At 35.6% G+C, this 57,311-nt stretch overlaps 1 protein-coding gene across 1 annotated transcript; it reads left to right on the top strand.

Moving 5' to 3' along the window:
- The first annotated feature begins 25,961 nt into the window (after positions 1 to 25,961).
- LOC122146908 (uncharacterized protein MG461 homolog) lies at positions 25,962 to 55,816 on the top strand. The gene is made up of 4 exons (XM_042767072.1): positions 25,962 to 26,173; positions 45,040 to 45,134; positions 49,716 to 49,878; positions 55,686 to 55,816. The coding sequence occupies exons 1-4, from the start codon at positions 26,086 to 26,088 to the stop codon at positions 55,814 to 55,816; spliced, it is 477 nt and encodes a 158-aa protein (XP_042623006.1). The 5' UTR covers positions 25,962 to 26,085.
- The last annotated feature ends 1,495 nt before the right edge of the window (positions 55,817 to 57,311 follow it).

Here is a 57,311-nt window from a genome sequence, read left to right on the forward strand (position 1 = left end):
GCTTTGTTCCATCTGAACAACGTTAGACTTTATTTATTGAATGCGATTTATGCACACATTTAATAAAGCCAAATCAGTTTTTGTAACAAGGTGAATACTTCGTAACCTTAAGAAGCTCACATAAGACACTCTTTTTTCGCCACCTGCTGGCAGTATTTTTGTGTTAATATGGAAGAAAATGGTCACTGAAACGAATCAGTGAACGAATCTGAACGAATCCATTTTTTGCGTGAACGAACTGAAAATGAAACGAATCTCTTGAAAGACTCATTAATTTCCACACTACTGACGGTACAAAACACAGGAGAAGGGGGAGGAGACAAGAGCAGTGTCGAGCACGAGCAGCACTCTTGAGAGCTTGGCTACTGCTCTGTGACAGCAGCAGCATTTTTGACAAAACACGGCCAGGTCGCAAAACGAGGAGAAACTGAAACTTAAAGTATCGATATTTTTCAACTAATGATTTTCACGTTATGTATATATCAATAGTTGTTATAGATGTTTGTATATATTAGTATCGATCTGCCCACCTCTATTATCTAACCTGTACCTAGATGTTGGTTGTTATACTGTATATTGTTGTGATGATAATCATTGATTATATTCATTGAACTGTTTGGAAGTCTAATCTTGATGAAACAGGTGTAGTGTAATTAGTGGATTGATTACAGTAAAAGTGATTCTAAGAGCCTTGGTTCTGTGATAACAGTAATATAAAGAACTTTCCAAACAGTTTTTTTTGGTTTTCTGTGGTGCCATTTAGTCACACACAGACATCAATAATCAGAATATGAACCTCAACAATGGTGACCATAATAAAAAATATATATATAAAAATACAAATAAAAAATGCAGCAGAGCATGCTGGGAGCCATGGGATGAGTTTTGTACTACAATAGTACCCAGCATGCATTGCAGCATGTTTTGTTTTTTTTTTCGTCACCATTGTTGAGGTTCATATTCTAATTACTGATGTCTGTGTGTGAATAGTTGCAGCCAAAGAAGTCTAAACTTTTTGGAAAATCTTTTATATTAACTGATTATAACGCAACCACTGGCTCTTTGAATGGCTTTAATTGTAATCAACTGAACTAATTATATAACAACCTATTTAGGTCAGTTTTTGGACTCTGAACAGCTTCATAATTGATGATTGTCATAACCAATATGATGTACAACAACCAATAGCGGATAATATTTTCTATGGGTTTTTGAGTTATAACATGTTTCAAAAACACATGGCTACAACAACCAGAAAAAAAAACTAAGACAGAAGTCAAGGGTCAAGAGCCCCAAACCTAAAGCAAACACCTGATCTCTAACATGGTTACTTCAAATGAAACAATAAATCAACATCTAAACCTTAGTTAATTCTCAATAAGATCTTCTGTAGACGTCTGACAGAAATAAAGTCAGTCTGGTTATTAATAAGTGGAGCTGGTGATTCACTTGATTACATAATTGCAAAGTTTTAAAACTAACATGGTTTAAGTAAAGGCAATCTGTTTACTCAAACGGTTTGAGTTACTGTGACTTGTCAGGTTTTACAGTGTAGCATACATCCTGCATTTTCATGACTCATCTAACATAAATCATTTCTTCTTATCACACCTTACTCACAATTTATGGAGGTTAAAAGAAGCAAACAGCGTGTTCATTTACATCAGAGGTGGGACTTTCAAGTCACAAGCAAGTCTTCAAGTCATATCCCAAGTCCTCAAAGGGTTAAAGTTAATGAGATAATTAAGTGACTAATTAAGTGATGATTGTGCATTAGTGATGAACACCTGCTGTTAACAATCAACATCACTGAAGAAAAAGAGAAACACAAGAACTACAGCTGACTTTAAGCACAGCCTTGGATGAAATCAATTGGAAGGGAAAAAAAAGAACTACAGTTTTGCCACCATAATTGTGGTCAGTATTTGCTTCAGTTGGGCTCTTGAGCCTTTTTACAGTTTTGATTAATTTGCTTCTAAGCAAATGCATTACTGATTCATGGCAAACATTTGTGCAATGCTGAAACAAATCTTGAATTAGCAGGTGTTATAGGAGTTTTTCATGCGTTGCAACATGAAGCATTTTGTTGATTGTCACCATTGTAGAGATTCATATGCTGGTTCTTGATATCTTTATCATTTCACTGGGATGATTACTCTTAACCTAAACTTAAGAGAAAAAAAACAAAAAAAACATTATTTTTAATATAATCACACCAGCTCATGTGTGACTATACATTTATTGATAATATCACTGAACTCTCTTCGCATACCAACACCCAATACAGAGAAAGATCTGAGCAAAGAGTCAAGAGCACAACTAAATCAAAACACTGATCTCCATGATGGTGGCAATCATTTTTAAACCAATACAAACATTACAACATCTGATCCTCTGTAATTCTCAATAACAGCAGGTGATCATCACTAATGCACAATCATCATTTAATTGGTCACTTAATTATCTCATTAACTTTAACTCTTTGAGGAATTGGGATATGGCTTGAAGATTTGCTTTTGACTTGAAAGTCCCACCTCTGGTAAATAGAATGCTTTATTAAAAATGTTTACTGAGTTTGGTGTTTTTAAAACATGTTTTATGCATTACGGCACGTTAAGCGTTTTCCTTTTAGGCCAATGGTTTTCTATGGGATCAAAATGCTTAACACATAATTAAACCCATTACATCCTTATTCTGGACTCATCTGCTTGTCTGTGAATATAATGCTTTATTATTAATGTGTTTAATAAGTTTGGTCTTTTAAAAACACAGTTTTAATGCATTGAGTCACGTTAATCGTAGAATGTTCCGAATCATTCCAGCTAATTGAAAATAATCGGCAGAGGTGGAGAGGCCCAGGGGTCAGTCAAAGTAAAAAGTCCTGCCATATGTTTATTCCACCAATGAACTCAGCAGCTGATTTCACCAGAGGAGGAAATCAAGTCATTCCTTCCAAGTCACAAATGAGTCTCAAGTTAAATCCCAAGTCCTCAAAGAGTTAAAGTTAATGAAATAATTAAGTGACTAATTTAATTAAGCTTGTGCATTAGTGATGAACACCTGCTGTTCAATCAACATCACTGAAGAGAAAAGAGAAACATAAGAACTACAACTGACTTTTAAGCACAGCCTTGGATGAAAATCAATTGAAAGGAAAAAAAAAAAACTTTGCCACCATAATTGTGGTCAGTATTTGCTTCAGTGGACTCTTGAGCCTTTTAAAACAGTTTTGATAAATTGCTTCTAAGCAAATGCATTACTGTTTCATAGCAAAACGTTTGTGCAATGCTGAAGCAAATCTTGAGCGCTAGCAGGGATGTAACTTATGCTTTTGATGACTGTATGATCTTGATTTTGAATTTCTTTATTGTTCTTTAAAAAAAAAAGAGTTGATATCTTCATTATACATTGCACACCATAATACTTCAATGTTAAGAGTAAAAGAAAAAAACTTGCTTTAGGGATTAGGCATTTAGCTGTGAACATTTTTTTTATCATATGATTCTCAAACCGTGGTGACAAATAATTAATGCATACTGCAGTGCAATATGGGAGTTTTTCGATGTATTGCAACATGAAGCATTTTGTTGATTTTCACCATTGTAGAGATTATATGCTGGTTCTTGATATCTGTGTGTGTCTAAAAAGCACTGGGAGTTCAAATTCTGTATGTGTTACACAGATTTAAAATGTATTTCTTTGTAAATATTATAACACTACTTTTTTGCATGCTGTAGTTTCACTGGGATGGATTATTCAAAATCTTAAACTTATGAAAAAAAAACAAACACTATTTTGAACTATAATCACCACCAGCTCATTGTGACTATCTGTTTAATGCATATCACTGATCTCTTTTCTCTACAACACCACATATAGAACTACAGGAGAAAGATCTAGTACAACAAGTCAAGGGTCAAGAGCACAACTAAATCACAACACTGATCTCCATGATGGTGGCATCATTTTAACCAATAAAACATTAACATCTGATCCTCTGTAATTTACAACAACAACAGGTGTTCATCACTAATGCACAATCATCATTTAATTAGTCACTTAATTATTCATTAACTTAACTCTTTGAGGACTTGGGATTGACTTGAGACTTGTTTGTGACTTGGAAGGAATGACTTGATTCCTGCCTCAATTATTTGGTGAAGCTGAGTTCATGGGTGGAATAAACATATGGCAGGACTTTTACTTTCTGACCCCTGGAATCTCCACCTCTGATAAATCGGCTCAATAATGGTCCACAAAATGGGTATCGGAGAAAGATACCAATTTCATATATTAATTAATAAAAATAGGATGATCCTTTATAAAGTTTATCTTCAATATTTGACGCAGTGACTGTGAGACAATGCACTAAAATAAGAGCACGATGGCATGAAATTGTGTTTGGTAATATCAGCAAACAGATTACGGGGGCGGGGGGTGGGGGGGGGGGGGGTTATTATACTGGCCATATACTGTTAAAACGGTAAAAGTCAGATTTGCCAAATGAAAAAAAAAAGGTATTTGACTAAAAATATTTGTGAACATCCATAGAAAAAAAGTTAAGCAAAGTCATACACTGATGAGAGAAAATACTGAGTTCAGCTGTATTAATGTGTGTTTGCACAAGAGAGATCTGTTAGTTTAATGTAGATTTGTTGGTCACCATTGTGCTGGAGAGTAGAGCCTGTGCTTCAGTCAATGATGAGCCACAAACACTGATGTTCTGCTGCTTTATATAAAGACAGTAAATGTGGAGTCACTGATACAGTGATGATCGCTGTGTTAAGTATTTCAGCACATGTATGTGTGCTATAGCTGCGAATGAACTGCAGTTATTTGAGTAAAAGTCATGCGTTTAGTTACTTTACTACTACACATTAAGTGTTTGCAGTTTTGTATTAAGAAGTATTTTTTCTCGCTGGACTTAAATGAAATAAGTTCATAGTACTAACATTGTAGGAATGATAGTTTTTAATCTCAAACTGTTTGAAGCAGTGGGAGTGGAGTTAATTTCCATGGTAGAATTTAAGGTAAAATAGTGTAAAAAAAAATTAAGAGTGGTAAATTAACGGTTGAGAGCTGTAAATTAACAGTACCTTACTGGCACCCCTGCTGCCAGTAAATTACTGTTATTTAACTGCACATTTTTTTTACAGTGATTGCTGTTTTTGTCCTTGACTCAATGGAAACAAACTGTAGAAAAACAGTTAATTACGGTTGCCAGTAAATAACTGTTTTTCTACAGTTTGTTGCCGTAAATTAATAATAGTTTATTACTGTTAAATTGTTTCATGCTGTTTTTTCTTCATCTTAAATCTTTAACCCTTTAAACCCCACAACAAAATCCTCAGTTTCAAATGAACACTTATAATGTGTGCACACTACAGAGATGAGATAATGAGATAATTATGTGATTAATTGATGATTGAGCATTAGTGATGAACACCTGCTATTAACAAGCAGAATCAGAATCAGAACTGAAATAAAAGAAGTCATTAAATCTCTCAATACCTGATTAAATAACTCCTAAAACAGCTTCACCAGCTTTTCATTACTAACCAGAATGACTTTATTTGTCAGATGTCTACAGAAGATCTTATTGAGAGTTACAGAGGTTTAGGTGTTTTTTCTTTAGTTGGATCAGTGTTTACTTTAGTTGGGCTCTTGAACCGTGACTTTTCAACACTAAAGTTTTTTTTTTAGCCTGTTGTAGCAATGTGTCTTTAGAACTTGTTGTAGCAGAAAAGTCAACATAAAAAAAATAAAAAAAAATAATAAATGTGATAGTATGGTATTGTTGTTTATAGATTGATAAGAACAAATCTTTTCTTATTTCTGATCCAATCTCTTGGCTCTTCTCTTATTGAATATTGATACTAGAGCAAAAGAAAGAACACTGCTGAGCCCTGAAAGACTGTTAAGAAAATATCACTCATTAAAAAAAAAAAGACTTTGTTGACATTTAGACAGACACATCAAGAATCAGCATATGAATCACAGCAATGGTGACAATCCACAAAATAAATAAAGAGATAAGTTCTGAATATCACAAAACATGCTACTAAAATTTAAGACAAAAGCAAAAATACAAGCACATAAGAATTCAAGAAAATAAGTGGACAATTCAGGAGCATAATTTATTCATGCTGCAATGCATGCTGGGAGTCATGGATGAGTTTAGCCCTGTGCTAGTACCAGGGGTGTATAGTCCAGGGGTCAGAAAGTAAAAGTCCTGCCATATGTTTATTCCACCAATGAACTCAGCAGCTGATTTCACCAGAGGAGGAATCAAGTCATTCCTTCCAAGTCACAAACAAGTCTCAAGTTAAATCCCAAGTCCTCAAAGAGTTAAAGTTAATGAGATAATTAAGTGACTAATTAAATGAAGATTGTGAATTAGTGATGAACACCTCCTGTTAACAATCAACATCACTGAAGAAAAGAGAAACACAAGAACTACAACTGACTTTAAGCACAGCCTTGGATGAATTGTGGTCAGTATTTGCTTCAGTTGGGCTTTTGAGCCTTTTAACGGTTTTGACACAGTTGTTTCAAAGCAAATGCATTGTTGTTTCACAGCAAGCATTTGTGCAATGTTGAAACAAATCTTGAACTAGTAGGTGTCTTATGCTTTTGATGACTGTTTGATCTTGATTTAAATGTAATTTTTTTTCTTAAAAAAAAAGTGTGATACTTCATTATGCAAATGTAACCATAATACCTCAATATTTACAAAAGAAAAAAACAACAACAGTGTTTAGGATCAGGCATTTAGCCATTAACATTTATCCTATGATCCTCAACAGTGGTAAACAAATAATTATTCATACTGCAGTGCATTATGGGAGTTTTTCATGTATTGCAACATGAAGCATTTTGTTGATTGTCACCATTGTAGAGATTCATAGGCTGGTTCTTGATATCTGTGTGTGTCTAAAAGCAACAGAGTTCAATTTTCTGTATGTGCTACAAAGATTTAAAATTCATTCTCTGTAAATATTAGAGCAGTACTTTTTATGTGTGTTGTAATTTCACTGGGTTGATTATTCTTAATCTAAACTTGTGAAAACAAAAAACATTATTTTTAATATAATCACACCAGCTCATTGTGACTATACACTTATTGTATATCACTGAACTCTCTTCTCTACAACACCACATACAGAGCTACAGAAAGAGATCTAGCACAATAAGTCAAGGGTCAAGAGCACAACTAAATCAAACACTGATCTCCATGATGGTGGCATCATTTTAACCAATAAAATATTAACATCTGATCCTCTGTAAATCTCAATAACAACAGGTATTCATCACTATTGCACAATCATCATTTAATTAGTCACTTAATTATCTCAACTTTAACTCTTTGAGGACTTGGGATTTAACTTGAGATTTGTTTGTGACTTGAAAGGAATGACTTGATTTCTCCTCTGGTGAAATCAGCTGCTGAGTTCATGGGTGGAATAAACATATGGCAGGACTTTTACTTTCTGACCCCTGGACTATACACCTCTGGATCTTTGTGTCTTTACTGCAGCATGAGCAGATGTCAGTTCTGATGTTTGATGATATTGTGAAGAGTCTGAAGGCTGAGAATGACGTGTTGAAAGAACATGGACTGGATGATAAAGACATGATCTTTATTAAAGAGTTAATCGAAGGGCCAAAAACCTCAGAGGTATAAACTGATAATCCAGCTGTTTATAGTGTGTTAATAAAGTCAACAGTTCGGCATAATGAAGTCTGAATCACTCTTCTGTTCAGTGGACTTTCGAGGGCAGAGATGAAGACAAATCCTTTCTTTATGAGATCATGGCAAATAAACAACGGCATTGATGTGGACAAATGGGACTATTTCGCAAGGTAAATATCGGGTATTTTGTAAAGACACTAATACTATGTGTTATAAATGTCTTTATATGTTTACCCTAATTCAATTATTTGCATTCATTGTCTCCTAAATGAAGTGCTAGGTTGAGTATTAGATACATGAAACAAAACATGTTCTGATGAAAAATATAAATCGCATAATCTTACATCTATGCAACTACCAGGAAAACATTAAATTATTGTTATTTTTTTTAACAACTTTAATAAAGTCTTGTCTTATTCTGTTGTCCATCAAAAAGCTGCTTTAACAATCATATTATTATTTATGTACCAATTTTTAATACTCATTTAACAGAGACAGTCATCACCTCGGCATCCAAAACAGTTTTGATCATCAGCGTCTGCTGAAGTTTTTTGGATTGTGTGTGTTGAGTGGAAGGAAGATATCATATGTTTTTGAGAGAGAGAGGAGCACGGGTGTGGAGAATATTGTGTTTTTGTGCAAATGTGGGGTGTGCAGTTTCAGGACCACAGATGGACCCTAGTTTTTTCGTGACAGCGCCACCTACCGTAATGGATGATATAGCGATGGCTGCAGTTTCAGGACCGCAGTTCTAGGACCCTGTTGGTTTAGTTTGTAGTCATGTATGTATTTAGTATCAATATATTAATCTCAGTAGTATTTGTTTTTAAATCTGATTTTTGATTTAAAATGCATCAGAGGTTAATTACTAAGTGTGCTTTGAGTCACAATTTTAAATTTAAACATGAATTTACACAAAATATAAATGAAAACTGTATATCAATTTTAAAACAATTGTAAAAAAATGGAGAACCTTAAAAGTCTTAGTCTCTTGAATTATACAGTATACTGATTCTAACCTCCTTAAGGTGGAATTAGCTCATTATCAGGTAAGTTAAAGTTGGAATCAGCGTATGCAGTCACTAAATTACAGCCGATATTTTAAAGGTTCTTGAGAGGCAAGACAAGACACAAGAATGATTCAAGAATGTTTATTTATATATTAGATTATGTATCTATGTGTGTAGATATATATATATATATATATATATATATATATATATATATATATATATATATATATATTATATATATATATATATATATATACTACCGTTCAAAAGTTTGGGATCAGTGAGACTTGTAATGTTTTTTAAAGAAGTCTCTTCTGCTCATCAAGGCTGCATTTATTTGATCAAAAATTCAGAAAAAAAAACTGTAATCTTGCAAAATGTTATTAGAATATAAATAATGGTTTCTATTTAAATATCCTTTAAAATATAATTTATTTCTGTGATGAAAAGCTGAATTTCCATCACCCATGACTCCAGTTTAAAGTGTCACATGATCCTTCAGAAATCATTCTAATATGATGATTTGTTATTAGAATTATCAATGTTGGCAACAGCCAAATATTTTTTTGGAAACTGATAGTTTTTTTCAGGGTTCTTTGATGAATAAAAAGTTAAAAAGAAGAGCATTTATTTAAAATAGAAATCTTTTCTAACAATATACACTACTGTTCAAAATGTTTGGGGTCGGTAAATTTCTATTTTCTTTTTTTGAAAGAAATTAAACCTTTTATTCAGCAAGAATGTGTTAAATTGTTAAGAAGTGATAGAAAAGATTTATATTGTTGGAAAAGATTCATATTTAGAATAAATGCTGTTCCTTTTAATTTTTTATTCATCAAAGAATCCTGAAAAAAAGTTATCACAGCTTCCAAAAAAATGTTTGGCAGCACAAACTGTTGATAATTCTAATAATAAATCATCATATTAGAATGATTTCTGAAGGATCATGTGACACTTTATACTGGAGTCATGATGCTGGAAATTCAGCTTTGATCACAGAAATAAATTATATTTTAAAGGATATTTAAATAGAAACCATTATTTTATATTATAATAACATTTTGCAAGATTACCGTTTTTTTTCTATATTTTTGATGAAATAAATGCAGCCTTGATGAGCAGAAGAGACTTCTTTTAAAAACATTACAAGTCTTACTGATTCCAAACTTTTTTGAACGGTAGTGTAGTGTATATATATATTTATATATATATATATATATATATATATATATATACAGATGTTAGACAACCAAAATGAGTAATGCCGCCGCGGCGTACCGCCGCCGCAGGCCGCGGCGTTAACTGCAAATCAGTCGCGTGTTAAAATCATTCGCAAAACTACCGCCAGGTGGCGCAAAGGGACGGATTGCGAACTGAATGTAATTGTAAAATGAAAGGAAGACGTAAAACAACAATTACATTATAATATACATTATAACATCCTTAAAAGCCATTAAAAATAGGATAGTCTTAGGCTTACAGGCTACTCATTAAAAAAAAAAAAAAAAAAAACCTTTACACAAAGGCTCTTATGCATGTTATTGTTTTTAAAACAGTCATGATATATATGATATGTATATATATATAAACTATATATATATATATTATATACTATATATATATATATATATATATGACGAAGAAAAGAACCGAAATGAAAACATTTTAATCCGTATATATATATATATATATATATATATATATATATATATACGGATTAAAATGTTTTCATTTCGGTTCATTCTTCGTTTACAAAAAAATAATAATAATATAATAATAATAATAATCTTCAGGTTCCATTTGCACAGCGAAATGAGAACAGTCCAGCATTTACAAATAATTCTTTGTTACGACCTCTCATCAAAATATCAGCTCAGAGGGGAAGAGAGCTACGTAGCATAAACAAGAACGAATAAATAGCGAAGTCGCTCAAATCTGTATTTTATTCACTCACTCCCAACAGACGTCACAATACTAACGAACATACCAACCCAGGAACGAAATTTTACAGAACAGACAACAACGAAGAAAACTAAATACAAATAAAGAAACGCCTTGTTTGCTGGCTGGCCCACAAGATCTGTCCATCTCCTTTCTCCTCCTCGTTGACGTTTATACCGTATCAATCAGCCACTCAAATCACGAACAGGTGCGTACACCTAAGAGAGAGATAGAGCACGTACACGCTCCAAAAGGATAGCGCAACGCCAAGAAAAACAAGGGAGGGACAAAACAAAGAAAACAGACGGACCAAGCCACCGACCGAAACATTCTTATTAACTTTGTTATTATTCTTGATTTTTCAAACTGCTAACACGTTGCATTTTTTGAATTATGCCTTTACTGTGTGACCAATAATTGTGAATTGTGACTTTGATCTCGCTGGTACCCTCACGCGCACCATATTCATTGGAAACAGCAGTCATTCACCAAGCCATGCGGCGCGAGCAGCGGGCCACTTTGGCATAATTTTGCTAATTATGATTTTTTTTTTCGTCGATACTGAAACACGTGTGAAATCCAAAGCCTATTTTACCTAATGAATAAGAGTTTAGCTTCAAATGAGCAACATGTTTGGATTTGTCCCGAATGAGAGAGATAAGCCCAACCTTATGTATCGCTTTAAATTATTTTTAATTATTATTATTTTCGTTGTTGTTTATAAGCCTATATTATTATATAGCCTGCTGCAATTATATTTATCCATTAGAATTATATATTTGTAATTCTTGTTCTGTTATGATCATTTTTTAAATTTAAAGGATTTGTTGTAAAGTGAAGGGAACTAAAAATGTCCTGTTGGTACATTAGCCTATAGCATTATTAAGCCTGCCGTTATTATTTCTGAATGTAATAAAATGCAACTCTCACCAAATGTAATTATTTTTTAGCGTGTGTTCGTGTATGGTTTTATCCAGCTTTATTTTTCCATTGCATCTAAAAATTACTTTGTGCATCACATTCACTTAGTGAACAAACAAATATAAACTTCAGATCTGCCTCCTGCGATGCTCAGCTGTGGACGATTTCAAAAATGTTTGATATAAAGGTTGCTGTCACATTTTATATAGGAATTGTTCATTTAAAAAAAAAAAAAAAAATCAAATTATTATTGTTAGTTTTATGCTAACATACACTCAAGTCTTCGGATACTATACAAGATACAAGTTCATTTAGGCTAGCATGCACTGTGACATTTTACCGTTTCAACTTATAAACTCCTTGAGATTTTAAAGTCAGTTTAATAGTATTGAAATTCAAGTTGAATTTCGAAAAAAAAAAAATTAATTAAATTATTTCTATGAATTAATAAGTTAGCATGACTTTTTCATCATTAGCATTTTTTACAAGCTGTATTCGTTTTTCTGAAACCAAGCACCCACTTTTTCTTTTTTGTAAAAATCTATGAATCGCTCGCATATCTCCTACAACCTACAAATAAGGGCCTAATAGAGGCTCTTTCTCTTAATTATTTATTTATAATGTTTATTCTTGAAGAAAAATAAGCCTTTATTCTTTAATAAAATAAGGGATCCAAATATTTGTAATGTAAAATACTATAGGCCTATATCTGCCTGCAGTAAAAAAGTTATATTTGTTTTTATTCATCCATTTATGCTACAGTTAGCCTATTCTATACCATTATAGAATTGGGGTAGTAATTTAGGAGGTTAAAATACAGTGAAATTACAAATGACATGGGATTTTAAAGCATGACAAGCATGAAGGTCTATGAAACATTTGATGCAATTTTTTTAAACAATGGCACTTAAAGTTTTCAACTAAAATATAACTATTTCAACCATATAGCCTGTGAATAAATAAATAAAATGCATACTTTTCAGTGAAAGAACACTGAGAGTGTAGGTTGCTTCTGGTGTTTGGATTTGTTTTTTTTTTTACTCTCTATTTAACAGCATTAACTTACAATGATATACTCTTCCTTCAGACTGAATGTTTTCCTGTCTTGCTAAATGTTGGGTCAGTTTGTGCGAGTCCCGCTCGCTGTGAAGCGGGAGCAGCTTACGGAGGATTCCGCTTGGTCTTAAAGCCTTCCGCAAACGCCTACGTTCACAAATAACAATGATTTTGGCAAAAATAATGACTTAATTATCAATTGATAATTTTGTTATTATTTGGGTCTAGTAAAAATAATAATATGGGCCTGCGGGAAAATAATGAATAAAAGAGAAGGGCTGCTGTGGAGTGCAGGCATGTTTCAACCCAGTAACATGAGAACACAGCGTTCCTCACAGCCCAAAAAACAGACCGAGTTCAGTTCAGCTGGAGGGGGTTGGGGGGTAGTTCTGTATAGCTTGTGGGGGTCGAGATAAAGGTGTGAATATCTTGCTCTTTCATATGGACAGTCTTATGAGGGTTTAAACTTGCAGAACAGGTTTTAGGACAACTTTAAAGAAAGGTTTGATCACTTCAAATGTTGACTACTGTATAGCGCAATAAAGATTATTAGTTATTATAACTTAATTTCAGAGGAAGTTGCCTTAAAAAAAAAAACAAAACAAAAAAAAAAAAACTGTTGCATTAGGGCTGGGCGATAGGCCTATGGCCTAAAAAAATCCCCGATTTTTTTCACAAAAAAAATCCGATTTACAATTTAAATCGATTTTTTTTGCCCCCCCTACTTAAAATCAATATTCAAATGACAAAGAAATTGCTCAAAACAAGTTTTAATATAAAAATATATATATTTTTAATACTAGCCCATCATGCCATCCACTCGCCTTAAGAGCTGTTCAGATTAAACTGGCAGCTCGCAGTGAGTCAGTGGTCATGGACGGAGGACAGACCAAGTGTAGGCCTAAATCAGTTTTCTAGTCTATATTTTCATCTCGTTATGCCGCTGGTTTAGGTTATGTATTTATTTTTATTTCTTATATCAATTATTTGTAAATATAGCAGACACTGTCTAACCGTGTCTACACCGGACGGCTTGTTCATATAGGGCGAAACATCTCTCTCACTCGGCAGTACAGTAGGCCTATGTGAGCGGAGTGGAGCTGCAACAATTTCACTCCGCGCTCCGAGCATTTAATAATCACTCTGCTCAGCGTTCATTGATACCAGAAACACTGCTCCGCCTTCACTCCGTGGCTAAAGTTGAAATGTTATGTTCATAATAGCTTATAAAAATAAAATATAAATAGGCCTAAATAAATAAAATTACAGGAGAGTTGCAAAGGGATTAGGCTATTGTGTGCAAACTTTTTGTCCTACCAAACGCCAAACTAATAAAATTGTCAGCATTAAAAGGTATTATTGCTGCTTTCTGCTGTGCAAATTTTGTTTGTGATGAAAATAACAGTTTACATTTTCGTCAGTTATTTTATCTACAGATCGATGCATTTGTTACAGATTTCTGCTCATCCAAAATCAGATACAGATGAAGTAGCCTGATTACATTTGTTTGAATGCATTATTGCGACAGCGATTACGTGTGAATGTGCTGTATCTGTTTAAATCATGCTTTAACCCGAAAATAATCAGTAAAAGGAAGACAAATTCCTTGAGAACTAGCCTGTAACATCCTGCTGGACTATTGCCGTCATTATAGTCTTCTGATCGGAGATATTATGTGTATCAAGCTATAGCTAAATATGTTTATCATGTGAATTCTTGCTAAATATGCAGTTATATTACGGGCTGTTGGCATGAATTGTACTCGTGATGGAGCGGTGCTGGAGCGAGTGAAAACCACGACGCTCCGACTTTTTAAAAAATCCGCTCTTCTTCAGTCAGAATTACTCCGCTGCCGCTCATACTCTGCTCGGCAGCGTGTCTCAGACGGCGCGGGGGAGGGTTGAGCACAATCATTCTCAAAACATAAAATATTTATTTTATTTCAATTTTCGTTTTTGTGTTTCAGAGGAAAAATCAGTGTTAAGGCATCTCTCCATTACAGACCGTTCTGAAAGAAGAATTTATGCAAACGCGTATAAAAATGCTTTAAAAACTTTAACAGAGATGTCTAGAGGGTTTTTAATAGGTCTGCTTCCCACGTAAGATTTTTCTAGTTACTAGTCGTTCATTTGTCATTATTCAACTAATCGCAAGTTTATATTAAATTTACAACTATAATCCAGCCTTTAATATATTCCACGCTCAAGAACATGCATTAAGTTCGTCACAAAGCACAGGCAGAAGTAGCCTAATAATTATGAAAAAGGAGACATTTTAATTATTTATTAATAAACAAATGTTTCTTGTCGGCTGCAAGATGAAATTCACAGTGCTGAATCTCTCCACATGGACGCGCCTTTAAACAGAAATACAACCTTCACAGATTATATAATGCTTTCGTTTTTGAATTGATTCGTTAAAAGACATTTCAAGCTTTCTGTAGATATATTTCTCATGTATGTGAGACGCCACAATTTTCAGTTTATTTCATTATTAGGAAAAATTACGTGATCGAGAGGCGCCTCCCTGTCATGCATCGCATTAAATCATTTTTGCACAAATACTTGAATATGAATAATAATTCACATTTTGCATATGCATTACAAAGTAAATATTTTTTACATGGAATTATCCAAAATAAAACAAACAAGATTTGTAATGAAGATAAAATATGTAGACAAATAAGAATAAATTGCTGCTGCACTCAGCATCATGCAGAGCAAATCTTGCACTGATATTTTACGGAATATTATACAAACCTGCATTTAAATGCGGCTGCAATTTATTTATTTATTTTATTTATTTATTTTTACTTTACTTAAATTATATGAAAGCAAGCAAAGAAGACTCCATTTAAAATCACTGAAGTTGTCAATTAATGAAGCTCTTTTTTTTTTTTTTTTTTACATCGTGTGCACTTTGTTGATAAGTGAGGACGTTTTATTAATCCATCCATTCTTTAGAGTTGCAATGATTTAGTTAAATCGTGCAGGTTTAATTTATTCGTTTCTTTTTTTAATTAGGCCTAAATAATGGGAGCGAAATTATACAGTGCCTTACGTTTTACTAAAATAAAGAAAATAATTTATAAAAACACGCAAGCCTAGCTCACAATAGGCTATCACTTTTATCACTTTTAATTTTCTTTTTAATATGATAACACATAATTCATATTATATAAATAATACTGCACACTATTTAAATGTGTCTAATCTAAAATATGGTGTAGAGAAAATATTATTTAAATGTTTATAGTCTTGAATTTTGTCCTGCTTGAATTCGTTCTAAGAAACGCACATATCTTCATAAGGACTAAACTTTCATCTGTGAATATTAAATATTTTTTTCTTTCATTTTCCCCGACTGCAATCAAATATAACACTTCGGTGGAGGCAAAGCTGACGTCTATTTGCGAAAATGTGCTTTGATGTGCTTGTTTGTAAACCTGTGATTAAAGCGCCCCTCAGCGGTCAAAAGCTGCTAATGCACTTTGCAGACGCCGCGGCAGCGGTACGAGCGGCGGTAGAAGTAACGCTTTGGATGTCCACCAACTGTATATATATATATATATATATATACATATATATATATATATATATGTCATTTTTGCGACAACAGCACCCAAAGCGAACCCCTTTTCCATCAGTTGCTGCATGGATAGAATGGGCTGTAGGCTTCAACTCTAGAGAAGAGAGAGAGAGACGAGCAGACGGGGGGGGGGAGAGACAAAGAGAGAGAGAGAGAGAGAAATAAGAAACATTTGTTTTAACATATTCAACTGAAATTCATATATATATATATATATATTATCTATATATATATATATATATATATTATATCTATATATATATATATATATATATGCTTTTAACACTTATGCACTGTTGGAGTTTAAGAGAGAGAGCCAAACAGAATATTCATGTTACTGACATCTAATTACAAACTTCAAATGTGTAAGTACATAAGAGCAATACTCACCAATTGAATGATCTCCCTTCTTTCCTCAATTGTTTGTCAATCTTTCTACTAATTCTTCCACTTCACTGAAATAGTTATCAGAGAACAATCACTTTTGAGATAACAGAAATATCAGTAGCAAAAATGGTGCACTAGGCATTATGCAAAAAATATTCATATTGTACTCTGACCTGAAATGATAATCTGGACCAGAAAGGAAGACTTGTTAGAATATTTTGAGATCATGAAAATATCCCTAGTGCCTTTTTAAATCACCTTCCTACAATGAGCCTAACCAAATCCATAAAATCACTTCATATTGGCCATGCAGAACATGACAGAAACTAACACATGATAACAATGGACTGCATGTGGAGTACGTTAGGCCTGCAGTTTAGGCCAAATTGTAACAAGCTATTAAAACTGCCAAACGCCTCATTCATCATTGCAATACAATGCCAAAACAACAGGCTAACACAACTGGCAGTCAGTGCAGTTTAATTATGAAAGATATGTTTTATACTTACATATGGTAAAACAACGAGTATTAAGCCAGTATTCACACTAATACATTAAGCTGCAGGTAAATCTTACAAACCTTACATCAAGCATGCTCTTGTCATCTTATGAATTTAATTAATGTGCTGGCTAGATTCACTTATAATACTTCGTCATTAAAACTCAACAAGGATTTATGAAATCATGGCCACGAATTATCGTCGTAGTAATTATAAAACTAGCTCACGAATTCTTAATTTGGTGGGAATTAATTATTAATTCATAGTTAGCAGTTCTCACTATGTAAACTTCGCACCGTTTTAAATATTATAAAATAAAACTAATTAAATATCGGTACTCACCGTCTGATTGCTGTCCACATCGTCCATCTTTAATTAGTGTTGATCCTTACGGTAGGTGGGCGCTGTCACAAAAAACTAGGGGTCCTAGAACTGCGGTCCTAGAACCGCGGTCCTGAAACTGCAGCCTCCGGTTGTGCAGGAATACCGTTCTCGCTGCAGCCTGCAGATCGAGGCGGGGCTGCATCTGGGGTGGGGTTGTATGTGTCTCCCCACTCCATACCTACTCTGATTGGTTTGATCGTCTTTCATAGGCATACATGATAGGAGGGGGAAAAAGGGTGAAAAAAGGATGTGTGCGTAGTTGGTGTAGGACAGAGTATGTTGTTTAAAAAGCTAAAAAGCTGAGGAGCGTCTCGCTGCAGCCTGCGGTGGACATCCAACCCGGCCCACATCCAAGTGTGACGTCACAGACCACGCCCATGTCAAAATACGTCACATTGTCATTCATTTTGAAACAGGAAGAAGCATCGATAAGAAGATAATTTGTATTGTTTGCCAACCGCTAAAAAAAAGAAGCTGTTGTTTGCCGTGTCGGTAAGTAAAAAAAAATATCTTTGGTCTTTACCAACACTTAAAACGTTGACAACTTTAAGAATGTGTGCATGTGCATAAACAACAGTAAGTATTTTTAATTTCAACTTCACACAGGCACGTTATTGCTTAGCTAGCAACAAATATACTTATATAAACAACAGTAAGTATTTTTAATTTCAACTTCACACAGGCACGTTATTGCTTGGGTGGGTGTGTGTGTGTGTGTGTGTGTGTGCGTGTGTGTGTGTTTGGTGTGTGTGTGTGTGTGTGCGTGTGTGTGTGTTTGGATCAGGAAGCAGTGTTGTCAACTTATATGTATATATGTATGTATGTATTTGTGGCATGCATGCATACACACACACATACATATACACATACATACATGTGTAGATAGATAGATAGATAGATAGATTGATAGAAGGGCACAAGTCTTACAACATAAAATCAATTATGAATCAATGTGCAATATATTTTTATACCCTTCCCCCCACACATAACTCTCATCTCACCCACTCAGACACACACAACTTCATCCCTCTCACACATATGTCACTTACTGAGCCCCGCCCCCCCCCCACCACCACCACAAACAAACAACACACACACACACACACAACCACACACACACACACACACAAAACACTCACATACATATGACATCTTTAATGATATACTCTGATCACAGTACCGTACATGTACTGTAACTTGGTTGGGCAACCGCATCATTTCATTATGTCTTGCTGGATAACTCTGTGTATGTCACAAATTATCTCTGTATTCTTCTATATTAACGAAAAGATCACATAATGTTTTGTTTGTCATGTTTTACAGCATTCTACACAATTTTTCAGTCCAAGCCTGATGCAGGGCATTTCTCCCGGGGGGTCCCTGCTGCAGTTTCAGCAGTAAAGAAAATTACTTGTTACAATTCACTTGAAGGACCACATAAGGTGGCATGGAGGTATGGTGAAAGCATTTCTTTAGATATTGATTGATTTTTGTGGTTTAAAATCATAAATATGTTTATGTAGAATGATGAGGTAAATAATTTTTAGTGGACACATATACCCCCAACACGTATGTATTTTCTATTTTTAACAGGAGCGCCAAGAGGTCATAAAGTGTAAGTTTGTAAGGGACATTGGTCCAGCGTGGTACAGAGTCATCGTGGGTTATTCTGTGGGGATGGTGACAGGGCCTGCCTTTCTCCAGATGGACAGTAAAAAAATCAACAGAATGCCATCAAAGACTACCTGGAGGGAGAATCGGAGGATATATTAAGCAAGGACTCTCTCTGTGTAGTCTGTGTTTGTATGTGTGTGTACTGCTATGTCAAGAACTGTTTATCTGATAATTCAGCTGCTCATTCAGCTGCTCAGACTTTATAATATTTGGAGCATATCTTTGTTAAAACACAACCAGTCAAGTTTTTGAACAGTGAGATTTTTTATGTTTTAAAGAAATATCTTCTGCTTTATCAAGCCTGCATTATTTAATCCGAAGTACAGCAAAGAACAAAAACAGTCCAATTGTAAAATATTTGTATAATATTTTTGCTATTTAAAATAACAATTTTCTATATTTCTATTAAAATGAAATTTATTCCTGTGATTTCAAAGGTGACTTACTCCAGTCACATGATCCTTCAGAAATCATTCTAATATGCTGATCTGATGCTCAAAAAACATTTTATTATTATTATGTTAATACACTGAAGACTGGAGTAATGATGCAGAAAATTCAGCTTTGATCACAGGAATAAACTGCATTTTAAAATACATTCAAATAGAAAGCAGTTCTTTTAAATTGTAAAAATATTTCATATTACTGTTTTTGCTGTGTTTTGGATCAAATGCTGGCTTGGTGAGCAGAAGAGACTTTAAAAAATAATAAAAATCTTACTGTTCAAAAGCTTTTGACTGGTGGTGTATATTTGTGTATATTATATTATTATTTTATTTTTTTTTTTTTTGTAAAATTGTTCATGTAATTATTTTTGTAAAATATTAAATATAAAAATACCCAATGAAACAATGGATGCCTTTTTCATTCATCTTTAAGTATGTGGAGGACCTGGACATGTTTCATATCAAGTTGTGATGAACAAGGCCTGAAGATCAATGTCATGTTACTTATATAATCTGTCAATGCAATCTTTATTCAGCCTAAGTATGTGTAGCCTACTGCATATGGGGAACTGTTGATTCTATCATTCAAATGTTAACATTTTATGATAAGTGGAATAAATCTTTAGAAAATTAAATGACAATTATACAATACCAACTTTTACAATAATTTTGCATACTTTTACAATACCAAAATCTAATTGTCCCCTTTAAATTTGATGCATTTCAATTTTTGCCTTGGGTAGGTCAAAATCGTTTTTTAATAAATGTGAATTTATCTCATTACATAAATGAACAAGGTAAGGTTTAAAAGTTTTAATTGACAATTAGCCTACTTTAATCAACATAAGCATTTTAGGAGCTGTTGGGGAAATCACAAGAGGTGACGTTTTTGATATGGGCGTGGCTTTCGTTTACGTCACACTTGGACGTGGGCGGGGTTGTGTCGGGGATGGGTGTGACTTCTGACGTCACACTTGGATGTGGGCGGGGTTGGATGTCCAGCGCAGGCTGCAGCGAGCCGTACTAGGAAAAGCTGTGCAGTTTTACAAAGCCTTCATTATAATGCACAGAAAAAAAAAAAAAAAAAAAAAAACCTTTAGCCTGTAACTCGCCATGTCCCTGAAATGATTGTTTTGCTAACTTAAGCTGATTTTTAGGCTGACAGACGACCAACCCACTACATTTAATAAATGAATTGGGTTGATTATCCACAGAAGGGAGGATCAGGTCTTCAGATAGAAGAATGAATTATGAATTAAATATTTTTTTGAAAATTTGATTATTTAATATCATCAGAGTATGAGAAAGCGGTATTCTTTTAATTTATATAGAATGACAAGACAATTATTGTTATAGCCTATAATTATCTATCATGCAGTTGATAAATGACACCGCAATAGGTTAATGTGTCTGCTGTGTGTCATTTTAAATTTTATGAAACTTTAATTTTCTTATTGCAAAGCATATACTTTTCCCTCGCCTTTATTTCAGGAAAATATGCTGCTCCTCCTTATTTTAAAGTGAAGAAATCAAGAAACTTTTATTTCTACCGGCCAGTGATGATTCTGAAAGGACATACCTGTAATCTGTTGCTATAGTAACGAACGCAAATTCATGCGTGATCTTATTTCAGTGCAGTTGTTAAGATTGTGGTTATTTCATTAAACAGTTTTACATATTTTAACAGTGTTAAGATAAACTTTTATATATCATTCAATTGTACTATTTAGAGATCAGTTATACGCACGCATTTTATACACTTTTCATGTTTTTACTCAGTCCATGTAATAAATGCACATCTTTGAATAAAACTTAACTTATGATATGACCGGTTTCAGGGGCGGCCAAAATTAAAAAAAAAAAAACCATCACATTTTGACTCATTCCAGCTCGAACCAGATCCGAAAACCTCACAGCCACTGCGGTCAAATATTGAGATAAACTTTATAAAGTAGGCCTATAATCTATTTATATTAAATTAATATATTAAATTGGTATCTTTTCTGATTTTGTGACCATTCTATTCAATCAGCTAGAATGATTCGGGATATTCTACGCTATTCACATTAAAACGGTGTTTTTAAAAGACCAAACTCAGTAAATAAAATATTAATAAAGCATTCTATTCACAGACAAGCAGATGAGGGCAGAATAAGAACGCAATGCGTTTAATTATGTGTTAAGCATTTTCCTCCCATAGAAACCCATTAGACTAAAAGGAAAACGCTTAATGTGGCGTAATGCATTAAAACGTGTTTTAAAAAGACCAAACTCAGTAAAAAATTTTAATAAAGTATTCAGACATTTACAGACAAGCAGGTTATGGGAGGAAAATGCTTAACGTGTTGCGTTCGTATTCTGGGCTCATATCTGCTTGTCTGTGAATATAATGCTTTATTAATAATTAGTTTACTGAGTTTGGTCTTTATAAAACAACGTTTTAATGCATTGAGCCACGTACTTTCACGTTAAGCGTTTTAGAATGTCCCAATGATTCATTTGTGAATTCGACTGATCCAGAAGATTAAACTTGCAGCAGCTAACATCTCGTGATTCAATAAATCAGACATAATGAGACAAGTGAACAATAAACAACTGTGCATTATAATGAAGGCTTTGTAAAACTGCACAGCGTTTTTAGTTTTTTAAACAACATACTCCGTCCTACACCAACTACACACACATTTCCTATCAATTATGCCTATGAAAGACGATCGAACCAATCAGATTAGGTATGGGGCTGGGTGACACGTGCAGCCCCGCCTCGATCTGCAGGCTGCAGCTGGGTGTACTTGCAGAGACAAGGTGCCTGATTCAATCATTACACTATTAAAACTCTTGTAAAATAGATTTTTAATCTCAATGCATGTCCTTTCCTGGTAAAATAAAGGTTATAACTATTCCCTGAAGCCACTCGCTTAGCAAAGCAGCTCATCTAAAGTACAGGACTGTGGATGACTGAAACATGAAGATAAAGATGTTCTACTGCTCTGATGCTCTTATTAGGTGAGATTTAATGTGAGCATTGCTTTATATGATCTGGATCTCTGACACACTGATGTCTGTGTACTCTAAAAAATGCTGGGTTAAATATAACCCAGCGCTGGGTTAAAAGGGAAAAACCCAACGGTTGGGTTGTTTTGACCCAGCAGTTGGCAGAGGTATAAAGTCCAGGGGTCAGAAAGTAAGAAGTCCTGCCATATGTTTATTCCACCCATGAACTCAGCAAGCTGTTTTAACCAGAGAAGAACCAAGTCATTCCTTTCGAAAGTCACAAGCAAGTCTCAAATTAAATCCCAAGTCCTCAAAGAGTTAAAGGTTAATGAGATAATTAAGTGATTAATTAAATGAAGATTGTGCATTAGTGATGAACATCTGCTTTTAACAATCAACATCACTGAAGAAAAGTGAAACACAAGAACTACAACTGACTTCTGCCACAGCCTTAGATGGAATATACTGATTTTTTTTTTTTTTTATCAACACACAAGATGACCACCATTGCCACCATAACTGTGGTCAATGTTTGCTTTAATTAGTCTCTTGACCCTTTTAATAATTCAAAGTAATTTGTTTCTAATATTGTTTCACAGCAAATATTTGTGCATTGCTGATTCAAAAGCTTGAAGTAGCAGAGTTACTCGCGATTTCTGTTAATAGCTCATGATGAGTGAACATCATAAAGTTGTCTCTTTCTTGGTTTATTAAATGACATTTAGGTACTGTAGAACTGCAAAAAAAAAAAAAAAAAGCCTGTAAAAACAGACACACTCAGACATCAAGAACCAGTATATGAATCTCAACAATGGTGACAATCAACAAAATGCTTCATGATGCAATGAATGCTGGGTAACACCATAATAAAAACTCCCATCATGCACCTCAGTATGAAATATTATTGTCACAACTGTTGAGAATGATAAGGTTCATGTCTGTTTTTTTTTTTTTTTTTTTTTTTTTTTTTTCAATATTGACACATTAAGGTGGCATTTGTTTAATAGGCTTTTTTTTTTTTGTAGTTCTACAGTACCTGAATATCAGTTAATGAACCAAAGAGAGAAACCACTTTATGATATTCACTCATCATGAGTTATTAGCAAAAACAGCAACTTACACTGCTACTTCAAGCTTTTGATTCAGCAGTACACAAATGTTGTTGTTAATATTGCAATCGCTTTAAAATAAATACTTTTGAATTATTAAAAGGGTCAAGAGACTAATTAAAGCAAACCGTGACCACCAGTTATGGTGGCATCTTGTGTGTGTTTAAAAAAAAAATTCAGTTGATTTCATCTAAGACTTTGGCTAAAGTCAACTTTTCTTCAGTGATGTTGATTGTTAACAGCAGATGTTTATCCCTAATGAGCAATCATCATTTAATTAGTCTCTTAATTATCTCATTAACTTTAACTCTTTGAGGACTTGGGATTTAACTTGAGACTCGTTTGTGACTTGGAAGGAATGACTTGGTTCCTCCTCTGGTGAAATCAGCTGCTGAGTTCATGGGTGGAGCAAAATATGGCAGGACTCTCTGCACGCCGTTGGCAATGAGCGATGCCCATTCGTGAATGATTCATTCTTTTGAGTTCTGTTCAAAAGCTTGATCAAACCAGTTGGCAAACCAGTGAATTGGTTCACGAATCAGTTTGAACGATTCGTTCAGTTCCCTGCCCAACACGCTGAGTGCTGAAGCGGTTCACTCAAAGTTGTAACAGAAAATTTAAGAACATCAAGAGCGTTGAAGGCATGGCTTTGGCTCTACAGTCAGTTAAAAGCAAATCTGCAAAGGCTTTTGTTTGCTAGCGATGAAGATCTTTATTAGATGAACACAGCATGTGCTGTCTATGGTTCAACAGGTATAACTTAGGCTACATTCGATTACAGTACACGATACCACTATGACATTACCAGTTTGTTGTACGTGTAACTTATTCATTAAATCCAATGTATAATTTTACATTAAATAAATTAAATAAATTAAATTTAAATTAAATTTATGCATTTAGCAGACGCTTTTATCCAAAGCAACTTACAGTGCATTCAGACTATCAATTTTTACCTATCATGTGTTCCCGGGAATCAAAACCCCAACCTTGCGCTTCGTAACGCAATGCTCTACCACTTGAGCTACAGGAACACTGTTAGCTGTAATTAACTGTATTAATTAACTGTATTTTTGCTTTTAAATAGTATGTGAATGAGTATGAATTGAATACCGTTTTAGATCTGTTTTAGGTGTGTTGCATTAGGATTGACTTAGTTTATATGGATATTTCCTCAATATTTACTAAATATTTACTTCTGTCACTTCACTTTTGTCTTCTGCAAAATACAAAATGTTTTTTTTTTTCTTTTTTTTTTTTTCTTTATCTCATATTATTTAATAAAATAATAATTAGGTAAAATTTACTCTGACAAATGACACAAAACACAAAGTCATGGAACTGAAACTGTGCATGAGAAATATGCACACAGATCTGTTCCTGCATTAAATATAAAAACCGGGTCCACTGGATTCAGTTACTTTAAAACACAGAATGTTTTGTATTGCTCTTATGAACATTTAGTCAAAAGAAACCAAGCCCTCTGTGTTTAATCTGAATGAAAAGAATAACAAGCTAATAATAGAAACTACTGCGTGCAATTAACCGAAGAGCTATTGAAGTAATATGTGTTATAATTACAGACACAACCTTTCCACACCTTACAGTTTGAACCTGCTCAGCTGCGTATTACACAGGGGTGTGGCTTTGTTTTATGTTTTTCAAGGCACCTGTCACATTTACTAACAAGATACCCCTGAAAAATCAGACAAAAGCATGACACACACAAGGAAAAACATGTCAAAATCAATTACATTAAACAGAATGATATATATATATATATATATATATATATATATATATATATATATATATATATATATATATATATATTATAACCCACCATACATTACACATGTTACATACATGCACAGTTTATTTGGATCTAAAAGTGATTTTGAGGTGTAATTTCTCAAAATCACTTTTCCACAGAAGAGAGAAAGCCTTTCAGGTATGAAAAAACATTGAGGCAGTACATTTATTTTTAATTTATTTATTTTTGTGAATTATTCCTTTAGTCCTTATTATGTAATATTTGTATTACATTTGTGTATAGTTGACAAACAGGCTCACCTATCAATACCTATAACTGCAAGACGAATAAATACAAAAAATTAAGTATTAAAAAATTAAGTAAAAAAGTATTGTTCAACTGGCAGTACTTTATTTCATAGTATTGTCATCAGCAGTCCATCTAATGTGTCTCATGCCAGTGAACAAGCTAAACATTTGTATGAGACACACCCTCATAACGACTTTGCTGAACATTTATTTCAGTGAGTTGAGCTGCTAGATCTATGAAACCTGTAAGCAGTTCTACAGATCTTTATTGCCGCATCAGAGTTTTTAACAACCCACAAAAAGAAGATAAAAGAGAAGATGCCTCGATCTGAGCAAACCAGAAAAACTCTCTCCGATCACAGGAAAAGTCTCCAGGATCTAAAAAAGTCCTATGAAGCAAGTGAAGGTAAGGGAAGGGAGACGTGTTGTGTATGAATGTAAATGTAATGTGCATTCGTGATTAGAGTAATTTCTATCTGCTACTTCCAAAATTATGATTAACAAACCAGGAGTTCAAGTTCTGTTCAGCACATGATTATAGTTAAAGTATAAGATGTTTAATTAATACATGCAAATAAAGTTATTTGTTTCTTTGAATCTCAACTTGTCTTGACTTGAGATGACACGAAAAAAAATGAACATCATGAAACAAATATCTTAACGAAGAAGCCGATTCAAATGGGCAAGTAGAAACAAATCAGATATTATAATGAGACTAACCAGTGTTTTTGTTTTCAAAATAGTCTACAAAGCATTAGATTAGTTAAAAATTAAGCAGCATATATTCAGTCTTTCAGCTCCTGTTATCACATTAACTGTCACATAAAGATAGTAAAGGCAATTTAGAAAGGAAATAAAGATAGTTTACAGGGCACATCCAAATACCCACACTTTCAGTCTTTGCACTTGTCCACTTGTCTACTTATATGACGTATTTCCTGTATTTGATCCAAGTGTTCAAGTAGGCGAGGAGACCAGAAGTGTGTGTAGAACTTTTCATCACCTGATCAGACACACTTTCGAGTTTTGTAAAAAGTGTTTACAGAGCTTTATTTAGATTTTCAGTATGTTTCAGTATTTTAAAATAAACTCATAAATGTCTGTAAGTAAACTTATCAATGTAAATTTAGTAATTGTGTTACTTGTAATTATGTCATAAAAAGCTTTTGCAAATATTGTACAAAATACACTCATCTTTGAACAAATTTAACTTACAGTGGAATGTTCTCGTGATTTTTGGGGCACATGAGTTCCTGAACATGATGTGTAATGGTATAAGTTTCGCCAAAATGTCAAAGTATTGTAAGTATTGTCAAGTTATGTTTACCACAGGTTTTATTTTACTCAACTAATTGAAGAAGAAGAAGAAGAAGAAAAAAAAAAATTATAAAACCCCATAGGAAAATCTTAAGAAAATAAGCAGTGAAGTAGTCTTCGGGTTCTGGCGCCATACCTGCACCACTCTAAACAGCTCTGATTTCAAGATTAGAACAGAATAAAAAGGGTGATTTTAATGCAATACCTGCCAAAAATGGTGAGCAATTTTTAACTCACATATTATGAAGGCTTAATAAATATATTTATTATACTTTTTTCACCCAAAACAGGATTTCTGATTTATTTCATGATGAAGCAAAATTGGACCTTTATAGTGATACTGGAGGGTGTTGTATTTAGTGTTCTCTCATTTATATCTCATGACTCATGTCACTATTTGTACAATGTTTCTCACCAGAATCTACTCTGCATCTTGCCCATGATACGCTGCAAACGTTCATGATTCCTATTCAGAACACTGATTAGAATCTGGTATATTTTGTTTATCAAGATGAAATGATCAAACTTTATTTTGGGGTGGAAAAAAATCACAATCATAATTTGACGAAATATCAACAATAAAAAAAATTCCAATATTAGTTACCTCTGAACCTTAATGTAAATAATTTATGAATAAGTTATAAACGTTAATAACCTGTAAAAGTGAATCTTAATGTAAAGTGAACACTTGTGAACCATTTATTAATGAGTTTTTTTTTTTTATTTGATTGTGTGTGTGAATGTTAATTTAAGTGGGCACCTGTGAACCATTTATTAATGAGTTATAAATGCTAATAACTTCTAAAAGTAAACCTTAATCTAAAGTGGTTGCCTGCGAACCATTAATTAATGAGTTATAAATGTTAATAACCTGCTTAAAGTGAACTTTAATGTAAAGTGGACACCTGTTAACCATTTTTTAATGAGTTATAAATGTTAATAACCTGTTAAAGTGAACTTTAATGTAAAGTGGACACCTGTTAACCATTTATTAATGAGTTATAAATTTTAATAACCTGTTAAAGTGAACCTTAATGTAAAGTGAACACCTTTGGACCATTTATTAATGAGTTATAAATGTTAATAACCTGTTGAAGTGAACATTAATGTAAAGTGAACACCTGTGAACCATTATTAATGAGTTATAAACGTTAATAACTTGTGAAAGTAAACATTAATGTAAAGTGGATACCTGTGTACCATTTATTAATGAGTTATAAATGTTAATAACCTGTTAAAATGAACATTAATGTAAAGTGGACACCTGTGTACCATTTATTAATGAGTTATAAATGTTAACCTGTGAAAGTGAACACAATAATCATTTATTTATTATTAATGCACACACTGAAGGGTAATTATTATTATTTATTTTTTTTCTGGTAAAATGTGTTTTATTGTTGATGCACTAATTTGAAACAACATTCCTGAGCATAACTGCACACGAAAAGTGGATTATACAAGTAAACACACATTAAACAATTCAGAAAAAAAAATCAAGTATTCCACCAAATTAAGACTAAGCATCACATCTATATGACAAAAAATATTTGATAAATGCAAGCAAAATAAAGGCACCTAAATACACTGAACAAAATTATAAATGCAACACCTTTGTTTTTGCCCCCATTTTTTATGAGCTGAACTCAAAGATCTAAGACTTTTTCTATGTACACAATGTCTCTCAAATATTGTTCACAAATCTGTGTAAATCTGTGTTAGTGAGCACTTCTTTGCCAAGATAATCCATCCACCTCACAGGTGTGGCATATCAAGATGCTGATTAGCATGATAATTGCACAGGTGTGCCTTAGGCTGGCCACAATTAAAGGCTACACTAAAATGTGCAGTTTTATCACACAGCACAATGCACTGTAAAAAATGATTCACTTTATTTACTCAATAAAATTGTTTAAAATTGTATATCCTATATTATTAAGTAAATTTAACACATTAGAATTAATTAGAAATAATCAAATTAGATGCTTACAAGCAACCATTCAAAATGATTAGAAGAACATGAAAAAATTAAGTAAAATACACACAAAATATTGATTTCATTGGGAAAAAAAAAACAACTATGCTAAAGAATACTATGTTATACATGCCAGGCCAGTAGTTGGCGATGCATGAAACACCCTGTGAAAACATTATATGTATGCACATGATGTCAACTTTTTTACAAATTCACATTTTTGTTGCTTACATAGATATGATACAGGCATAATGTTCAGAAGTTTGTGTCTTCAGTCCCTCAAAACATAGTTATTGAAGACACCTAAAGTTCACAAAAGAATCACTGAAGGGAAGGAGACAAAGGGTAAATTTATAGGGTTACCATTATAGTGGTCAGTGTTTGCTTTAGTTGGGCTCTTGACCCTTGACTTTTGAATATTACATGTTGTATGGTTGTTGTAACTGAATTATAACAGCTAGATATGCCAAGAGTAAAGCTGTTCAGGTGGTGTTGGTTATGATTTTACATAATCATTGTTTGGCCTGAGTGTTATAAATAGAGCCTGTTCAGATTAACAGATGAACTGTAAGCATCACAAAACAAGCTACTAAAAATTGCATAAAAAAGTAAAAATAAAAGAAAATATTAAGAATAAATCTTAAGACAATTAATCTCATAATTTATTCATGCCTCAAAGCATGATGGGAGCCATAAATGAGTTTTGATTGGTGGCACCCAGAATGCAGTGCAACATGCTTTTTGATGGTCACCATTGTTGAGGTTCTCAGGCCTGATTCTTGATCTCTGTTGCCTAAATGAAATATACTTTCTTTTTTTAAATGTTTGAAATATTTGCTTCTTAGAATCTCTCTGATTATGCTGAAAAATACCAGACCTTATACTGTATAGACAAAGGACGTCTGTTGTTGATAAGACAAAATCCAGATCAAATGTCAAAACAAACAACACCAGATGATCTTATTCTTTATTGGCTTGTCTAACTGCTGTATCACAATTACAGCAATCAAAAAATTGTTTAAAAGTTTAAGGGTCAAGAGCCCAACTGAAGCAAACACTGACCACCGTAATGGTAACCAAAATGTAGATTATGCTCCTTCAGTGATTCTGTTTGTTAACATCAGGTGTCTTCAATAACTCTGTTTTGGGGGCTTGAAAACACAAGCTTTTGAACACTATGCCAACTGTCAGATACCGTCTCAGGGAAGCTCAACTGCATACTCGTTGTCCTCATCTGGGTCTCGACCTGAATGCAGTTCATTGTCCTAACTGACTTGAGTAGGCAAATGCTCACATTCAATGGTGTCTGACACTTTGGAAAAGTGTTCTCTTCATGGATAAATCCTGGTTTTCAATTTACAGGGCAGATGGCAGACAGCATGTATGGTGTCGTGTGGGTGAGCGTGTTGCTGATTTCAACGTTGTGGATCGAGTGGCCCATGGTGGCAGTGGGGTTATGGTATGGGCAGGCGAATGTTATGGACAATGGACACAGGTGCATTTTATTGATGGCATTTTTTGAATGCACAGAGATACTGTGATGACATCCTGAGGCCCATTGTTGTGCCATTCATCCACGACCATCACCATATGTTACAGCATGATAATGCACGGCCCCATGTTGCAAGGATCTGTACACAATTCCTGGAAGCTGAAAACATCCCAGTTCTTGCATGGCCAGCATACTCACCGGAGATGTCACCCATTGAGTATGTTTGGGATGCTCTGGATCAAGGTATACAACAGCATGTTCCAGATCCTGCCAATATCCAGCAAGTTCGCACAGCCATTAAAGAGCAGTGGACCAACATTCCACAGGCCACAATCAACAACCTGATCAACTTCATGTGAAGGAGATGTGTTGCACTGCATGAGACAAATGGTGGTCACACCAGATACTGACTGGTTTCGGACCCCTCCGGACCCCCCAGTACAGTAAAACTACACATTTTAGAGTGGCCTTTTATTGTGGCCAGCCTAAGGCACACCTGTGTTATAATCATCCTGTCTAATCAGCATCTCGATATGCCACACCTGTGAGGTGGATGGATTATCTCGGCAAAGGTGAAGTGCTCACTAACACAGATTTAGACAGATTTGTGAACAATATTTGAGAGAAATAGGCCTTTTGTGTACATAAAAAAGTCTTAGATCATTGAGTTCAGCTCATCAAAAATGGGGCCAAAAACAAAAGTGTTGCATTTATAATGATCAACACTTGAAAAACACAGTCTGCAATGTCACCTCACAGTTAGCTTACCCTTAAAATAAGTAAACACTTATGTGAGATTAACATTTCACTTCAGAGCACATTGGACCTGTCCTAACACAAGACTTCTTTTGAAAAGTGGCTTTTTATTGAATGAGGGCATGAATGTTCATGCATAATCCTGTGATTCACACCTATGAAGACAAAATGAGCTGCATAATGAGCCTTTCAGTCAGGTATGTGACTGAGAGGGAATTAGGGCTGTCAAAAAAAAAAAAAATCACATTTCGAATATTCGTTGAATTAAAAAAAAAAATCCTCATTCGAATGCAAAGCTGTTTCATTCTAATTTTAGGTCTGTGGCAGCCATCAGGCAGCCTTATCAGTGGCGCACGAAATGCGACGACGATGTACGTGTCATTGCATTTTATTGCATTTGTTAGCCTATCCAGTTGAATCCACTAGATGCGGCGATGCTCTGTTGTTCACTCAATATATTGTGGAAAATGAGAGCATCAATGTGGAGAAGATGTTGTTTACGTCAAAACCGAAACCAAGCCATTCACACAGAACGCCTATTTATCACATTTTCTAGATGGACATCTATCAGTGTTGTACTTGCATCTAGCACAAGAGAGTGGCATGTTTAGAAATCCATATAAAATGATGTGCCCTCTTGTGGCCTCAGGAGAGAAACCAAAAGCTTTGAATTTTGATAATATTTAAGTTTGAATTTAGTTTTTCTGTCATTTTGACAGCCCCACTGTAAAAAATTATTCACTTTATTTACTCGATAAAATTGTTTAAAATTTTACATCCAATATTATAATTAAATTTAACACATTAGAATTATTTAGAAATAATCAAATTAGATTCTTACAAGCAACCTTTCAAAATGAGTAGAAGAACATGAAAAAAATAAGTAAAATTTATACAAAAATATTGATTTCATTGAAAAAAAAAAAAGCAAACAAAAACACTGATAAAGAATACTGTGTTATACATGACAGGCCAGTAGTTGGAGATTATGAAACACCCTGTGAAAACATTATATGCATGCACATGACGTCAACTTTTTTACAAATTCATATTTTTATTGCTTACATAGATATGATACAGGCATGTTCAGAAGTTTGTGTCTTCAGTCCCCCAAAACAGAGTTATTGAAGACATCTTAAGTTCATAAAACAGAATCACTGAAGGAGAAAAGGGTACATTTATAGGGTTACCATTATAGTGGTCAGTGTTTGCTATAGTTGAGCTCTTGACCCTTTGACTTTTTAATATTACATTTTGTATGGCTGTTGTAACTGAATTATAACAGCTAGATATGCTAAGAGTAAAGATGTTTTCAGGTGGGGTCAGTTATGATTTTACATAATCATTGTTTGGCCTGAGTGTTATAAATAGAGCCTGTTCTCTGAGTTAAATTAACATTCAGAGGTGGAGAGTCCAGGGGTCAGAAAGTAAAAGTCCTGCCATGTTTTTGTTCCACCCATGAACTCAGCAGCTGATTTCACCGGAGGAGGAATCAAAGTCATTCCTTCCAAGTCACAAACAAGTCTCAAGTCAAATCCCAAGTCCTCAAAGAGTTAAAGTTAATGAGATAATTAAGTGACTAATTAAATGATGATTGTGCATTAGTGATGAACACCTGTTGTTGTTGTAAATTACAGAGGATCAGATGTTAATGTTTTATTGGTTAAAACGATGCCACCATCATGGAGATCAGTGTTTGATTTAGTTGTGCTCTTGACCCTTGACTTGTTGTACTAGATCTTTCTCTGTAGTTCTATATGTGGTGTTGTAGAGAAGAGAGATCAGTGATATGCATTAAACAGATAGTCACAATGAGCTGGTGTGATTATATTCAAAATAGTGTTTGTTTTTTTCATAAGTTTAGATTTTGAATAATCATCCCAGTGAAACTACAGCATGCAAAAAAAGTACTGTTATAATATTTACAGAGAATAAATTTTAAATCTGTGTAACACATACAGAAATTTGAACTCCAGTGCTTTTTAGACACACACACAGATACCAAGAACCAGCATATGAATCTCTACAATGGTGAAAATCAACAAAATGCTTCATTTTGCAATACATGAAAAACTCCCATAATGCACTGCAGTATGAATAATTATTTGTCACCACTTTTGAGGATCATATGATAAATGTTCATGGCTAAATGCCTAATCCTAAACACTATTTTTTTTTCTTTTTCTTTCTTAATATTGAAGTATTATGGTGGCATTTGCATAATGAGATATTTCTCTTTTTTTAAAGAACAATAAAGAAATTCAAATCAAGATCATACAGTCATCAAAAGCATAAGTTACCTGCTAGCTCAAGATTTGCTTCAGCATTGCACAAACGTTTGCTATGAAACAGTAATGCATTTGCTTAGAAGCAAATTTATCAAAACTGTTAAAAGGCTCAAGAGTCCAACTGAAGCAAATACTGACCACAATTATGGTGGCAAAGTTTTTTTTTTTTCCTTTCAATTGATTTCATCCAAGGCTGTGCTTAAAGTCAGTTGTAGTTCTTATGTTTCTCTTTTCTTCAGTGATGTTGATTGTTAACAGCAGGTGTTCATCACTAATGCACAATCTTCATTTAATTAGTCACTTAATTATTTCATTAACTTTAACTCTTTGAGGACTTGGGATTTAACTTGAGACTCGTTTGTGACTTGGAAGGAATGACTTGATTCCTCCTCTGGTGAAATCAGCTGCTGAGTTCATTGGTGCAATAAACATATGGCAGGACTTTTACTTTCTGACCCCTGGACTCTCCACTTCTGTTAACATTCAATATAGCAGGCCCTGTAATTCAACAATAGAAGACCTGAAATTTTCTGTAAAATCCAGTTTAAGAATTCTGATTAAGAAAAAATTTGTAGTGGGGAAGGGAAACCTTCTTTTAGACACACAGTGACATCAAGAACCAGCGTATGAATCTCAAGAATGGTGACAAACAGCATATTCAGATTAACAGATAAACTGTAAGCATCATAAAACAAGCTACTAAAAATTACATAAAAATGTAAAGTAAAAGAAAATATTAAGAATAAATCTAAGACAATTCATCTCATAATTTATTCATGCCGCAAAACATGATGGGAGCCTGAATGCAGTGCAACATGCTTTTTGATGTTCACCATTGTTGAGGTTCTCAGCTTGATTCTTGATGTATGTGTGCCTAAATGAACGAAATATTCTTCTTTTTTAAATGTTTTGATCAGAAATGCTTCTTACAAAATACCAGACCTTATACTGTATAACCAAAGGACGCCTGTTGTTGATAAGACACAACCAACTCAGAAATCCAGATCAAATGATATCAAAGCAAACAACACCACCTGATCTTATTCTTTATTGGCTTGTCTAACTGCTGTATCACAATTACAGCAACCAAAAAATTTGTTTAAAAGTTTAAGGGTCAAGAGCCCAACTAAAGCAAACACTGACCACCGTAATGGTAACCAAAATGCAGCTTATTCTCCTTCAGTGATTCTGTTTGTTAACATCAGGTGTCTTCAATAACTCTGTTTTGGGGGCTTGAAAACACACACTGTAAAAAGTGATACTCTATATTTACTCAATAAAATTGTGGCAACAGATTACAAGATACAGGAGACTTGTGTTGCAGTACATTCTGGGTGCCACCTATCAAAATTCATCCATGGCTCCCATGATGCACTGCAACACAAGTCTCCTGCAACATGCTTTTTTGATTGTCACCGTCGTTGAGGTTCACAGGTTGATTCTTGATGTTTGCATGTCTAAATGAAAGACTCTTTTGAAAGATTTTTGAACATACAACTTTTAAGAAATTTCACAGATTGTATTTAAAATGCCGGTAGTCCTATGCTAAAGAACCATTCAGCCGCAATAATCAAGAATGAAAGTTTAACTCAGTGATTCAGGAAAACCAATATTTTTTGTTTGCCCGTCTGTTTTATAACTCCATTACAACATCCAAACAAAATCTGACTTTAAAATATTAAGGGTCAAGAGCCCAACTAAAGCAAACATTGGCCACTATAATGGTGACATTAAAATAGTGATTTTCGTCTTTGTTGATTCTGCTCATTAACATCAGGTCTTGTCAATAATGGTCAATCATCACTCAATTAATCACTTAATTATCTCATTAACTTTAACTCTGATTCAAGTGTTAATTTAACACTCCTATTTTAACACTTTCACACTCTTGAGTGTGGTCTCACATGTACTCCCAGCAGAGTTAATTTCACTCTGGTTTTTTTGCTGTGTACCAAACCTAAAAACATAGGCACAACGCTTATTGACCTTTGCCCCAGCAGTCTGTTTTTTCTTGTCTTCCAAATAGCCAATTTTGCAGTGCCAGATAAAAAATTAATTAAAACAATCACATTTTTCTTTTGAACTGACTACTTTGGCCCAAAAATGAACAATTGAAAAGAAAAATCTACACCCAGGGACAAAAAACAAATGCTTAAAAAATCAACAAGATTAACCAATCTTGAACACTTCACAAAGAGATGAAAAATTGACTCAGTCTCAGAACAAAAAGGGCAACCCACCCCAACACCAGGATTGAGGTGTACCACATGTCTGTTTGTAGCTATTGCCCCATGTACAATCCTCCACTGGAGGTCACCTGTCCGCTTGTCAATCGGAAATTTGTACAGGGTACGCCAGCTGCCTTTAGGAGAAAAATCAGATGCAAAGAACTGTGTCCATCTTGTTGAAGAAACTCCATTCAAAGATTGCACGTTGGAGACTTTAACAGATATCAAATAGAGTGATTTCTTTCCAGCAGAATCAAAGCTTTCCAGAACTGGTGTTTTCAGAGTCAGTAAACAGCTTTCATCTTCTACCCAGTCGTCCACAGCCGCGCTTACATTGATTAAGGGAAAAAGATGACCATACCCCTCAACCCATTCATTTAGGACATCTGGGTCTTTCAAAAAAACTTGATATTCTGTGCTCAAGTCCTTGAATATCTTTGCAGTGCATTGTTGTAAAAACCGGATCGATTTCACACACAGCTTCTTTGGCTTAAGTCTTTCAAATCACTTCTCAGAATATGTCCCAGCTTACTGCACCCAGCCGCTAACAGTCGTGCTCGAACATTTTCAGATGACAACTGTCTTGAAGATAAAAAGGAGTTGAAAAACAATGGTTCCTCTAACAACTAATCACCAGCAGGTGTATTAGGTGATCTTGATACGATAAAAACCTTCCAGGCCTCCAGCACAGATCTGTAACAGGGGAAGGGGGGAAGATCCACCATTTCTTTCTCTTGCAATTGCATTAAAAACAAATGTTTATCAAACCCCATTCCACCTGCCCTCCTTAAAAGAGCTGTTGCAGTGTCCATCCAGGCAGAATTTTTTATTAAACAAGAGTCTTTGGGCTGTTTGGAGCCGAAAAGTCACTATCCTGGACTTAATATCCACCAAGCCCTGCCCGCCTTCTTTTACTGGAAGATACAAAGCGGCTACTCAAATCCAGTGCTGTCCTGACCAGAAAAAGGTCACCAAACTCCTTTGAATGCTTTGAATCAGTCCTGTAGGTGGCTGCAGTACGCACAGTTTATGCCAAAGTGTAGGAGCCACTAAATTATTAGCGACCAAAACTCTTCCCCTATAGGACAGCTGGGGTAGCAACCATTTCCAGCGAAACAATCCAAGTAGATATAACTGCAGGCCGGAGATCTCCAAAATGGGGCGTGAACTCCAAAATTGGGCAGAACCTCCAAAATGGGGTGGGGTCTCCTCGCGCAAAGACTTTCGCCATTGGCTCTGGCTCCAGCCAATTGTTATTGACTTACATTTCAAAATAAAATTTTATAAATTAAACATTGTTTCTAGTTAATTTTATTTTCATAAAATAAAATATGCTATATAAATAAATATTCTCTGTGAGAGCAACCCCAAAGCTTGTGGCCAGTGATGTTCGGACTGGAGTTTGAACCTCTGCTTAATGATATAAACGTGAATCACCCCACGAGGTCTCCCGCGAGCCGTCCCAGCGCAGCTCTAACGCTTTTTTCTCAGCAAACGGGGGCATCCTGGGGCTCGAAATTTGCAGGGTAGAAAGGGGTAGTGACGCTGGGTGTAACTAAAAAGGTGCCATTGTCCGGCGAGGTCCAGTTGGGGAGTTACGGAATGATCTCATATCGCATAGTGTAGGAAACAACACTTTAATTAACACAACCAATAAAATCTTTAGAATCAGCGTTTGCACTTAAGTTGATTGGGGAGAAAAATTGCGCTTGCGTGTCATGTGCCTGTCTGTCAATGGGAGGAAGCCACGCCCTATTTTGGAGCTCCCACCCCGTTTTGGAGTTCCCGCCCCCATTTGGAGATCTCCAGGCTGCAGTTATATCCTTCTCAAACGATCGGGTACACACTCTTTCCTCTAAACCCTCCCAATTTAACTTTTGAAACTCACTTTTCCCAAAATAAATGGCTAAAATCTTTAACCCCTCTTTTTTCCATGCAAGACCCCCTGGCAACTGTGGAAGATTCTCATCAGAAAACTGCCCTGCCCAAAAGGCCTCACTTTTATCACAGTTCACTTTCGCCGATGAGGCTTTTTCATACACATTAAGTGCACTAACCAGGGCCTTAATGTTTCTTTCATGATTAACAAACACTGTCACATCATCAGCAAAAGCACTTACAGTAATACTTGAACTCTGAGATAAACCAGGAAAAATAAACCCAGACAAAGTTCTATGCAAGTTAAAAAGAAGAGGCTCAATAGCAATGCTATAAAGTTGCCCTGATAAAGGACAACCTTGTCTGATACCCCTTGAAACTGGGATTGGCCGGCTTAGCCCGCCTCCTACTTTAACAATGCAAGCAGCACCGGAATACAGCAATATGACCATATTTAGGAAAGAATCACCAATACCAAAAGCTTTTAAAACATTAAAAAGATAGCCATGATCAACCCGATCAAAGGCTTTCTCTTGATCTAAAGAAAATAAACCAACTTTCAAGTCAAAACTTTTACAAATATCTAAAATATCCCGAATTAAAAACAAATTATCCATTATTGTCATCTCTGGGATACAATAAGTTTGATCTTTTTGTGTAATCAAATTTAGATATTCTTTTAATCTATTAGCAAGACACTTAGACATAATTTTGTAATCAGTGGTCAGTAATGCAACGGGTCTCCAATTTTTTAAAAGAGATAAATCTCCCTTTTTTGGTAATAAAGATAGCACTGCACGTTGACAAGATATAGGCAAACAACCATCTTTTCTACATTCACAGAAAACCTCATATAAGTCTTGTCAAATAAAATTCCAAAAATGCTTGTAAAATTAAGAGGGCAACCCATCAATACCGGGAGATCGTTCCAATACCAAGCTGACCAACTGCAGTAATGAGCTCTTGAAGGGAAAGTTCAGTGTCCAAATCAGTCTTAGAGTCCGAGTCTATTTGAGGCAAGTCTTGAATTAGCTGTTCGGCACAGTCAGTATAACATTGTTCAGCAGCATAGAGATTGGAATAAAAATCCACTGCATGATGCCTCATCTCTGTAATATTACTGGTCACCCTCCCATCAGGAAGGCGAAGACATGACATCTGTTTCTGTTGTGCCACTTTGTGCTCCAAATTAAAAAAAAAAATAAGCACTAGGAGCATCCATGTCATTAATTGTGGAAGTCGTGGCCTAATGGTTAGAGAGTCGGACTCCCAATCGAAGGGTTGTGAGTTCGAGTCTCGGGCCGGCAGGAATTGTGGGTGGGGGGAGTGAATGTACAGCGCTCTCTCCACCCTCAATACCCATGACTTAGGTGCCCTTGAGCAAGGCACTGAACTGCTCCCCGGGCGCCGCAGCATATGGCTGCCCACTGCTCCGGGTGTGTGTTCACAGTGTGTGTGTGTGTTCACTGCTCTGTGTGTGTGCACTTCGGATGGGTTAAATGCAGAGCACAAATTCTGAGTATGGGTCACCATACTTGGCTGAATGTCACGTCACTTTCACTTTCACTTTCAATAGAGACAAACCGAGACCTCACAAGAGCTCCCTTAACCCTTTCATTCAAAACCAAACCCAGTTCTCTTTTTTTTTTCTTGCAGATTGTTAAACAGATTAGAATCATATCTATTAATTAGATCCACCTCCATATTTGATATGTCCTTTTCAAATGACTGAATAATTTCTCTTAATTTAATAGTGGAATTAGCAGTATGTTGCAAACAAAACATTTTAATGTTTGTTTTCCCTATTTCCCACCGCTGTTTTAATTTTCAAAAGTGCCTTTACACAATCTCCACTGTTGCCGAAAAATCTCAAAATGTTTACAAAAATTAAGATCCTGAAGTAATTTAGTGTTAAAATGCCAATAAGACGACTTCTTTATACACTTGGACATATTTATAATAAGAGAAACCAAATGATGATCTGTGTACCCTACTGGAGTGATAAAACAATCAATACTCCGACTACTAAGATGATTGGACATATATATCCTATCCAATTGAGCAGCACTGACTCTATTATCTGTCATTTTAATCCAAGTATATTGTCTTACTTGTGGGTGTTTGAGCCGCCACATATCTAAAAGGTCTACTTCTCGAACTAATTTTAATAATTGAGATGAAGACTGAAGGTGAGGTTCTTCATTTTTGCGATCAATCGTGAAATTCTCAGTACAATTCCAATCGCCTCCCATGATTATATTTCCATCAGCACAGAACATTAAAGCATTTCTTAACATGCTGAAAAAAATTAGTCGTTCATGTCCCACATTAGGTGCATATGCATTTAAAAAAGTAAAAAATAACTCCATCAATATCAGCCTTTACTACTACTAGTATTCCAGTTACAGGTTCCTCTTTTTTTAAAACATTAACTCTTAGATCTGGAGAATATAAGATTGCCAGCACAGCACTCACATTAGTTTTATGACTAAGTTTGTTTTGACTCTAGTTCATTAGCAATATCGCTATGAGTTTCTTGAAGGAAAATAACATTTAGTTTTTTTTGCTCTATTGTTTCAAACACAAGAGCACGCTTACATCCATCCCTTCCACCATTAATGTTAAGTGAGCCAACCCTCAAGACGTCCATAAAAAATACTGGAAGAAAGAGCAGACAGGCAGAAAAAAAAAACAGAAATAAAGAAAAAGACACCATGTGATGGATGAAAAGATCAATAACTAAAGTACTTTTACCGTTCTCTTTTTCTCCATTTTCTGATCCTTTCTAACTGTAGTTAAGTGCTTGTTTAAACGAAACCGCTTCTTTTCGCTCAGGAGATCAACCCCCACATTCTTCTGAAGATAAGTAACTGATTTTACGAATTTTTCTACATCAGGAAAGAATTCCTTTACATCAACCTGCTTTCCAAAAGTATTATCTACACTGTAAAACCCGACAAGTAACTTAACTCAAACCGTTTGAGTAAACAGATATCCTTAAAAACCTGACAAGTTAGGTTTACTCAAACCGTTTGAGGAAACCGATTGCCTTAAACCATTTAAGTTTTAAAACTAATAGTTGTGAGGACTCTGAACTTAATTCAGTTGAGTTCACTGAAAGAAGATATACATTGCAATTAAATAATTAAGTGATTAATTGAGTGATAATTGTGAATTAGTGATGAACAGCTGCTGTTAACAAACAGAATTACTGAAGAAAAGAGAGAAAGGAACTACAACTGACTTCAGACACAGCCTTAGATAAAATAAACTGAAATAAAATACATTAAATCTCTCAAGATCTGATTAAACAACCCCACAAACAGCATCACCAGCTCCACTTATTAATAACCAGACTGACTTTATTTCTGTCAGATGTCTACAGAAGATCTAAGGTTTAGATGTTGATTTATTGTTTCATTTGAAGTAACCATGTTAGAGATCAGTGTTTGCTTTAGTTGGGCTCTTTACCCTTGATTTCTGTCTTAGTTTTTTCTTTGGCTGTTGTAACCGTTTGTTGTAACTCAAAAGCCCAGAGAAAATATCATCAGGTGTTATACTCACACTCTTAGAAGCTGCTTTTATCCAAAGCAACTTACAGTGCATTCAGGTTAGCATTTTTTCTTTATCTAATCTGTACCCTGGATGTTGGTTGTTATACTGTATATTGGTGATGACAATCATTGATTATTGAACTGTTTGGAGTCTAATCTCTGATGAAATAGGTGTTGTGTAATTAGTTTGATGGATTACAGTAAAAGTGATTCTAAGAGCCAGTGGTTCTGTGATAATCAGTTAATATAAAGAATTTTCCAAACAGTTTGTTTTTTTAGTCACACACAGACATCAATAATCAGCATATGAACCTCAACAATGGTGACCATAAAAAAAAAAATAATAATAAAAAAAAATGCAGCAGAGCATGCTGGGAGCCATGGATGGGTTTTGTACCACAATAGTACCCAGCATGCATTGCAGCATTTTTTTTTTTTTTTTGTAACCATTGTTGAGGTTCATATTCTGATTATTGATGTCTGTGTGTGACTAATTGACACCATAGAAGACCAAACTTTTTGGAAAGTTCTTTATATTAACTGATTATGAAAGAACCACTCACTTTTTGAATGGCTTTCGTTGTAATCAATTGAACTAACTATAGATCACCTATTTAGTAAGTTTTTGAACTCTGAACAGCTTCATAATTGATGACTATCATCACCAATATGCTGTATAACAACCAATACCTGATCATATTTTCTCTGGGTTTTTTTGAGTTATAACAAACGTGTTTCAAAAACACATGGTTACAACGTCCAAAAAATAATAATCTAAGAATGAAATCAAGGGTCAAGAGCCCAACTAAAGCAAACACTGATCTCTAACATGGTTACTTCAAATGAAACAATAAATCAACATCTAAACCTTAGTTAATTCTCAATAAGATCTTCTGTAGACGTCTGACAGAAATAAAATCAGTCTGGTTACTAATAAGTGGAGCTGGTGATGGTGTTTGTTAACAGCAGCTGTTCATCACTAATGCTCAGTCAGCACTTAATTAATCACTTGATTACATAATTGCAAAGTTTTAAAACTTACATGGTTTAAGTAAAGGCAATCTGTTTACTCAAACGTTTTGAGTTACTGTGACTTGTCAGGTTTTACAGTGTAGAAACTGATCATTTTCCTCTTAAGTATATAGAGAGAGCTCCTTCTGGGGATCTTGAGAGCTCTCTTCAAACCCACACTGTGAGCAAGAGTCAATATCCAGCACAGAAGCAGACTCATCTGACAAACCATCCTCTGCTGCTGTCACTGAGTCTGTTCGACTCTTCTCTGCACCACACTGAGCAGAACTAGTACTTGGAAACATTCTCGTCACATTTATTGTCCTGTTCAACAACTAAATGCGCTTTACTCTTAACCACATCATCATCATCATCATCATCATCAGCAGCAGCAGCAGCAGCAACAGCAGCAGCATTTGAACTTGTTGCCGCTATCACCGGCATCACTGAGGTATTCACTGCTACATTTAAAGCTATATTTACCTCTGCCTGCCTTACTTCCGTGAGGCCTGTAATCTCCTCCTGACCCGTCTGTATGGATGAAACCTAAGCAGCAATCTCTATCACATTCACTGGGCCAACGTTTTTCTGTTCACAATCTTTATGCGGACACATCTGCCGTTTATGGCCAACATCGCCGCATACAAAGCAGCGTAAACTTCCGGTAGTTGCATAAATCATATATGCTCCCCCTTCATGTTTTATACGAAAAGAAACATTAAGTGTATGATCTGGTGATTCTAAAAAACATGTAAACCTGTCTCCTAAAAGACATGACATGCTTCAATGCAGGGTTCTTACACCCCAAAGAAATCGCTCTGAACGGACTCGCAATCTTACCAAACCGCACTCGTTCACGCTCTAACACGTCATCAGAGATGAACGGCGGCACGTTCGAAATCACATCTTTACTAGATGCGTTATGCAGCGGTGTAACTTGCACTAATTCATCTTTAATGATAAGCCCACTTTCGATCACTTGATTTACAAGTTGTTGTTGTTTCAAAAAAACGACTACGGCTCTATTCATTCTGGACGCAGAGGAAATATTCTCATGTCCTACCTTCTCTCCTACAGCGACTAAAACATCCTCCACCGTCACTCCCTCCTCTGGCATACACCTGAAGCCATTGCGCAGAGAGATGGATGGCGTCTCCACGTGGAACGCCATCCTCCTCTCACACGAATCCCACTTTTCTACAAAAAATAAACTAATACCAAAACATACAAACAAACACAAAAAAAAAATAGGGGAAAAGAAAAAAAAGTAGGGAAAAAAACAGGTGAAACTTTCACAGCTTCACTCCCGCCCAGCACCACTCTCACCCACAACCTCCCAGCATGCACCACGAGAGCGAGGGAGAGGAAGAGAGGAAGAGAGGGAGAGAGAGAGATGTAGAGCAGTGCGACATGAGGAACAGTCTTAAGAACCGCTGTTAGAACATTGATTTTGAAACCAGTGAATCCATTAGAATTGTTAGAAGACAGAATCGCGATTCATATATGAATAGATTTTTATGTGCACCTTTAGTTTTCTCTTCCTCTTCTCTAAAGCAGTGCAGCATGGCCTCGCCCCCTTTGCTACCTTTTGTTGTCCCTACCAGTCATTTTTGTAGGGATTAAACTGCCAGAATTTTAAAAGACGATATCGCTGTTTGCATTGAACTTTCAGCTTCTTAACTTTGAAAAAGTTCACAGTGGAAAGACAAACACAGATCAGCTGTTCATCTATACATGTGGCACCAACTGTTTTTCGCATATGTACAAAAATATGTATCATTGCTTTAATTACTAACATCCCAAAGTATCTTTTCAAGTTTATTATTAGAAACATACATTTTCAAAAATAAACATAAATGCTTCAAAATTTGCGTTTTCAGTATGGGTGTGTGTAATTTACGTTGTAGAGCAAAATGTCAAAGTATTGTCAAGTTATGTTTACCACAGGTTTTATTTTACTCACAGAATTAATTAAAAAACTCCATTATAAAACCCCATAGGAAAATCTTGAATGAATAAGCAGTCTTCAGGGTTCTGACGTCATATATGCACCACTCTAAACCGCTTTGATTTCAAGATTGAATTTAGTGTGTGTTAAGGGCTCTGCACTTTGACATTTTTAAGACCGGGGACAGTCTTGCACACTTTCTTCCTGTTTTGTGTACGTGCTCTCAAGGGGCCAAGACCACAAGTGTGGGTATTTGGACAGGCCAACAGTTTACAAAGAGAAAAATCCACCCAAAGAAGCTCAGAACCCTTACGAAAATTAACCATTGTTTTACTACAACAAAAAAAAAAAAAAAAAAAAAAAAAAAAAAAACTGGTTACTGTCATCAAACCATGGTAACCACAAATGTACTGCTGTTTTGCTACACAAACTATAGTTTAACCATGGTATTTGTAGTAAATCTGTGCTTATACAAATGGTAATCAATACGTCAAACAAACATGGTTACTACACTTTTACTGTAGTAAAACCATGGTTAATTTTTTTATAAGGGAAGGGTATAACTAGAACTTAATCTGCTTGACCTACTTTCCTAAAACTAGTCCCACAACTGAAAGAACATTTACAGCTTACATTTTGTACAGACAAATTTATATTAGTGGTGAAATGAACACAAATTTAAGTCACTTTTCTGAAATGTCTTGTCCTGTACATAGCTCTAAATGCATTACTAAAATGATCACTTGTGTTTGCAAAACTGAGGAAACATAAATTATTTAAGACATATATTTGACACTGATGATATTGAATCATGTGCCTTTCCAGAGGCTGAGAAACAGCAGTTATGGGAGATTATCAAGGATGAATTGCAGGAGATCCTGAAGAAGTACTCCTTAGACTTCTCAAAAGAACAAATGAAGGTAAACAAACTACTCATGTAACAATTCTGCCTCTTCACTTCCATGAAGAAACACACAAATTTAGCAGCACTAATGATAAGCTATGTAGTAAATGTAGATTGTAATTCTTTACCATCTAACTGAAATGTAAAGTCTTGTTTTTCATAAACGTATGATGAATGTACTATTCACTTTTGTTTGTGAAAAAAAGACAATTAATTGAGAAAACGCTGAAATGTGTGCTTTACTTGTTTATTTTTGCTCCACCGACAAAAACAAAACTCAACGAACAATCTAATACCCGAATGAACTAATGAATCACTGCTTGAAAAGAACCAGTTGAGTGACTGATTCATTGATTCATTCATAAAGACAGTCATGTCATGTAGCTCACCCAAGATGGTGGCACATGCACAAGCAGCAGCTTCTCTCTCTCCCGTAAGAATGGTGTTTTTGTGTTTTTTTCAGTCTTGTGAGTCGCAGTGAGTCTACCTGTCTTTAAGCGTGCATACAGTCGTGAGTTTCTGCTGGATGTTGGCAGAACCACATTTTTAGAGTTAAACTCTGCACACACCGAAGAGCTGCAGGATCTCGGTCTGCTCCGGAGACCTTCACCATCAACGACCCGAACTACTGCATGTCGCCCACAGCAGAGGTGCCACAAGTGGCGTGAGAGGAAACAGAAGAAGAGGGGTTAAGCACGGAGGTATCCGGGCTAGGCTAACTGCTAACCGTCGCAGTGTTTTTGTACGTATTTTGTTAGTAGCTAACGTACGCTCTTTGGACAATAAACTGGACTACATCTGACTACTACGCTCAACTCAAAGGACTGTAAGAGACTGTTGTGTTTTTGTGTTCACGGAAACATGGCTCAGCAACAGTGTTCCAGACTGTGTTTTTTAGCTCGATCAGCTGACATGCTATCGAGCAGACAGATTTTTCGTCATGGGAGGTAAGTCATAAGGCGGCGGGCTTTGTGTTTACATCAATGATGCGTGGTGCCGCGATGCTGTTGTGGTCTGCAAACACTGCTCACCCCTGGTGGAGTTTATGATTATTAAGTGCCGGCCATTCTATCTACCGAGGGAAGACATCCCTCCCAGCTCCAACAACAATAACAGGAGTAAGGCACTGAATGAACTGTATCAGCACATCAGTGAGCAGCAGACAGCCCACCCTGATGCTTTTCTCATCTTGGGTGGGGATTTCAACCATGCAGACTTAAAGAGTGTGTTCCCAAAAATACACCAAACACATACACCAACACATAAACTTTCCCACACGGGGTAACAACACTCTGGACTTTGTTTACACCACTCAGAGAGCAGCTTACAAAGCCCTACCCCTCCCCCAACTCGGTGCCTCAGACCACATTACTCTCATGCTAATGCCTGCATACAGACCGCTCGTTAAAGTCGCCAAATCTGTTCACAAACAGATACAAGTGTGGCCTGAAGAGTCATCAAAGGCTAACACCACTAACTGGAGTATGCTTAAGCAGGCTGTCACATACAATAACTCCACAGACTTCCAAGGAGTACTCAGAGACTGTCACTGCCTACATCACCAAGTGTATTGATGATGTAAACAGTCACAAAGACCATCACTGTCCGGGCCAACCAGAAGCCGTGGATGACAGGGGAGGTCTTCAGACTCTTGAAGACGTGGAACGCTGCCTTCAGAGCTGGAGATGAGGTGGGCCTGAGGACAGCTAGGGCCAACCTATCACACGGCATCAGAGAGGCTAAGAGACAGTACTCCAGGAAGATAGCCCATTGTTTCAGCGACAGCAGAGACACTCGGAGCCTGTGGCAGGGGATACAGACCATTACGGACTACAAGCCCCCACCACGGACCTGTGACAGCACCATCTCCCTGCTGAATGAGCTGAATGCCTTCTTCGCTCGCTTTGAGGCACAAAACAGCACCACTGCACAGAAAACTCAGCAGGATCAATGCACACAAAGCTCCGGGTCCTGACAACATTCCTGAGCGTGTACTGAGAGAATGTGCAGTGGAAATCACTGATGTCTTCACAGACATTTTCAACATCTTGCTTAGTCAGGCTATTGTCCCCACATGCTTCAAAGCTTCCACCATCATTCCAGTCCCGAAGAAGCCGTCTCCATCCTGCTACAACAACTACCGTCCAGTTGCACTTACCCCTATTCTCATGAAGTGCTTTGAACGGCTAATCAGGCACCACATCAAGGCATGTCTCCCTCCCCTCCTTCCACACTGTAAAACCCGACAAGTAACGTAACTCAAACCTTTTGTGTAAACAAATATCCTTAAAAACATGACAAGTTGGCTTTACTCAAACCGTTTGAGGAAACCGATTGCCTTAAACCATTTAAGTTTTAAAACTCAACAGTTATGAGTACTCTGAACTTAATTCAGTTGAGTTCACTGAAAGAAGATATACATTGCAATTAAGAAATTAAGTGATTAATTGAGTGATAATTGAGCATTAGTAATGAACACCCTGCTGTTAACAACAGAATTCTACTGAAGAAAAAGAGAGAAAGGAACTACAACTAACTTCAGACACAGCCTCACTAAAACCTGACAAGTTTATGTTAACTCCAAACCGTTTGAGGAAACCGATTGCCTTAACACATTTAAGTTTTAAAACGAACAGTTATGAGTACTCTCAACTTAATTCAGTTGAGTTCACTGAAAGAAGATATACATTGCAGTTAAGTAATTAAGTGATTAATTGAGTGATAATTGTGAATTAGTGATGAACAGCTGCTGTTAACAAACAGAATTACTGAAGAAAAGAGAAACACAAGAACTACAACTGACTTGAGACACAGCCTTAGATAAAATAAACTGAAATAAAATACATTAAATCTCTCAAGATCTGATTAAACACCCCACAAACAGCATCACCAGCTCCACTTATTAATAACCAGACTGACTTTTTTTTTCTGTCAGACGTCTACAGAAGATCTGATTGAGAATTAACTCAGGTTTAGATGTTGATTTTATGTTTTCATTTAAAGTAACCATGTTAGAGATCAGTGTTTTGCTTTAGTTGGGCTCTTGACCCTTGATTTCTGTCTTAGTTTTTTCTTTGGCTGTTGTAACCATTTGTTGTAACTCAAAAACCCAGAGAAAATAATCATCATGTGTTAAACACACACTCACACTCTTAGAAGCTGCTTTTATCCAAAGCAACTTACAGTGCATTCAGGTTAGCATTTTTTTGTTATCTAACCTGTACCTAGATGTTGGTTGTTGTTATGCTTTATATTGTTGATGATGATCATTGATTATTGAACTGTTTGGAGTCTAATCTCTGATGAAATAGGTGTTGTGTAATTAGTTGGATTGATTACAGTAAAAGTGATTCTAAAAGCCAGTGGTTCTGTGATAATCAGTTAATATAAAGGACTTTCCAAACAGTTTGGTTTTCTGTGGTGTCTCTCAGTCACACACAGACATCAATAATCAGCATATGAACCTCAACAATGGTGACCATAAAAAAAAAAAAAAAAAAATGCAGCCAGAGCATGCTGGGGGCCATGGATGAGTTTTGTACTACAATAGTACCCAGCATGCATTGCAGCATGTTTTTTTTTTTTTTTTTTCGTAACCATTGTTGAGGTTCATATTCTGATTATTGATGTCTGTGTGTGACTAATTGACACCATAGAAAACCAAACTGTTTGGAAAGTTCTTTATATTAACTGATTATGAAAGAACCACTGATTTTTTTTGAATGGCTTTCATTGTAATCAACTGAACTAACTATAGAGCAGCTATTTAGTAAGATTTTGAACTCTGAACAGCTCCATAATTGATGATTATCGTCACCAATATGCTGTATAACAACCAATACTTGATCATGTTTTCTTTGGGTTTTTTGAGTTATAACAAACATGTTTCAAAAACACATGGTTACAAACGCCAAAAAAAAAAAAAAAATCTAAGACAGAAGTCATAGGGTCAAGAGCCCAACTAAAGCAAACACTGATCTCTAACATGGTTTACTTCAAATGAAAACATAAATCAACATCTAAACCTTAGTTAATTCTCAATCAGATCTTCCTGTAGACGTCTGACAGAAATAAAGTCAGTCTGGTTATTAATAAGTGGAGCTGGTGATGCTGTTTTTGTTAACAGCAGCTGTTCATCACTAAAGCTCAATCAGCACTTAATTAATCACTTGATTACATAATTGCAAAAGTTTTTAAAACTTACATGGTTTAAGTAAAGGCAATCTGTTTATTCAAACGTTTTGAGTTACTGTGACTTGTCAGGTTTTACAGTGCAGGACATTTATGGACCCCGTCTCACCCGTAAAGCACTCTGCATTGCAGGTGATCCCACCCTCCCGTCACTTACAGCTTCTTCAGTCCTGCTGCCATCAGGTAGGAGACTGCGGAGAGTCTCCAGGCCAGGACCAGCAGACTGAAGGACAGCTTCATTCATCAGGCTGTCAGGAAGCTGAACTCCCTCCCGACCCTTGCCCCCCTCCCCTCCCCTCCCCTCCCCTTCCCTCCCCTCCCCTCCCTCCCCTCCCCTCCCCTCAATGACATGGATTTGAACATGATGAGTTCTGAATTACATTGCATATTGTTTTGTATTTTGTAGATCTTCAACGACCCCATTCATGGTCACATTGAGCTGCACCCCCTGTTGGTGAAGATCACAGATACTCCTCAGTTTCAGAGAATGAGACACATCAAACAGCTGGGAGGAACATATCTGGTGTATCTGGTTGGTTTCAACAATCGCTTTGAACACTCACTTGGGGGTGAGAAAATTATTATATTCAAAGCTGACATTTTAGTAGGCTATTTAAGTAATATTTTAATAATTTGGTAACACATTCATGGTTCTCTGTTGTTGGTTAATGATCATAATAAAATAAAAACTAATAAAATATTTAATATTTTAATTAGATTCCATGTTTTTGATCTTGAAGTAAACAGTAAAGGTATGTTGTGTGTGTGTGTGTTAGTGTGGCGTATTTAGCAGGACGTCTGGTGAAGATTCTTCATGACAATCAACCAGAGTTAGAGATATCAAAACAGGATTTCCTGTGTGTTCAGATCGCTGGTCTGTGTCATGATTTGGGTGAGGAGCACTAAAGCTTATGGAAAAATCCTCCAGCAACTTTTCTTCACATAAAAATAAATATATATATTTATCTGTAAAACATCTTTAAAGGATACATAACATACACAGTTTCACCTAATCTCATGTTAATCTTGAGTACCTATAGAGTAGTACTGCATCCTTTCATATCTCCAAAAAGTCTTTAGTTTTATCATATTTATAAAAGAAAAATACAGCTTTCCAATTCTCTCTGGAAAAAGCAGAGCTCCTGGAGGCGTGCTGTGGGCGGAGCTATAATACTGATGTTTTGTGTTGTTTACATTAACATATATTTACTTATGCGCTGATTTCCAACAAAAGACGAAATCTGATGCAGTTGTACTTACATGAATGGGGTCTTTTATCATGGGACCGCTCCATGTTTTAATAGCAAACGATGTGCAAATCCAGCTTCGACCTAGGCCTTGTTTATAAAACATACGCCACTGAAATGACGAGAACACACAAATGCACTTATCACACTCCGTTGCTGCCCCAGAAAAACAAACTGCATCCACTGTTCGTGTAACGCTGGGTTCTTTGGGAAGCTGAACACAGTAAACTTTCCCTCACATCCAAAAACACACTTATTTGGAGACATTCTTGAACAAATCCTATGTAGCGCTACCGAGGATTTCCCAATGAGCGTGGTCTCGCGGTCTCCTCTGGTCGACGTGTGCGTGGGCGCACTTTTCCGAGAGAAATGCTTATATAAGGATTTCCACCATTGTCTACATCATTAAATCCAAAATCAAAAAAATAAAAGAACAACCGAAACTTTTACCAACCCAGAAGTAAGATTTTCGGCACAGAAATTCTCCGCCATTAAGGATTTCCACCTGTTTTTAAAACTTTGGCCATGTTTAGCCATGAGAATCCATCTCTTTAACACTGTGAACAACTCTGAATACATGAAACACCATTGTAGCCCCCCTTTAAGCAACTTAGTAGGGTCACTGTTTACAAATGTTTTTTGGTGATTGCTTGAATTACTGTATTTTGTGCTTGATATATCTGTTTAATGTTTTAAAGTGAGCCACAAATGGGAAACAGGTTTTTTTGGACAAAAATAGAATCATGTTTTACTTACAGTAGGGGTGGGCCAAAATATCATATTACAAACTTATAACACGCAATACGGTCTACAATCTGAATCACGATATTCAAAATTTTGTACTATTGAGAATATCCAGAGTCAAACAAGCCTAAGGACTTAAAACACAGTGGTGCATTAAATAATCAGTTGCCAAAATGGTCATTAAAACCTGAGTTAAACTTTAAAAAGCTGTATAATCTTAACTGTATGAATTAAACATACATTGATTCTTATTAAAGCTACTAAAGTTCTTCAGTCAAGAGCAGTGATTGATATTCTCTGTCTTTTGACTTTTGTTGACAGTAATGACACAGACAGCAGCAGGTATTTGCATTAGGCTTAAAGACCAAATACACGATACTGACACATATCCGATTTCCTTCACATAACTGACTGTCTTTATGTAAATACTTGCCAAGACGGCCTTATTTCTATGTATATTGTGTCCGTGTTATATTTACAACAGGCTTTATTTTACTTATAAATTGAAAACCCCATTGGAAAATATAGAAGGAACCAGCGGCAAATTAGTATTCTGGGTTCTGATGTCATACTTGCAGGACTCTATATCTTATGCGTCAGAGAAACTTGCACACAGTCACCTTTAGAATTCTGTCATTTGGAACCTTCCGTTTAGGTGGCCGGGGGGGGGGGGGGTGTACTCCCAATGACCAAACACAAGTAAGGAACAGGAACCAATGAGACCAAACAGAACAGATAACCACATGACAAACCAATGAGAACAAAACACATGGACTAAAGGAACACATGAGGGCAAGGAAGAAACAATGTTACAGCAAAATTACAAAGTAAAAGACATGGAAACATGAACACAAAAAAAAAAAACCCAACGTGACCGATTGGTTCAGGTCTGTGTTCCTGCACATAACAAATTTCATTTCAGCCCCCCATAAAGGGCTGTATTGATTCCTCTCATAAGTCACACGACATACCACTTATCGCCAGGAATCTTTGACTGAGAAGCGTCTAACATGTCTCACTGTGTTATATGGAAGCATTGCAAGCTACGCAATGCTCGTTCCCATTATCTCAGGGAAAACCACAAATGTTCCCTGTTAATACGATTCACTTTACATTGCGTCAGTTCACTCTGAGAAGCGTCTAACAATCTATAATAAGAGACAAAACAATAGTGAGCATGCAATAAAAACAGTTACTCAAACTGTGGGTACTACCTTACTGTCAGATACACCACAAGCATTGTCTTTCGAGACAACAAAATCTTTGCATGGAAATGCCATGAGTAAAATTGCTGCTGTTGTTTTACAAAACAAATTCATGGTTAAAAATGAAGTGAACAAAGGACAGAGTTCTTACTGGACACCAGTCCTGCAACTTCAGTTAACAAATAAAAAGTTCATTCCACAATCTTATCCTAATGCTGGAATCAGACGGAAGGTTGATGCAAAGACTGTTATAAAATTTTTTTCCAACAGCTTTGGCATTGAACAGTGTCTTGGTTGTCTTTTGGAAGAATCTTTATCGTTTGGTTTCTGCGTCGCAGTCTATATGTTTGCTCTTCTCGTTATTTGTTCACTAGTGTGTGAATACAGTGGGCAGGGGCTAAACAGGCAGTGATGTAAGAGAATTTAGATTTTCTCAGAAATTAAGTCGCCTTTTTTAAAGGCCAAGATCACATGGCCATCAATTTTTGGCGCATATGGATATCACCTTGACATAATCACCATTAATACACAATTACAAAAGAACCTCCTGTAAATGATTACCTTCACAAAACAACTGTCCCCGAAATAAAAGCCAAAAGACAGAAGACAATGAGATCAGTAAACTAGAACTGAAAAGGGCAGAGATAGAGATACTAAGGAAACTACAAGGACATAAGAAGAAACAGTAAATACTGTCACAATGATCCGCTTGAAAAAGTAGATCGTGGATGTTTTCAAGATCAATCATAATATAAATTTTCAAGATCGCTCACAAAAAAAATAAGGAACAAAACACAAAAAACCCCTAACTTACAGTGTAATATGAAAAGCAAGAAGATACATACTGGTAAAAACAAAAAAAAAAAAAACATATAACTCATTGACTTATAGTATCATAGTTAATATTATTAATATGGGGAAGCAAATTGCAATTTCGATTCAGGTAACAATCACACAATTACAATTAAAGACGTAAAACAAATGCAAAAATTGCTGTATAAATAAATAAATAATTGTTATTTTTTTATTTTTAGGTCATGGTCCATTTTCTCATGTATTTGATTGTCTTGTAAAATTCCTGAAGCCAAAACCAATAAACACATAGAGAAGAGGTAAGATGCGAAAATTTCTTACTTGAGTCTTTATTACATTTGGACATGCAGCCTATCATTTTGCATTTGGACATGCTGTATTCCATAGCTGTTTGTATTTGTCAACTAAAAAAAAAAATCTTGGTCAAATGTATCTGATAATATTTTGTTAATAGTACAAAAGTATGACTTGCAAACCACCTGAGAATATTATTCTTTTTTTTCTTAGGTCCTATGCCTGATGACATCCCCTGGAAAGGTGGACAGGTGAGCTTGGGGGTCCATTCAACAATTGGTGTTTCATAATGTTTATTTAGTTATATTTTAAAAAATGTGAATACCATTAAGTTTGCAAGGTTTCTGATTCTGAGCTGTACATAAAAAAGTAAACAAACCGTTGATGAGCTATTAATTGCACCATCGTGTCATATTCTTCATCTTTTACATGATGTTTGTCAAGGACCTTAATAATAAATATCATAATCGTTCCTACACATGACATTCCTCATGCACCCAGTGGAAGTTCACTATTTCAGCAACTGAATCCTGTACTATATATGTTTATGATTTCATCTGTCCTTTGGTGTCTTTACTGCAGCATGAGCAGATGTCAATTCCAGATGTTCGATGACATTGTGAAGTACAAGAAAAAATGGAAGGCTGCAGAACTGAAGACAGCTGTTGAAAGAATATGGACTGGTGATAAAGACGTGTCACCAATTCATTAACAGAGTTAATCGAAGGGGCAAACACCTTCAGAGGTACAACTGATACTCCAGGTCAGGGAATGAAATCTCTGGTCTGACAGGTGGGGTGACCAAAACTGAATTTAATTTTATAACATACCATTTTCATATTAAATATCAAAATTAAAACCAACACAAAGCACAGAAATCTTTCAGCATATTATGCAAAGAATTTCATTTGTAATATCAACCCGATTCCAAAAAAGTTGGGACACTGTACAAATTGCTTGAGTCAAAAAAAGGAATGGAATAATTTACAAAATCTCCATAAACTTATATTTTATTACAATAGAATATAGATAACATATCAAATGTTGAAAAGTGAGACATTTTGAAATGTCATGCCAAATATTGGCTCATTTTGGATTTCATGAGAGCGCTACACATTCCAAAAAAAGTTGGGACAGGTAGCAATAAGAGGCTTGGAAAAGTAAAATGTACATATAGAGGACCCAGCTGGAGTACCAATTGTGCCAACTTATTAGGTCAATTGGCAACATGATGGAAGGATAGAAAAGAGCCTCTAAGTGGCAAAGCAAAAAAAAAAAAACATGAGACAAAAAAAGTGTCTCTCAGGAAGTCGAGATGGGCAGAGAGTCACCAATTCACCCAATGCTGCGGTGAAAAATAGTGGAGCAATATCAGAAAGGAGTTATCTCACGAGAAAAATTGCAAAAAAAAAGAGTTTGAAGTTATCATCCAATCTACAGTGCATAATAATCCTCCAAAGGAATCAGAGAAATCTGGAACAATCTCTGTGCGTAAGGGTCAAGGCCAGAAAACCCATACTGGATGCCCCATGATATGGACGGGCCCTTAGACCAGCACTGCATACAACATACATGAATGCTAATGTAATGGCAGTAATCACAAACATTGGGCTCAGGAATAACTTCCAGAAAAACATTGTCACGTGAACACAAATCCCCGTGCCATTCAGGCCGTGCCGCATCTCTCTTAAAACGATCTATAGGTCAAAAAAGAAGCCATATCTTAACACATGATCCAGAAGCGCAGGGGGGAGGCCATTGTCTCTGGGCCAAGGCTCTGTTAAAAAATGGGACTGTGGCAAAGTGGAAAACTGTTCTGTGGTCGGGGACTAAACATCAAAATTTGAAGTTCTTTTTGGAAAACTGGGACGCCACGGTCATCCGGGACTAAAGAAGACAAGGACAATCCAAGTTGTTATCAGCGCTTCAGTTTCAGAAAAGGCCTGACATCCTCTGAATGGTACTGGGTTGCATGAGTGACGTTTTGTGGCCATGGGCACGCTTACAAACCATCTGGACTAGTCACCACAAATCAATGCTGAAAGGTATATCCAAGTTCCTAGAACAACATAGGCTCCCAGTCCAGACGTCGTATCTTTCAGGGGAAGACCTTTCAGTTCCAACATGACAATGCCAGAACCACATACTGGATCAATCACAACATCATTGGCTGCGTAGAAGATGGAATCACCGGCGACTACTGAAATGATATGGCCTTTCACACATAGAAAACATGTGGGCGCAATTATAAAGAGGAAGACTGCGACAAGAAGACCTAAGACAGTTGAGCAACTAGAAGCCTGTTATGAAGACAAGAATGGGGACAACATTCCTATTTCCTAAACTTGAGCAACTTGTACCTTTCCTCATCCCCCAGACGTTTGCAGACTGTTTATAAAAAGCAAGAGGGGATGCCACACAGTGGTAAACATGGCCTTGTCCTAACTTTTTTTTGAGATGTATGTTGATGCCATGAAATTTAAAATCAACTTATTTTTCCCTTAAAATAATACCATTTTCTCAGTTTAAACATTTGATGTCAGACTATGTTGTATTCCTGAATAAAAATAGTTGAAATTTGAACACTTCCACATCCATTGCATTCCCTGTTTTATTCACAATTTGTACAGGTGTCTCCAACCAGCATATTTTTGGAATCCGGGTTTGTATTAATCAAAATAAAATGTAAACATTGTTTAGACAAATGTGTAAATGTTTCAGTTGTATCCAATTCTGTGTAACATTATGGATGCCACGGATATCGCAAAGCACGGAAAAAAAAAAAAGTTAGGTAAAACAAAGGTAGGAGAAAAAAAATATATATAGTGTCTTAATCCCGTAGTAGAGAGGGAAAAAAAAGTTTTGAAGAGAGAGAAAAAAAAAAACGTTTTTAGGAGAGAGAGAAAGTCTTCGGACTTCGGGCTCAGGAAGGATCTCACCAGAGGTGGGACTTTCAAGTCAAAAGCAAGTCTTCAAGTCATATCCCAGGTCCTCAAAGAGTTAAAGTTAAATGAGATAAAGTTAAGTGACTAATTAAATGATGATTGTGCATTAGTGTAATGATTCACCTGCGTTATTGAGAATTACAGAGGATCGATGTTACTGTTTTATTGGTTAAAATGATGGCCCACATCATGGAGAGTCAGTGTTTGATTTTAAGTTGTACTCTTGACTTGTGCTAGATCTCTCTCTGTAGTGTGTATGTGGTGGTTGTAGAGAATGTGAGAGTTCAGTGCATATACAATGAATGTAAAGTCACAATGAGCTGGTGTGGTTTAGTGATGGGATTTTATGGCTCTTTGAGGGGATCCGGATCTTTGCGATCATAGATATCCTTTCAAAGAGCCATTCAAAAGAACGGCTCTTTTTGGTCTCTTTTTAAATATTTAGTTCAGTTTTAAGAAGCCAGCTTGGGGGCATCTCAGTTTTATCCTGGAAATAATCACTGGGAGGAATGATGATGGTTGGAGAATGTTGTAGTCAAATAATTAAAACTCAGATATCACACAACCAATATCTTTTGAATTTGAATTAGTTTGAAATATTGATTTATTACCTCATTTGTCCCATGTGTGGACTATATTCCATAGGGTTGCACAAATCCCTCTGCTTAGACAGTATACATCACCTATTTTTGGATTTACCTTTAGTAACAAAGTGTTGTTGGTGTTGTAGTGTGTGTGTGATGTGTGTAAAGAC

Source organism: Cyprinus carpio, chromosome A1 (genome assembly GCF_018340385.1).
Source record: "Cyprinus carpio isolate SPL01 chromosome A1, ASM1834038v1, whole genome shotgun sequence".
Classification (NCBI taxonomy): domain Eukaryota; kingdom Metazoa; phylum Chordata; class Actinopteri; order Cypriniformes; family Cyprinidae; genus Cyprinus; species Cyprinus carpio.

What these genes read in the sequence shown, in the direction of transcription:
- LOC122146908 (XM_042767072.1), top strand. Translation starts at nt 26,086, where the DNA reads ATGCCTCGATCTGAGCAAACCAGAAAAACTCTCTCCGATCACAGGAAA. An exon ending in GTCCTATGAAGCAAGTGAAG is followed by an intron (nt 26,174 to 45,039) that starts GTAAGGGAAGGG and finishes GTGCCTTTCCAG; the next exon opens with AGGCTGAGAAACAGCAGTTA. An exon ending in CTTTGAACACTCACTTGGGG is followed by an intron (nt 49,879 to 55,685) that starts GTGAGAAAATTA and finishes AGAACAACATAG; the next exon opens with GCTCCCAGTCCAGACGTCGT.